The sequence below is a fragment of the Psammomys obesus genome, unplaced genomic scaffold (genome assembly GCF_907164565.1).
Source record: "Psammomys obesus unplaced genomic scaffold, mPsaObe1.curated_primary_1811, whole genome shotgun sequence".
NCBI lineage: Eukaryota > Metazoa > Chordata > Mammalia > Rodentia > Muridae > Psammomys > Psammomys obesus.
This window is the reverse complement of record NW_026596131.1, coordinates 14,950,936-15,017,459: the sequence shown is the minus strand read 5'-3', so window position 1 is coordinate 15,017,459 and position 66,524 is coordinate 14,950,936. Positions and strand designations below refer to the sequence as shown.

Genomic DNA, 66,524 nt, shown 5'->3' with positions numbered 1-66,524 from the left:
AGTGTCGAGGGGTGAATGTTCCCATCTCTGCTGGCAACAAGGCATCAGGGAGAACGGGAGAGGCCAGTGACCAGCAGAGCTGTGCTGGGAGGTGGAGCCTGCTGTCCAGCCCCTAACTGCCTTCAAGCCTGGGACAAGGAAGGAGAAAGACAAAGGGAGGGCTTACAGCTTATAGCAATTGGCTCCACTCGCCAGTTCTCATGAGGCAGGCCTCAAACTGTCTTCTTGCTGGGTAAAGGAGGAAAGTCCACTCTTGGTGGAGCTGCTCCCTGTGAGGCAGGGCTGCTGTCTGTCCCTTAGGGAGGCACTGCAGCAGGTGACCAGGTGGTTTGTCACCTCCTTGGTCCACTCCTGTGCATGGGAGGGGCTGGGACCCTGCTGGAGTAAGGCAGCAAGTAGCTGCCTAGGAGGCCAAAACAAGGGTCCTTGCTGGCTTCCTAGTGTTTCCAGCAGTCCTGGTGACCACAGGAATAGCCTGGAGACTGTGTGAGTGGTCTGTGGTGGCCACGGGCCCCCTGCCCGTTCGGCGAGTGCTGGCTTTCTTCCTTGAGGCCACACTAGGCCTTCACTTCTTGGTTGTCAATTGGCCTGTCACCATCACACTGTTTCCTGTTTCCACCCTGTGGTTGCCTTGGAATTGGAAACAAATAGCATAGGGGTTCTAGAGGTGCCTGCTTTGAACGTTTATGTTTTGTTGTAGCTGAGGACATGGTCAGCATCCATTCCTAATGAAAGATCTGTTTCCATCTTGGAGAGCCCATGTCCAGTGCTGGCCAGCAGCCATGAATTACTGAAAAGGCTAGAAGAGGTATCCTATCCCATAGAACTGAGTTACAGATGGTCGTGACCCACTGTGTGGGTGCTAGGGACCAAACTAGACCCTCTGCAAAAGCAGCCAATGCTCATAACCACAGAGCCAGCTCTCCAGCCCCCAGTTCTGTTTTCTAAAGATGCTTTTTCCTCTACTTAGTTCTTCAGTTTCTCCTGTGATTGCCCAACACATAGGAAGTAGTTGTTTTGTTTTTGAGATAGGATCTCATGTAGCCCAGGCTGGCCTGAAACTGTGTAGCTTGAGAATGACCTTGAATTTACGATGTTCCTGGGTCCATTGTAGTGTGTGTGTGTGTGTGTGTGTGTGTGTGTGTGTGTGTGTGTGTGTGAGAGAGAGAGAGAGAGAGAGAGAGAGAGAGAGAGAGAGATCATCCATATCAGGATGATGCCACACCTGGCTTATGTTAGGCTGGCAGTGAACCCTGGCCAGGTCCTATACCAGATCCCCAGATCTCAAAAGTAGTCTTTTTCAATGAAGCCAGTTTTCTCCAGTTCTGTGACCCTACTGTGCTGTGGCTCCTGGCGAAGCATGAATCCCGAGCTCTTGTGGACATGTAAAGAGCAACTTTGGCAGCCTCTCCTTTTGTTCCAACCCTTGTGGTATGAATCTGCCCCACCAACAGCAAGAGGTTGGCAGGAGTGCCCAACCATAGCCTATGTATTCTTTTCCTTAAAGGCCTCTCAGCCTATGCCTTAGGGCAGAAGTTTGGTCCTTGCTGGGAGACGCTGGGGACATTGTCTGGTGTGCTTATGCTGCCCTCTGGTGGCTGTGGACAGGTGTTATATAGTGCCCTCTAACTACAGGTATACATTGAATTACGACTTTTTTTTTTTTTTAATTATGAATGAAAAAAGTTTTCTGTGCTGCTTAGCTGATAATCATGATTGAACAGCACCTCCACTCCTGCCATTTGGTTTGATGTGTGGTCCTGGTCTGAGGAAGCCGACCCAGCCTGCACTGGGGGCTCACTGTGCTGTGCTTGCAGTCCAGGATCCCATTAAAGTTGCTGCTGAAGAGAGCCAGGAGAAGCTGAAGCCGCCAGAGGACAAAGAGGTGCTGGAGCAGGCCCAGATTAAGGGTCCAGTGGATGTCCCTGGAGGGGAAGCCCCCAAGGAGAAGCAGGAAGCCGCACAGCTAGATCGCCCGGGGCAAGGCAAGTGACTGAGTGGCTCCAGCTGCCCTGACATTGAAAGACTTAAGCAGCCTTGTGAAGGACTTGGTGCCTTCGCTTAGCCCAGACCTGTGCTCTGCCCTCCCCTTGGCTGAGACAGCTGCCTGCTGATGTTCCTCTTGCAGCAGTAATATTCTAGGACTCTTGTCAGTCCTCAGATAGCTGTGGAGGGACCTGAGGCAGTGGCCCAGGCCACACTGCCGAGAGCCGGAGGCCAGTTCAGGTCCCCAGTAAGGTAGAAAGGCCTGATGTCCTCAACCTGTCCTTGCATCCTTCCAGGCATTGCTGTCCCTGTGGGTGAGGCCCATCGCCATGAGCCTCCCATTCCTCATGACAAAGTAGTTGTGGATGAAGATCAAGACCAAGAAGGGCCGGAAGAGAAAAGGCCACCTCCCAGGCTCCCAGATGAAGGAGACCCTGGGGCCAGGGGCCAGGTGGCACCGCCTCCACCTGAGTCAGAGAGAGAGCAGCAGGAGCCTGAGAGGGGAGAGGAAAGGCAGAGACCTGAGCAGGCCCTGGCAGTGAGGAAAGCTGAGCATCCTCAGAAGGCTCCAGAAGCAAATGGCCAGCCACCTGTCCAGCCCAGGAAGGAAGATTCCGGACCGGGCAATGGGGATCTGCCTGCAGCCCCCGAGGCCAGGCTGCCTGGAGAGCACGCCGAGGTGGCAGATGACGGTGAGGAGGCTGCACGGAAGGCTGGAGGCAGCCCGTGGAAGCCCGTGCAGAGTGCTGTGGAGAGCAATGTTGGTGAGTCCTCAGAGTTTACTCCTTTGGTGGGTGCAGCACAAGTGGGTTGGTCCTTCCTAGTCCCCAGCTCTCTCATCCCCAGATTAGCATGCTGGTGTGGAAGCCCCTTCAGCAGCTGCTGGAGTAAAGAGGAGCCTGGTCGCTTGACAGCTTCTGTAGTATCTGTCACACAGTTGTTTGCCAGACCACTAAATGTCAGGTGCCATGCTGTTCTCGTGTGCCTGGGCGCACACAGGGGACAGTGCAGGAGCGCTTGACAGGTAACACATTGTTAAGCGACCATCCCAGAGCTGCTCAGGATGGGACTTGCATGTTAATTGGGGAAGGTAGTTAACATTGGCTCACTGCCATCAGCCTGTGAGATTGTTAAATATTTTTTTATTACTTCCCTGGTAATCATCAGGTTGAGTATAAACTGTGGGGGGCTAGCTATGGAGTCATTTTAGGAAACATCTGTCACCTCCTCACCCCACCCCCAACTTTTTGACTTTCCAACAAAGCAGCTGACTCTCCCCCTGTGCAGGTGGGAAGGCGGGCCTCCCTGTGCACAGGCCTGAGGCTGCAGAGCAGAGGGAGCAGCAGGAGGCCGAGCCACCCGCTGGAGACCAGGCAGGGAGCAAGCTGGAAGGTGAGGCTGGCCTGAGCCCCTCGGCCTGAGGGGGCTCTAGCCTGAGGTTGGGTGGTGTGGGTACTCCTGGGTCCCTCCTGACTCCATAATTTCTCTTCCTTGGTTTTTATGCCAAGGAAACACCTTCAGTGAGCCCATTGCTTTCCACCAGTGGCTTTCCTCTGGCATCTCTCTAGGATTGTTTTCTCTCCCCTTTTTGCCTTTAAAAAAAGTGTCACATGATCACATGGCTTTTAATTACTGTTTTAATTCCATCTTAAAGCGGGTGTGTTAAGATTTCCACCACTTAACAACCAGGAAGGAGGCCTCAGTGCACAGGTGTGGAGACTTCATTTGAAGGCTATTCCTTAGGCGGGTCTGTAATCTAGTGGGGCTGTGACGGCATGGGATGGTCACAGTATACCCTGTGCCCTGTGTCATGCCCAAGGTAAAGGCTCGCCCTGGCACTTGAAGGTCCATGGATGACTTGCACCGAGATCTCCAAACTCCATGTCCATTTTGACGGCTTATCGTCGTCTCGTCCCCATGGTGTTTCTTTGACAGGGGAGGCGGTGGTGGCCCTCCCAGGAGACCACCGTCTGGTTGTTTTTGGTGAACCCCCACCAGAAGTCTGACCCCTGGTTTTGTATGGGAACAGATAGTGGTCTGCTTGGCTCTCCTGGATCAAACTCCCAGCCCTGGCCTTGGCCGGCTCTGAGCTGGGCCTGTCTTGGTGTTCATACCCCAACCCCAGTGGGTTTGAAAAGATCCAGGGTATGCTTCTCACCCCGAACTAAAGGTCAGACTTGAGCAGCTGCCCAGCGACTGCCGCCGACGTGGGGCTGCTCCAGGCTGATGGCGCTGCCTGGAAGGCAGGACCCACAGGCCCTTCTGCTTGGCTGCAGCTCACAAGTTGCCTGGGAAACTTCCTCACACTTGGTATTTTTGTCTCTGGTTTTAGTCTGACTATAGTTGTTGGGTCCAGCTTCTGTAATCTGTCACCTAAACATGTTTGATTCTGTGATTGCTTTTTTCTTTGTGAAGAAGAGACTTTCATGGTTTCCTATTGTGCCTCTCTTCCATATGCCTCTCAATGGGACGGACAGCTGAGATTAAAAAGCTAGTAGCAGGTACGGCTCAGGGCTGGGATGCCAAGGAAGCATGTGTGTGGAGGCTCTGACAGCGGGAATGGCGCCTCGGTGCTACACTCTGCTGTGAGGGCCCTGCATGAAGATGTGTCAGTCCCGAGGAGTGGCACCCCTCCAGATAGAGCACAGCCCCCCAAGGTGGGGTCTCTAACACTCCAGCTCCCTCGTCCTCCTCAGGCCCTGTGGCCTCGTCCTCGGAGGGCCTTGACCTCAGAGGGATGGTGTCTATGGGAACCTAACCTCGAGCTGGAGACAGGGTTGGGGCTGCATGTTCCTGCTGCTGTGTGTGGCCTGCGTCCGTATGTCCCACTGTGGGGGTCCTATCCTGTCTGTACACCTGGTCGTGGAAAAGCCAGTCACCAGGCTGCTTCACACGGCTGGACACTACACCTCCCTCCCTCCCAGAGCCGGCTCATGACTAGTCGACTAAGGAGTGCGTGAGGCCCGGGGCCTGCTCTGTCAGAACCCATCTCTTCGTGGTTGGGGAGTGCCAGCGATGTATGTAACTTGGTCTTTCTACAACTGACAGTTACATGCTTGTGCAGCCAGGGTGAGGCCTGGCCTATGGAGACACTGCTTTGAGCTTGTAAAGGGAGAAGGAGCCCTGCGTTACGAGGCTTTTCCTCCCCAAGCCAGTGCCTGGAGCTTGGGCATTGGCAAAAGGGACAGTTTGATTCTTGAAGTCAACTCTGCTCTCTTCATGGTGAGCTCCAGCACCCTCTCCATGGTCCAGCCTGCCTTTGTCTCCTTGCGCTGTCCACTGAAGGGTTTGGGGGAGGCCCTAGTGTGTATTCTGGGAGTTCCTCATCCCCCTGGAAGGACACTTACTGCTTCAGCTAGTCCCTGGTGGAGAGCCTGCAAGTATGTGCCCTGCATCAGGAGCTAGGTAGTCTTGTCCGGCCTATCCTCACAGAGATCTGCTTGCCAGTATCATTTGTGTGCTGGGACTAAAGGTGTGTTCCATTTCCACTCCACACAAGGTGCTTTTATGGGTGTCCCTAACCCAGCATCTCCTAAAGATGCCTAATTTAAAAATGTGTGAGTTGTGGGAAAATAATGTGCCATGGCTGCTTGCTGCAGAGAACTGGCCCAGTGCTGAAGGGCTTGTAGTGAAAAGCCAGCCAGCCCCTGCTGCCTTTGTGGGTGGCCCCCAAAAGCAGCAGGGGTGAGGCTGTGTGTGGACAGGAGAGAGCAGATCTGACTAGGAAGGTGTTCATCTTCCCTGTGCTGTGCTTGGCTTGCCCTCCCTCCATTGATGAGATGGAGCGCCTTCCTTCCTGAGGTGGCCCCTGGCTGTCTAGGCCACACTGGCGGGCTCTCACACTCCACCTGAAGACTTTTGTTGTTAAGGTTCCCTTCATCTCAGTAGACATTTTCTTAAAGTATTAAAACCTTTTGTTTTTTTCAAGACAGGGTTTCTCTGTTTTAACCCTGGCTGTCCTGGTACTCACTCTGTAGACCAGGCTGGCCGTGAACTCACAGATAGCCACCTGCCTCTGCCTCTGAGCGCTGGGATCAAAGGCGTGTACCATCATGTCTTGCTTAAAACTTTTTTTAAACAGCCTTTAGGTTTTATTTTGTTTTATGTTAGTCCTAGAACAATGGTGTGAGGTAGTAGATGAGACCCACCCAGCTCAGAGAACCTACAACTAACTTTGTGCTACATTCCTTCTCAGTTTTTGTCTGGACATGCATTTTCAGCCAGAAACAGACAGGGATCTGGGATCTGCCGGTGTGTCTGATCCACTGAGGGGAGAGTAAAAGCAGGCGAGACAGCCGCTGGCCAGGCAGGCTGCCATGGGGGCTCATGCTGGGTCTAACCCTAGTGCAGCGCCTCATTGCTGCGCTGGTGGGATTGAGGTGATGCGGCCGGTGTTGCTGAGCCGGGCAGTGGCAGGACTGGCTCCTCAGGTCACTGTGCACATTGCAAGGCCATCAGCCCCACAGGTGCCTGCAACCTCATCTGGAGTGCATCTGATTGTGTGTGTCCCCACCAGAAGCTGGGAGGGCAGAGATGCTGGACCATGCCGTGCTGCTACAGGTGATCAAAGAGCAGCAGGTGCAGCAGAAGCGCCTCCTGGATCAGCAGGAGAAGCTGCTGGCCGTGATTGAGGAGCAGCACAAGGAAATCCGGCAGCAGCGACAGGAAGATGAGGAGGACAAGCCTAAGGCTGGTAGGTAGAGACCAGCCCCAGGGAGCAGATAGCCAAAAAGGCCAGATCCGGGGCCAGAGCTGAGGCTTAGAAGAAGCCTGAAGTGTGGAAGGAGAATTTCGGTCTTTACCGAAATAAACCCATTTGTTTATTTGTTTTTAGATTTATTTATTTTTGTTATGTATGTGTGTGTTTCTGTGTGTGGAGGCTACAAGAGTAGGCATCAGGTCCCTTAGATCTGGAATTAGAGTTGTGACCTGCCTGACTAGGTGTTGGGATTGTAGCTCTAGTCTTTTGTAAGAACAGCAGGCACTCTTAACTGTTGAGCCATCTCTCTGGCTCTTAAGAGTCTTAACTGCTTGAAAGTTTCTTTTCAGTCAGTGCCTCAGCAGTTTGTGTTCATGTCTGTGGCTAACCGGATGCTCACCTTCCTTTGCAGCCGACACACAGCCAGAGCCTGGGATGGCTGTACTCCGAGGACAGGAGGCAGCGGCCCCGGATGAGCATGCCGGGGAGACGTTGGAAGACGACCCTTCACGGCCTTTGCAACCTGTGCTTGGAGCTCCCAGGGGTCACCCTGCTCCTTTGCAAGACGTGGGCCAGCACCCCTTGGGGGAAGCCAAGGCGCTGCTAGGCAGAGAGCTTGCTGCCGGTCCTGCTGGTGACTCTGACTCAAAGCCCCAGGGGTCCCTGACTAAGCTGAGAGATCCACAAGGTGCTGCGCTCAAGGTAGCTGGAGCTGTGAGGGAGCTGGTCCCAGGGGACCTGGAGCCAGTGCCCAAGCCAGACCCTGCTGGGGAACCCAAGAGTCCAGAGAAGCAGCTTGCAGAGGAAGTTGCCAGGCAGCGCCAAGATGTCTTTGGTGGAGGTTCCCAAGGAAGGAAGGAAACTAAAAAGGAAGCAGTGGCCCTGGGTCCTGATGCTCAGGAAGATGCTGCCCAGCCCTTGCCAGGGGCAGAAGCTGGGGACTCTCGCACAAAGTCCAGGAAATCCGGACCCACCATGGCCCCAGCTAATAGGCCAGCAGGTGTAGGCTTTCAGCCCCAGGCCAGGTTTCAGCAAGAACTCCAGGACAGCTTTGACAAAGGTCAGGGTTCTCACCCAGAGGTAAGACGTGAGACTCCCCAAGGGGTTCACATACATGCCGAGGAGCAGCACAGAGCCAAGGGGGATGCCGCCAACCAGGAGGCAAAGCAGAGGCCAGATCTGAACTCTGGGCCCAGACCAGCTGTGCCCGGGGGTCAGAAGCCAGAGCATGCCAAACCCAACCGAGACCCAAAAGTGGAGGCTGGTTCTGACCTCCGGAGGAGACGGCGGGATCTTGCCTCTCCTCCAGAGAAGGAGCTAGCCCCCAGGGATGGAGTCATCATTAGCTTTAATTCCCTGCCTAATGTGCAGGTGAATGACCTCCGCAGTGCCCTGGACACCCAGCTCCGCCAGGCTGCAGGGGCTGCCCTGCAAGTGGTCCACAGCCGGCAGATTAAACAGCTGCCTGGAAACTTAGAGGAAGCCTGAGAACCTGCTCAGGGAAGGCTGCTATAGGACACTAGATAGCAGCTGGTGTTCTCTGGTGGAACCATGACTGGACCACATTCTTATGTCCCCAGGGATTGGTATCTAAGTCTCATGATGAGTTGTCAAAGTCTAACCCGCCACCCGACCCCTAGACATCCTTGTTACTTTGTGGCATCACTTGCTCCAAGGCTATGCCAAAGCACTAGCCTAAGGGTGCTTTGTTCCTCGAGCCAGCCCAGGAAAGACATTGCAGAGGCTCAGTTCCAGTGCTGCCCAGTCTGGCCAGTGATAGGCGCTTGACAGTCCTGCAGCCTGTGACAGCCAGATTCCACTCTGCCTTGAGGTGCCCATGCTCTCTATGGTGCAGAAAACCTGCAAGAAGCATCTCTGGTCTGCCCTAGGGATGCCCGGGGTGGGTGTGACTTGACTTGGTTCGGGGAAGGAGGTACATGGCCCTCCTGGTTTCCTGTCATCCACATTCTTTGAAATTGATTATAAAACAAAAAAATAAAATGCCACTAACATCTCGAGAGTCAAGCTGGTTTGTTTACCTAAAGGAAAGCCGAGCAGTTGAGGATCATGGATGATACAGGGCTAGAGGTGTTCTCTGGCTGTTATCGTCAATCAGGTCAGGTAAGTGCAGGTGGGAACTACAGTAGTTCTCCATGTCGTTCTGGGCCCTGTTTTTGGGAGGAGTTGACAGCACAGGCTTGCCCTGGTGGATGTCTCATTGTTGCTGTGCATCTGCATGGCCTCAAGCCCAGAGGGTAGAGCTGCCCTCTGGCCAGCCAGCACTGCCGTCAGGGCTGTGCTCCCAGGAGTCAACGCAGGAAAGCATGACTGTGTTGTCTTTGAGCAGAGGGCAGTGTTTTGTTTTGTCACTCTCTTGCCTGATAAGGCACTTGTGAGATTGAGGGCCGAGAACCTGGTTTGTCCCCAAGCCCTGCCATGAAGGACTTGGAAGGACCAGGAACCTCAGTGGGGTCACACGGTGGACCAGGCTGCATGCCAGCTGTGCTCTTTACCTCTTGAAAGATACTTTACTATAATTTTTAGTTTACATTTATGTGTGTAAGTGTTTTGTTTACCCATCTCTGCACTTGATGCATACAGTGCCCTTGGAGGTCAGAAGGTGTCAGATACCCTGGAACAGGAATTACGGATGGTTGTGAGCCACCGCATGGGTGTTGGGAGTCCGACCTCAGGCTGGTCTGAGAATAAGTGCCCTCAACACTGAACCATCTCTCTTTTTAAAAAGATGTCGTTGGATAGCTTGAAAAACCAGAAAAATCTGACCATGGTGCAAGCTTCCACAGGCCCTCTGTGACTGCTGCTGACCCCAAGGAGCTGGGCAGGGTCAGGCGTGGCTCACACAGAAGGGGTGTGCCAGTGAACTGCAGGTCTCAGGCATCTTCCATCCTTCCGACTAAAAACAGTCCCAGATACACCAATATTTGGTGCAAGATGCCCCCTGGCCATCCCCTCGGATCAGAACTTGATATCAGCTTGATAGTCCTGAATATTTCCCCTTGACCTGGTTTCCTTCCTAAGGTCATTCTGTTCCCCCTGGTATGCTGAGAACATCTACTGTTCTTGAGTAGGCGGGGTTGTCCTGTCCCCAGCTCTTTCTCCTAGCTCTCCCCTCTAACCCTGCTGTCAGAAGCCTTCAGGTCAGGGCACTTCTTCCCTTAGAAACCAAGACCTGCGGCTTGCCGCTGAATGGCAGAAGTGCTGAGGCAGACAGCTGGGTCTGCCTGGGCGTCCTGGATGGTTGTGCTGTGAAGAGGTATGCTGTGCTACCAAGATGTTCCCAGGGCACAGATGGAGGCAGACATCGCAGAGCCCAAGCTCCCAAAAGAACAGACAGCTGGGATGGTGCATGCCTGTAATCGGGGAGGCCGAGGCAGGCAGATAATCTGAGTTCGAGGCCAGCCGGGTCTACAAAGTAAGTCCAGGACAGGCAAGGCCACACAGAGAAACTGTGTCTGGAAAAACAAAGAAGCAGGGGTTCCAAGTAAGAGCACCAGAAGGGGGTGCCCTCACTGAGGCAAACTCTGCACTGTTCTCTTGCCCAGTGAAGATTTCAGCAGCAGGGCCCTCACAGTACTAAATCTTGACAGTCAACCTCTGGGCTTCCAGGCTGTGAGGAATAGATTGGCATTCTTTATAAATCCCATGGTCTCAGTATTCTGCTACAAGAGCTCCAGAGGACTGACTGCATGCTTGACAGTCAGTGCTCTGAGGCTGACAAGGCCACAGAAACTGTCTCTGCTGCAGCCAGTGAATGTATTCATTCTTTTAAAACCTTTACTTTATGTACACTGGTGTTTTGCCTGTCTGTATGTGTGTGTCAGATCTTGGACAGTTGTGAGCTGCCATGTGGAGGCTTGGATTTGAATCCGGGTCCTCTGGAAGAGCAGTTAGTGCCCTTAACCACGAAGCCCATGAACACATTCTTGAGACCAAGTTTGGAGGCCCGAGAACTGTTCAAAGGCCAAAGGAGCCTGCACAGCTGTGGCCTCAGCACTTGAGAACTTGATTTCTCCTGCTCAGGCTCAGTTGCCTGGGCCATGTGATCAGGACGTCACAGCAGCACAAGCAAATGGTGGAGGCTTCCATGTCCTGGGGCAGGCACAAACTTCAAAAGCATATCTGCAGTGACCTTCCTGAAGTTCCTGTGCATTTGGTGTTTGGAACACGTGTGTGTCTGTGTGTGTGTGTGTGGGAAATGGATCCACTGGAATTTGAATTACAGACCATAGAGCTGTGAGCCAGTGTGGGGTGGTGGGAATTGAACCAGGGAGAGTCCTCTGGAAGAACAGTCAATTCTCTTTAACTGCTGAGCCATCTCTCCAGCCCACCATTCCTGAAGTTTCTGGAACCTCCCAAAATACCACCAAGTAGCCAGGGACCAAGACCTCACTAGCATTAGTCTACTGGAGTAAGGTTTGTGTGTATGAGAACTGAATCGTCAAACCATGACAGAGCTGGAAGGAGGGGGCCCTGGAGGCCTGAGCAGAGTCTACAGGCCTGGGCTGTGCTGGGCCATGAGAAGGACGAGATGTCTGCCGCCTCAGGGTTAGGGAGCCTGAGCCGTGGGGCCCAGGGTTGAAGTCTTCAGGGGGAAGATGCAAGAAGCTGTAGTGGTGAGCTCTCCAGAAAACTTGCGGAAGGTGTGGCTGATGACAAGTCAGTCCTGAGGGGCTGGTCTCGGCTGCAAGCTCTGAGAACGTGGGTAAAAGAACACCGAGTGGGGCAGCTTCTGGCTTGTGGAGAACCTGTAATCCCTGGGCAGTCACTCATCCTGCTGTCTTAGCAGCAGAGGAGAGTGGACTGTCCAGAGTCAACATCTGGTCCCTTGAGACCCGACATCACCCTGTCCCCTGGACAGAAGCACTTACTGCTCTTGCAGAAGTCCCTGGCTTGATTCCCAGCATTCACTTAGAGGCTCACAACTGTCTGTAACTCCCGTTCAGGGGCTCCTACTCCTTCGTTTCCACCAGGCACACACTCAGGGCACATACATACAAGCAGCTACAACACCCATACACATCGATTAATCTTAAACTAAAAAACATGGGTTTTCTCACAGTGGTAAATAAGGGCAGTTCCGGCAGGTATGCCTCGTGGAGATAGAGATTTTGGGTGCAGAGTGTAGGGCATGATGGCCCCTGGCCCTAGCCCTGTTCCCAGTACTCAGGCTCTGAGACAGGTGCCAGCTGCCAAGGACAGCATGACCTCCACGCCCAGAAGAAATCCCATGTTTCCCAGCAGGTGGCACTCACACACAGAGAATCCCAGTGCACTGGGCACTGTGTGAAGGAGGTAAAGAAGGCAGGCCAGGAGATGTCCCCTCATTGATGGTCCCAAGGAGAACCTCCTTGTTGGCTTTTGTCCAGAAATGCCTATGCCCAATCTCTGGGCAGCCATCTGTAGTAATTTCCGTACTGTGGGCTCCCCTTGTGTTGCTGTGTCTGTCTGTGGTTTGCCCTCCTTCCTCATGAGCAGTCAGGTCCAGGGACCAGCTCTGCTACACTTACATAGATAGCCTCCATGAGGACGGTGGGGTTTTGTTTTGTTTTAAGGTTTGGTTTTATGTCCATGTGTTGCCTGCGTGTATGTCTGTACTACATGTGTGCCTGGTCCCTGCAGAAGCAAGAAGACAGCGTTGGGTCCCCTGGAACTGGAGTTAAAGACGGTGTGAGCTGCCATATAGGTGCTGACAACTGAACCTGGGTCCTCTAAAGAGCAACAGGTGCTCCTAACTGTTGAACCATCTCTCCAGCCCTTGTGAGAACAGTTTTAAATGAGGGCCCTGGGCAGAGTCCTATGGCCCAGACCTACACCTCTGAGGGGTGGGGGTGCAGGGATGCTCTGGACACATCGTCCTCGGAGAGGCCAGTTCCTCGTACCATGCTGTGTATAAAAGTCTGAAATGTGCCAGATTGTAATAGGAACAATCTTCATTGCTGTTTATGTCACATCTTAATCAAACCCAGATGCTCATACACACTGCAGGTAAACAAACCCTGCCCAGGTTCACGCTGAGAAGAACCACAAAACACCAGGATCTTCGCTGCCCACGCTTTCTTTCAGTCCCCAAAGCTCTCCAAGTGCGCCATAGTGCAGGGCACCTGTGCCCACAGACCTTCCTAGGAGCCTCCCATCATGGTCTTCTTGGCCTGAAAGAGAAAGCATTTAATTTGCGAGTTAGCAAGACATCCACCTCATCACATGCCACATTCTTCCAAACGCCTTCAAGAACTGAAGTGCTGGTATGTCTGTGGTGGTCCCTGCCTGAGATCACCCGGCACTGTGATCCAGTGGAGGTTCTAGAGCAGGGATGTAAGGAGCCACAGTGGGAGGCCTTTATCTGGTCCAGGCAAAGGAGGAGACAGCTACCAGCCACACACTTCCTCAACCACGGAAAGTGTGGCAGAGAGAGAAAGCAGAAACCTATGAACATCAGGAGAGTGTGTCTAGGTTCTCAATGACAGCTGCTGGCCACCAACCACAGGTGAAGGCTTGTCAGGTAGCCTTCCCTATCCAGGGAGGGACGTAGGGTTGGAAAGCTGCCAAAAGGCAGGGATCAAGTCAGAAGGAACCAAAACAAAACAGTACTGCAACACCTGATGGTTGCACAGCCTCTGACTGGGAAACTCGCCAAAGGCTGCTAGGTAAGGCTGGGCCGCAGGAAACTCAAGGAACATTTGGCTCTCCCAAACACTGCTCTTCCTGCCTAAGGCTATTGCGGAGTATTAACAAACCGCTTCAGATTCTCTCTGTTGCTCTGGGTTCTTAACCAAGGACCCTACATCTAGTCCTAGTTCTGCATTAGCAGCTCCCAGGAGCACCAGCGGACGACCTACCCCAGACCCATGAATCAGCTGTACCCAGAAAGGTCGACAGTAGTGACATTCTGGGAACCTATCCTAGAATGAGCGCCCAAGACTTCTGCGGGTCAAACCCTCCATTATCTGGAGCAAGGTTCTGGAATATTCACTATGGTCCGTTCCACCATTTTCACAATTCTTCTAGGGTTTTACCAAGATGCCCAAACTCAGTACTCCGGGTCCTGGCCATCTTCACAAGGCTGAAAGTGGGACATCAGCTGACAAGGGCCATGGCAAGGCAAAGACAGAGGGCACCTGAAGGGGAGGGGCTTGAAGTGGAGGAGTCATAGGCAGAAGCCAAGCTGCTCTCACCACCTCTTCTGTGCTACAGTGAGAGCCGGCCACGGACACTCGGCACTTGATGAAAGGGGTGCCTAGCAGGGCTCCCCTCCCCCACGGCGTCACGCAGTAACTTTGGAGAGAAAGTGGGGTTGGGGTCGGTCTGGTCAGGCTGCCCTCTGGCAACAGTGCCAGCAGTTAAGGCGAGGGCCTTTCACCCTTTCACTGATCCTTCCTGGAGTTGACGGGTAGAAAAAAAGTGTATCTGGCATCACCCTAAAGCAGCGGAAAAGGAAAGCCGAACGGGACGCCGCAGGGAGGAAGCGTCCACCTACCGCGGCGGCGAAGCAGCTCCGTAGGGCCTCGAACTCGCGCACGCAGAGATCCTTCCTCAGGCGGCCTCCTGGGGCGGTGGAGGCCTGCACGCACTTGCCGTACGCCGAGGCCTGAAGGAAGACCCGACGGTAGTGGGGCCAGACCAGATTTGCCTCCCTCCCCGGGCACCCTGAAGGCCCAGCTCCGCCCTCTCCTTACCTCAGCTCCGCAGGCCGCCAGATGCTCCGGGAAGGCTCGGAGACGGCTCCGCACGCGCCCCCACACCGCTCCGTTGGCGGACATGAGCGGTTCTTCCAGGCCCCTGTTGGCGCCGCCATCTTGGGCCCCGCCTTTTCCGGAGCCGAATGTTTGCACATCCGGCGCCTGCGCCCATACTGTTTTCTGGTTGGTCAGAGTCGCGGCCTGAGCTTCTGTAATTGGTAGTAGTGTTTGTCTGTCTCTCACTAGGACCTTGGACTGGCTGAGGCCCAGATGTTTTCGTCCCTTGTGCCCACCTCCTGCTAGCGATTGGCCGGGAGAGCCAGAGAAGCGCCATGATTGGAAGACCAAAGCCTGGCGGAAGCAGGGCAGGCTGGGAGTTTACCTGGACCATGGCGGCCGCCCCGCCGCTGCGGGACCGCTTGAGCTTCCTCCACAGGGTGAGTGGAACCCGCCGGGTGTGCTGACGCCTGGCCCCCGGGGACCTCGCTGGATGAGCGGGGACAGACTGCCCAGCAGCTGCTGACAATGAGCGAGCCTGCTCTGATAGTCTGATAGCAAGGGCGGCGGGCGATGTCCAGCGGGGCCCAGGTGCCAGCTGCTGACTGAAACAAGCTGACTGCCCTGAGCTTTCTGACTGTAGCTTTGAGGGCGCTTGAGTGCCCCAGGGACCGTTCTTACTGGCTTTTAGATCTCTCTTGTAGCGGCTGGGACAAGTTGTAAGTACTAAACTCGTTCCCTTCCTACAAAGCCCCTCAAAGGCACTGTGGACAAACAGCATGGCGAGGCCGAGTGGACCCCTAGCAGTGTGTCAGCATACTTGTCTTAAATATTCCAAAGCCGCAACCGTTTGCCCAGATACTGAGTGATGGGAAATAGGTGTTTCCGGATTTCAACCAAATAAACACTGTCCACTTGCAGTAGCAGGCAAGCCGGTAAATAAGCAAGACCATGCTGATGGACGGCAATATAAAATTTAAGATAGGTCTTCTCAAGATAGCCTGTCAAGCGGAGCAGTTCTGACACGTTTGCACCACGCCCATCCATTACATAGAAGGCGCTGAGGGTCTTGCTGTTGCTGGTTGATGTGTAGCTATATTGAAAATGTCCTTACCCTCATGGGTGTAGGGGGCCGGGCTGAACCTCATCTTGACCTAGCTAGAGAGCCTTCATTGATTTCCTCACTGCTCCATGCCAGAGCAGAGCCTGTTTAGAGCTGTGCTTTGTGGCCACTGGGATGATTCTGTGCCCCCCATGCAGGCTTTCTCCTGGGCAGTTTTAACACCGCTGAGCATGAGGCTGTTTCCATTCCCTTTAGTGGCTGGGACCTACCCTGTGTAACTCACCATGCTCCACTTCCCCTTCAGCTCCCCATTCTCATGAAGGGGACCTCAGATGATGACATCCCATGTCCAGGCTACCTGTTTGAAGAGATTGCCAGTATCCTCCTGCATCATCCCCATGGGTGGTGTTTAGTGTGTAGTAAACAGCGGGGATCCTGACATAGCAGAAAGGGTTATAGGAACAGGGTCGGGTCTTCCGCTATCCCAGAAGCCCCAACAACAACTTTTTCCTAGTATCCAGACGTGTGTGGCAGGGGTGTGCTAAAAACTGCAATACCAGCTGGCAAGGTGTGGTGGTGCACGCCTGTATTCCCAGCCCTCAGGGAGGCAGAGGCAGGCTGATCTCTGTGAGTTTGAGGCCACCGTGGTCTACAGAGTGAGTCCAGGACAGCCAGGGGTACACAGAGAAACCCTGTCTCAAAAAACAAAACAAAACAAAAAACTCCCAAATCCTACAATATCAATGGTGTCGAGACCAGCATACTGTAAAAATTCCAGTGCTGATGAAACCAAAGCCTGCAGTAATCTTCATGGAGTGAGACTGGTCACAGGAGGGTGAGTTTGTCTCGCTAGTGGGTCCTGGTATGGTCTCTGTCAGCCTGCTTTTTCCCTAACCCACATGACTCTCAGAAATTTCTCACGAGTCACTGGGTAGCAGTCAGTGCCTGCTGGAGTACCTCCTGAACCGCCTGGACAGCAGCTCTGGCCACGTGAAGCTCAAGGTGAGTGGCAGGCAACAGACAAGGCTGGGGGAGGGACACAGCTGTGCTGGGTGCCCTGCACCGCAGTTGCCAGCCCCTCGAATCTGTTGGCTCTCCAGGTGCTGAAGATCTTGCTTTACCTGTGTGGTCATGGCTCTTCCTCCTTCCTGCTCATACTCAGAAGAAACTCTGCTCTCATCCAGGAAGCCACAGGTATGGAAGGGCACAGGTATGTCCAGGAAAAGCTGGGGTGGGGAGACATAACCCTTGGGTGCTGTGCTTGAGGTCCTGCCTGGCGTGGTCTTGTGAAGGGTGTCTGTGCTGGAGGCTCCCACTAAGGATTTTCTGAGGAATGGCTTTTAGCCCTGAAAGGATGAGGTGGAATACGGGTGCTGTGGTATTCCCCAGCATGAGAAAAGGCCCTGAGCCAAGGAAAATGTGGGGGTGGCTTAATGTATAAGAAAACCTTAATTTCTTCGAGGGAAGCTTTTTAGCAGAGGGAATTTAGCTCAGGCTGAACTGGCCTGGTAACCAGGAGCTGAACCATACCTGAGAGGCCCTGGTAGAGGCTCAGGCCCGGAGAAAGTTCGGTAAGGCTCGTGTTGCAGGTGGAAGTGAATGGATGCAAGGAAGCAGCTAGGTAGGCAGAGCTCCAGCGTGTATGGGAAGCGCCGTGGTCTCTGCAGACACAGTGGCTATTGTAGAGCTGGGTGGTCAAGGGAGAGTGTGAAGTGCTCCACCCTGAGCCCTGAGGAGGGGCTGCGGTGCACCCTCCGGGTGTGTGTGTGTGTGTGTGTGTGTGTGTGTGTCGCGCTTGCTCAGTGTGCAGGGAGCAGAGCCAGGCTCAGCCTCTCCTGTCTATCTTCTGCCCTGAAGCTTTCGCAGGACCCCCAGATCCTCTGCACGGAAACAGCTTGTACCAGAAGGTGCGGGCAGCTGCCCAGGTGAGCCCGGGGTCACTACCTGGAGTACAGAATGTCTGTGAGGAGCTTGCTGTCTTCCTGCCACACTGGACTCGGGTCTCCCCTGCTGAGCATGGCCTGGTGCCTGGCTGGGCAGCTCAGGAGAGGTTCTAACAGCACAGAGCTGGCAGGGGCAGGTGGGACAGAAGGCTCGGTGGGACTCTGAGCTCCCACCTCTTCATTTAGGACCTGGGTAGCACCTTGTTCTCGGATGCCATGCCGCTGGCTCCCTGCCAGCCACCCCAAGCCCCGCCTCCAGCAGGTATGCCACTCTGGTGCCCTCCAGCCTCATCAGAGGCTGTCCCTTTTGGTGTCCTAGATGTCTGTGTGCATGTGGGCAGGGCTGGGGGAGGCCTGCACTGACGCCAGTGTCTTTCAGGCATGGGCGCCCAGGCCCGACCTCACAGTGCTCTGCAGGGCTTCGGCTATAGCAAGGAGTCAGGCCGGTCAGGTAAGGTACAGGTAGGGATATGATGGGGTTAGGGCTGGGCAGTGTGGTACGCGAATTTAACCCCAGTACTTGAGGGCCAGAGGCAGGCAAACCTATGCGTTTGAGGCCAGCCTGGTCCAGGACTGCCAAGAAGGGGTCAGAGCAAGGCTTCATGACAGCACCATCAGCTGTCCCCGCTGTCCCACATGTGACGCCATCCCTCAATATGGCCCTGCTGTCCCCTCTGCCCAGCCGAGTGGATGGTCTTACCAGAGTGTCTACTTGACGGCCAGGGAGGAGACACTAGACGAGTCCAGGTGGCCGGGTTGGCCTTTTGTGCTGCTTGATTGGCAACAGCCCAGCCGTGACAGAACCTAGCAGGCATCTGTGCAGGTGGTGACAGTGAGCGTGAGCGGGTACCGTGTAACACACTGGAGTGACAGTGGACTGTGTGTGGGTGCCGTGTAACACGTGTGTTTGTTGGCAGTCTGGACAGCACGCAGAGTGGAGCAGGCGGCCTCAGCTGTCCCTGGGGCTATGTCCAGCTATGTGCCCGAAGCTGCCACACACAGGCTTTTTGCAACTCTGGGGCCTCAGGCCGATGCTTTAACCTGCTTCTTCAGGGTGCTCGGAGGCGGGATGGCTCTGGCACTGCTGTCCTTGTACCCTCGAGTGAAGGGCTAAGGGCGATTTCTTCCCAGGGCAACCCCCTCGACCATCCCTGACCACAGCTGCTTGCTGTGAGCTGGTGTGCAGACGCAGTGTCCACGCTGCTCCACCTCCCCAGCTCTGAGCAGTCCTAGCCCTGTCCTGGAGGGACTGGCGAAGGCAGGGAGGAGGCCGGGAGCCTGACACTCCCCTCCATGCACAGGCTCTGCAGGCGAAACCCTCCTGTCCACGATCCAGAGGGCTGCAGAGGCCGTGGCGAATGCAGTGCGTCCTGGGCCTGATAATCCCTGTGCCCAGGGACCCTTTCCACGTGCTGACACCTACCAGCCCGCAGTGACACCGTCAGCCGGCCACACACTTCCCAGCCCCGGGAATCTGCTCCCTGGGGCCATCCTGGGGGCCCGAGGTATGGAAGCCAGTGTTGCCGCCCTTGGTGGTCTCCTTCAGGCAGGGGCACTCTCGACGTAAAGACAAGCTCTGGTGCCGCCCTGCATGGCGGGAGGCAGGAAGCGCTCGCCCATGCTGTGAGCCTGGAGCTTGTGGAGCTGCCCTGTGAGCACAGGCCAGACCTGTTGTCTCTTAGCCAGAGTCCCTGAGGAGGTAGTGTGCGGCCTACGGAAGGTGAGGGGCCCTGCCTGCCACTCTCCTGTCTTTCAGCTGTGAAGCACCAGCCGGGGCAGGCTGGAGGAGGCTGGGATGAGCTGGACAGCAGTCCTAGCTCCCAGAGCTCCTCCTGCACCAGCAACCTAAGCAGGGCCTCGGATGCAGGCAGTCGGTCCGGCAGTGACAGCCACTCTGGCACCAGCCGGGAGCCAGGCGACCTGGCAGAAAGGTATGTGCGCAGGCCACCTCTCCCAGAGAGGCGCAGACTCGTGACCCCAGTGTGGGAGCGTGGGGTGCTGCCCACTCATTGGCCCGGCTGTACGGTTGTGCGCTCTCCAGGGCTGAGGCCGTGGCCCCAAGTGACTGCCAGCAAGAGCTGAGTCTTGTGAGAGCTGTGACACAGGGACCGCGAGTCTTCCTGAGCAGAGAGGAGACACAGCACTTCATCAAAGAGTGAGCTGCGCCTGCGCCTGCCCCGAGGGAGGAGGGAGCTGGCTGTGGCCGCCCCAGCTCCTCCCACATGCCCCCTCCCCGTGCAGGTGTGCGCTGCTCAACTGTGAGGCTGTGCTGGAGCTGCTCCTCCGCCAGCTGGTCGGGACCAGTGAGTGTGAGCAGATGGTGAGGATGAGAGTGAGCCCGCGCACGTGTGAGGGAGCAAGGGCCGTGCGGGTCAAGCAAGGACAGCAGCGCCTCCCTGGCTGAGAAGGGTCAACGTGGGGAGTGCGGTGCGTCCAGTGGGGCCACACAGGCCTGAGTGAGGCACTGACTTTCATCCTCCCCTCTCTGGTCCACAGAGGGCGCTGTGTGCCATCGCCTCCTTTGGAGGCGCCGACCTCTTGCCTCAGGAGCACGTCCTCCTCCTCTGCCGGCAGCGGCTGCAGGAACTTGGTGCAGGCAACCCTGGACCTGTGACCAACAAAGCCACTAAGGTGGGCAGTGGCCGGGGCGCAGAGTGTCTCAGCACTCACTACCCTGGTGGGTTCCCTAGCTGGGCACACGCCCATAGCCCTGCTTACTGGGTGGTGCTCACCTGCCCTGGGCTCTGGCACTGTGGGTGCCTTGGCCTTCTTCCTCTCCTGAACGCCAACCGTTCACTCACCCTGCTTCTGCGCCTGGCTCACCTTCCTGTGTCCTGCACCCTGCCTCCTCCAGAAAGCCCCCTGAGAGGCAGTTCCCCTGCCTTATGCCTAGGGTCTCCTCCGTGCCTGCCCTTCTTATCTGCCCTGCTTCCTTAGCTGCTTCTTGGGATTTATTGTTTGCATTTTGAGACAGTGTTTCACTCTGTAGCCCTGACTGGCTGGGAACTCACTGGGTAGACCAGGCTGGCCTCTCCTTACAGACATTCACCTGCCCCCTCCTCCCAAGTGCTAGGACCAAAGGCATGCACCACATCCCTGGGGTTTCCTGTTTTCTCTGCCTGCCAAACTTGCAGCGTCTCAGCCTCTTATCTGGGTTGCTATGCTGTTAGCACCTGATAACTCACTTTTGCTCACAGCACCCAGTAAACTTGGGGTGACGTTAGACACCTCAGATCTCCGGGGTCCCCTCAGCTCCCTTGGCACCTGGAGGTTCCGGGGTAGACTGCCCATCTGTCTGTTTCCTGTGTTGTACTGTTCCCGCAGTAGGTAGCTAGCTGTACCTGCCCGTACTCAGAAAAAACGAGCCCTGTCCTCACTGCTCCCAGCCCTAAGCAGGAACCTCACTCCTTCCCATTTTCCTCTAGATCCTGAGACACTTTGAAGCCTCCTGTGGACAGCAGCTGCCTGCCCGAAGGCCCTGTGCCCAGCTGACCTCTGCAGCCACCCTTGTGGGCCCAGCCGACCTGCTGACCAGCCCTGTGCCTCCCCCCGAGAGCCAGGTCTTCCTCCAGCCTCTTAGCTCCACCACAGCGGTGCCCGCTCCACTCCCAGACCCCTTTCCCCCTCCAGCCCTGGAGGGTGCCAGTGAGCTCAGAACCCAGTTGATACGTTCTGGTGGACAGGGGACAGGACCTGAGCAGAGCCCGGAGAACATAGACACCCCAAAGGGCAGCTCCAGCTCGTGCCTGGGGAGCCCCAACTCCTTGTTTTCTGGCATGGAGCTGGTGGCCTGCCCCAGCTCCCGGGATCTCCAGCCAGGTTTACAGAAGGTCACCACAGAACCTCCAGCTTCAGAGCCATCAGCTTTTGCATTTTTAAACATGTGACTCTGGCCCCAGGACCTCATGTTCACCTCATGGTTCTTGAGTATCTTCTGGCTGTCCTCCTGTCCCCTCTGACCCCTTCCTTTCACCTAGGAAACAGCAGTCTCCGGGGCAGGAGAGCCCTGGGTGGGCCTCCCAGTGGTCAGAACGGTCATTGAAGACGGTGTATTGGCCCTTAGCGCTGACCAGCCAAGAGGGAAGCATGAAGAGCGGGTCAGTTGGTGCTTCAGAAGATGTCTGCAACCCATTGCTTCTTGGGAGGTTGACTCTGGCCGTGCTCCTGAGATTGGCTTCTCTTTCTGGCAAGACCCCCACAGACCGTCGTAGCAGTAGCTGGAGACACCGGAGGTTTCCTGCTTCGTGCAGTGCATCTGCAGGGCAGTGTTTCTCCAGGGCTGTTGGCCACAGCCCTTCCGCCCTGTGCTGCTGTGTCTCTAGGAGGCCGAACACAGAGGCCAACCCCCCAACTCCCAGGCTACCTCAGTCCCTGTCCCACCTGTCCCTTTGCTAGGTGCTGGCAATGGGTGTATGGACTTGAGTTCCTGTGGTAGCAGCTGGTGGGTAGCAGGGCCGCAGCGCTGCCCTCGGTGTCCCTGGGCACGCCCCGTCTGCCTGTCCCTCAGAAGTGCGTGCGAGGTAAGGGCTGGAAACATCGACCTGTTCAGAGTCATGCTTTTCATCTCCTGTCCTTCCTTAGGGAGGTCACAGCAGCAAGAGCCACAGCCTTTGGGGAACTGGGGGGACGGGTCGGCCAGGGAGTGTTGTCTACTGTGGTGTAGAAGGTCTGGCTCTCAGCTTCCTCAGCCGCGTGCCCTGTGGCCATTTCTGGACCTCAGCCTGCCACATCTTTCTGCAGACCACGGTTAGTCTAGTGAACCCCCCGTCCGTGTCAGAAGAGCCCGTGAGCTGCCACGTGCACTCTCCCCGGCAGCAGCGTTGACGCAGCCGGTGCCGCTCTGGCGGGGCACACTTTTCCTAAGCAGGACGGGCATTCCTCCTCGGGCGCTCGGTGGGACCCCTCAGCGGTGCTGGCACCCTCGGGACACACAGTGAGCGTGGCTGCAGAGGCAGCTTGTCTCGGTAGGCGCTGAGCTTGTGAGCCTGGGGCCTGCGTGTGTTAAGCAAGTGCGGTCCCAGCTCGGTTCTCCCAACGTGCTGGACCGATGCCAGCATTTCCAGGAAGCGCCAGCTCAGTGCCGAAGGTGACCTGGGAAAGAACGCTCTCTGCAGCCCCTGCAGGGTGCCTTTCCCGGGAGTCTCCCTGTTGCCCCCAGGGCAGGAAAACCTTTGCACAGGTTCAGCTGATGAGTGAGGGGGTTCCATGGGGTTGCAGGAGCAGGGGAAGGCTTTCGGCAGGTGTGCCACTGAAGGGCGTCCTTTTCCGTTGTGCTCACACACGGGGGTGGGGAGTGCCACTTGTGGTTCCTCTCCTCCTGTGAGGGAATGGTAACACACTTGATACTGTGCGGGTCTCCTGTGGCCAAGTTCAAGACAAATGCCGTGTCCAGAGGACAGAGTTCACCATGGCTGTGCTAGCCTGGCATCGCCCAGGTCTTAACAGGTAGAATGACAGATGCACACAAATACGGTCAGCGGCGACGCCCACATCCGAGAGGCAGAGCCTGGGCAAGTGCTGACAAGCTGAGGTCACTGAGCCACAGCTTCGGTCACGTGGCTTTCTGCATGCGTGCATGAGGAGGTGGTGGCCGCCAGTGGCGGTGCTGAAGCTATCAGTGTGTAAAAACTAAAGCATCTTGGCCCATACCTCAGAATTCACAGAAATTTAAGGTGAACCGTAGCACACCAGGCGTGGTGGTTGCCCCTCCAACCCCAGCACTCAGGAAGCTCTGGATTTGCGGCCCGTCTGGTTGGTCTACATAGGGAGTTCTAGGCCGTCCAGGGCTGCATCCCAAGACCCCCCGAGAAGGAAGAACCATCAAAGGGTAAAAGCTTTGAATGCCATTGTTAAGGGAATGGGAAGATGAGCCAAACACTGGGAAACAGTATTTTTGGGTCAATGTCTTGTGCAGACTGTGGTGGAAAGTTTGTGCAGAGCACACTAGGACCAGTGAGAGGGCCAGGCTGGTGCCACGAAGCGTGACAACCGGAGTGCAATCCTGGGACACACAGCAAAAAAGGAAAACATCCTCACTCTACCTGTGCGGATGGCATGAATGTGCTCTCATGCACACAGACAAAACCCAGAACTAGAAAGCCACCCAAATTACAAAGAGGGTAAAGGATGGACAGGAAGACAAGTGAAGACAGCAGATAAGCATACTCGGGTCACCCTCTGAGTAAACCATGTGGCTTACCAACACCAGTAATGTGACTGAAAAACCAGACCCTGAACAGACACCAACTGGAGCTCACACGGCACTGGCCGTGTGGTGTCTGGGAGACATTTTGGTGGTTTCTTAAATAGCACCAATTCCTGTCCTAGGAATTCACAGAAGACAAGTGAAAGCCTGTGTTCACACAAAGGCCAGTAAGTGTTTACAACCGCTCTCTCATCACAGTCGCTTAACCGTGGGAAAGTTGCTGGGTCACTCTAGAGGCAAGTGAGCTGCCCTGTCTGCTACAGCCCAGAACACAGCAACGGCAGGGTGACTCCCCAGGCTTGCAGATGGACCGGGAAGACACTGTGCCTTCAAGTCTGTGACAGTCAAGAAAACAGAAGGTCTAGGCAGCTGGTACCAGAACAGCTGGGTTAGACAAGGACGGCCCACAGGAGTTTGCATGCTGGGAGAGCGACTACAACCGTGCGGGGCTGCTGTACACCAAAGGATGGGAATCCTGATCCTGATGAATCAAACCTTTCTGTTTTTAAAAAGCCACCAGTGTTTTACACGCACTTGCGGTGATAGGCAGTGGTGGTGCACCCCTGTAATCCCAGCCCTCGGGAGGCAGAGGCAGGCGGAGCTCTGAGTTTGAGGCCAGCCTGGTCTACAGAGTGAGTTCCAGGACAGCCAGGGCTACACAGAGAAACTTGAAAGAAAGCATTTCCTTTTTTTTCTTTTAGAACGGAATTGGGTTTTATTATTCACATATTTCATAGAGGGTTTAGTAAACAGGGTGGAACTATAAAAAAAAAAAACCCTGGGTCATCCACACTCCTGTTTACACGTGGGGCAGCCCTGTCCTCAGCGACTGCCGCTTCCCTGCAGACACCTCCCAGGGTGTCTGGGAGCAGACACCAGGGCTGCGGGCGGAGCAGGAGCAGTTGGCGGCCCTTCGAGATCTGGCAAAGTTAGAGCTGCCGTCAGGCTGCTGGCAGCCTTGGTCAGCACTTAGCGGTTCTGAGAGGAACTGGGGTTTAGTTCCCAGCTCCCACATGGCATCTTACAACCGTGCATACGCCAGTACCAGGGGATCCGGCACCCTCAACGGCGCAGAAACGCACACACTAAATCTTAAAGAAAAGAAAGAAAACGCCAGGTGCGGTGTCACTTTGTCATAATTTCAGACGTAGGAGGTGAAAGCAAAAGGATCAGCTGTTGAACATTCTCAGCTATTAACGAGTCTGACCACAGCCTGGGCTACGCGCTGAAGGAATCCCTTAAGACAAATGGCTCAGTGGCAGAGCCCTTGTTTAGCACGGGCGAGGCCCTGGCCCACCATCCTAATATCCACGTCCACGTGCGCCTGTGCACAGGCACACACACGCGCGCGCGCATAAATCAATAAATACATGTGGATCACTTCACAGCGTTTAAGTCTATAAAACTTGCTTAATATGACTTGGCGTGGGCATCTGGGCTTCGATGTCCTGAGCCCTTTGGACACAGGGAGGAGAGCCCACAACGGTGCATTAGCGGTACCTCGGTAGGCCTCTCCGAAAGCCGTTCCGGGAGACTGGACGGAGGTGGCACGAACACGGTCCCGCCAGGCCTGGGGCCTCCCCGGGCTGCGCGGGGAATCGAGCGCCGCTGCAAGCCTGGCGCAGGCGGAGCAGCGGCCCGCAGGCTCCGCCCCCTCGGAGCCCCGCCCCCTCCAGCCTCCACTCCGCCGCGGCGGTCGGCGGCTCCTCCCACGCGGGAGCTTACAGGACAGCCGAGCGGCCCAATAAGGCGCCGTGTGGTCGGAGAGGGCTCCGGAGAGCCAATCCCTGGGCGGCGCGCGCTGCAAAGGCGGGCCGGCGTGACGGACAGCGGAGGAGGCGCCGGGCTGGTTGCTAGCCGCCGCCGCCGCCGGTCGCCGCTGCGGACGGCGCTTTATTGTCGCCCACGGCCGAGGCCGCGCCAGCCCCGCGGGGCCTCGGCTGCCTCTGCAGCCGCGCCCGCCAGGCCGAGCCCACGGGCCCTGCGCCCTAGGCTGGGCCCGCGCAGGTGAGGGGCGTCACGCGGTGAGGGGTCGGGCCCTGCAGCGAGGGCGGCCTGTGCCCCGTACCCCCGCCCCGGGAGATCGCCCTGGGGTCCCTCGGGCGGCCCGGAACCCCTGCCTTAAGCCTGGAGAGGCCTCGGGGGTGCGGGTCGCCCGCGGAGGAGCGTAGTGAGGCGCCGCTCAGGGCCCGGCCTCTCCGGTGCAGCCGGCCCCCGAGGGCCCGGGAGCAGGCTCTTGCCCCTCCGGGTCCTGCCAGAGGCAGTTTTGTCCAGGGTGGGGTTGGCCTCCCCAGCCTGCCCTCATCTGGCTTGTAGGTTTCCATGGAGAGGCTGTGTTTACCCCCCCAGAACCTCACTGGCTGCACGTGGTGCTAGAAACGCCATGTCCACCAGCTCAGGGGCCAGCCAGAGTCTATCAGGGTGTAGCCTCTGCCAAGAAGGGGAAGGTATTAGGCTTCACGCACACAACCAGAAATGTGTAACTGAGGACGCTGGCCAGGCTGATGGCAGCGCCGCCTCAGTAGGGACACTGCCCCTTCACACCTGGATGTTAGGATCACAGGCAGCCTCACTTTGGACCATGGTGAGTGTCTGCTCTTGGCTCCCTGGACTCTGCAAAAGGATTGTAGTCACACACGCCCCTGTCTCTTGCCTCAGTGCCTCCCACAGGCCAGGGGCCGAGACTCCATGGTCCCTTGTCTCAAGGGTGGCCTAGACAGAGCAAAACAGTTTGAAAGGAGGAAAACTGATGGTCAGTGTGGAGGCAGGGGGATTGCAGATGCAGAGGTGTGCTGGGAGGCGCTGCCCAGGTTTGAGGAACAGCAGGAAGGCGGGTTTGGTTAATGTGAGGTGGCAGAGGAGGTCAAAGCTGGGCTTGTCTGGGTGTTCAGATTCGTCCTGCTGTCCCGGGAAGCCGGTCCGCTGGTCCGCTGGGGGTGTAAAGTGAGCTGAGAGCGGTTAAAAGCATGTGGTGAGTGAGGATGAGCCCTGGCCAGACAGGGAAGGACCCAGTGGCTGGGCCAGAGATGCAGTATGGAGGGACCAGACATGGTCACCAGATGAGAGGGTGGATAGGGGAGAGATGATGGGTCTGAGTCCAGGAGGCCTGGGACTTTCAGGGGACAGAAGAGACAGTGGGGGAGACTGTGGGAGCGCCCTGAAAGGGGGGTAGCAGGGCGCCTCCGAAACAGAACAGCTGCCATGTCCCCGAAGCTCGTGGATGTTCTGTGATTCCACACCCTGCTAGAGTAGCTTAGAAGCTGTTGAGGGATCTCCAGGGTCCACCCTCAGAGTCACGTTTACCTCAGGATAGCTCCGGAAGATGGGCTTTTTTAAATGCAGAGGATGTCTTGAGCAGGTACCTTGATGAAGGTGTAGGACTGGGATAAGTGCCAGGCCAAGCTCACACCCACCGCTGCCCGCTGCTACCACCGTCTGGGATTGCTGGCCTCTGCCTACAGGGCCATGTGTCAGCCACTCACTGCTCCCCATTCAGAGCTCAGTGTAGGCTTAGAGCAGTTGTCTCTTTGGGCTCCTGACCAGGCTCCCCCGTCCTGGTGGCTTCCAGGGTTGGGTGGCAGGTAGTCCAGGGCTAGTTGAGGTAGTGAGTGCAAGGGCTGAGGTTCCTCCATGGTGTCTTTTCTTTCTTCCTCCTCCTCCTCTTCTTTTGTTGTTTGTTTCTTGAGTTAGGTTTTCTCTGTGTAGCCTTGGCTGTACTAGAACTTGCTCCTTGACAGAGATCAGCCTGCCTCTGCCTCCCAAGTGCTGGGATCAAAGGTGTGCACCACCATCACTGTCCTGTAAGATGGTCAGGTGGGCCGTCCTTGCTTACCTGAGATGTGGCAGCCCACACCTCAGGACCGGTCCCGGTTGAACACTTGGATCAGTTCACAAAGAGGGTGGTGGTGGCACACACATTTAATCCCAACACTGAGGAGGCAGAGGCAGGTGGACCTCTGTGAGTTCAAGGACAGCCTGGTCTACAGGCAGGACAGCCAGGGCTACATAGAGAAACCTTGTCTTGAAAAATACATATATATTTCTTTTAAATTATGTGTATGTATGTGTGCCCACAGAGGCCAGAAGAGGGCATCAGGTCCCCTGGAGCTGGAATCACAGGTAGTTGTGAGCCACTGACATGGGTGCTAGGAATAAGTTCTGTTTCTCTAGAAGAGCAACAGGCACCCTATACCACTGGGTCATCTCTCATAGCCCAGGCTGACCTCAAATTGAATTCACCATATATCTGAGGGCGGTCTTAAACTCCTGGTCCTCTCCCTCCTGAGTGCCAGGATTGCATGTGTCCACCACCATACTTGGCTCTATGCCACGCTGGAGACAGGGCTAAACTACATCCCTAGCCCCTACGATGGTGTCTTAATTGTGTCTCTTATTTCTTCCCCAGGGGTAGCCTTGTCCACCATGAAAGGCTCACGGACCATCAGCGCGACTCCTGAAGGCAGCCCAGAAGGTGTAGACTTAAGTCTGGTTGGCTTCCCTCTTCCCATGTCCCAGCGGCCCAGCAGCGCCTCTGCCACCAAGTCCATTGTCCGCTCCATCTCTGTGGCCACGGACAGTGAGCCAAGAAAAAAGGCACTGGTGAGTGCGGGGCCCCTTTGGGTGGCACCTGGTCTCTGGCTACAGTTCCTTACGAGACCACGTAGCTCATACCCACATACTCCTCCTCATACCCCGTGGGCAGGGAGGAGCTGGACCGCACGGGGCTACTCAGCTGTGCGGTAGCAGACCCACGTCTTCTGGCGCCTAGCCTGGACCCTCTTGTTCCACTGTCTTTAGGTTTCTTTGATTCTTCAAGTGGGTGGACCAGTGGGAGGGTGACGAGCTACTTGGCCTTGTAGAAACTGGGGCGTCAGCAGATGGGTGGGGGGCAGGGCTTTGGGGAGAGCTGCCGTTCCTTTCCCAGCCTGCCTCCCTCCGTGAGGCATGGGTCAGGGGCGTCACTCAGAAGTCACGGGATGACCATGAGGGACCACGCTGGACTGCAAGCCAAAGCCACTGTCTGCTAGGCATCCTTCTGGCCAGGCTGGGAGAGGGGGCCAGGGCTGTGCCTGAGTCTGGCCTGAGCTTCCAGAACAGGGAAGAGCCTGGGCGTGACCTGGTGTTGCTGTAGTCTGTGACTCTACCTGAGAAGCAGGTCCTTGCTGAGGGTAAGGACTGGTTGATGGTCTGAGCTTCCTTTCTTGATAAAAAGCTCGCCTCACTTCTTTGTTCTTCCTGAAAGAGTTACCTCTGTCAGGTGGGTAGGCCTCCATTGCTCAGGCTGTGTTCTGGGACAGAGAGGGCAGTCCAATAAAGGACATTTGGTTTGGACAAGTCAAGTCGCTGCGGTGGAGCAAGGATCTGGAATGTCAGACCAGTTGTTTGCCTCAGCAGGGGGACGGCCAGCTCAGACTAGCATGACTGTGGTCCCCACTCTCCTGTCTGGATCCCTCCACTGCCCTGAAGCCCTAAGCATGGTGGCAAGCCAGGGCCACAAATGTGGGCCAAAGATCTGTTGCTTCATGGAGACAGTTGTGTAGCTGAGGACCCTGCTGCATGGCTGCCTTCCTCTGGCTACCTGGACTGGTAGCCAACTCTCCTGGCCTTCTTCGGAGGGCAGTCCTCCTGTGTGAGTCAGTTCTGGGTGGAGAAAGCTTCCAAGCCCTCCCCATGTGGGAGTGGTGCAGCTGTTTATTCTATAGAGTGACTCCACTCCAGTGTACAGAATGAAAGAACAGCCGTCTGGCCAGACCTCTGCATGGGCCTCATTTTACTGCTGGTCCTTATCCCTGTTTGATCTCGTTAGGGCTCTGAAGGGTGTTTGCTCTGGGCAGGCCTTTAAATCCCCAGAGACCAGGCCTGTTGTTGGGGCCAATGCCACATATGTGACAGTGGGGCAGGTCAGCTGTGTCTCCAGGAGGGGTCCTGCACCTGGGCTGATGAGTTCTTGATAACCTCAGTGGAAGCCTCCCTCATCTCTTTCCTCAGCGTGCAGGGGAAACTGCCATAGGAAACCAGGGGGAGGAGAGGGTCCCCAACCATCGCTGATGCAGCGGCGGTTGGTGTATTCTATGATTCCGTATTACTGAGAGGGGGCGGGCTGCGCCACGGCTTAAAGAGGGCAAGGGAAGGGAGTGGAGCCTGCTGCTGGGGTGCCATGACCACTCCTGGGCTGTGCATGACCTACGCCCCACTCTGCTTGCTGTCCCACTCCCTGCAGTGCGGCATTTCCACCCCTTGGGAACACTAGGTTCACTGTTGGTGATAGTGACACAGCAAGTGGTTCCTAGCAGGGCCCTGTGCTACCTCCCAGCCCTCTGTGACTCAGGGGCGAAGGGCTCCCCACTTTGTGCGATACACCTAGGCTCTCAGAAGCTAGGGCCAGGCCTGGCGTTGCTTGCCATCCATCCTGTCCTGTAGCCGCCCCCTTACCTGTCCATGAGCCGCCGCCTTGATAGCCTCCGGCCTGTTGGGGACCCAGAAAACTCCTTGCTCCCGATGGTCTCTCTGAGGCCTGGCTGGTGCTGAGCCACCAGCCCATTGCCTCGCCTTTTTCACTAACCAGGCCCCTTTTCCTTCTGCAGGAGGCCGCAGGGCCTGGGGGCTCGCGCGCTATCAACAACCTTCGGAGATCTAATAGTGCCACACAGGTCAACCAGGCATGGGCCGGCTCCCCCAGGTAATCTTCCCAGGTGACCCTCATCCCACCAGGGCCTCCAGCCAGCCCTTCCTGCAGCTCCGTCAGCCGAGGGCATGGCTGGGCAGTGGCCGTTCCTGCCTGCAGCCCCATTGCTGGGCAGTGGATCTGGCGACCTTCTCATTGTCTGGCCCTTGGGTCCCACTCTATTCTTTTGAGCTGGGAGGGCCGGGGACAGCCAAGTACGGTCACTGTCCTGCTATGTCGGTGCTGGACGTTAGATCCTGGGCCCTCTGGGTAGCTCCCTCTCGCCCCTCTTCTTTGCCATACCTTCTCTGGGGTACTCAGTGAGGTGGGCAGCATGGGTAAGCTTGCTTGTGGGCCAAAATCTGCACAGTAGCCTCTCCTGCCCTTTGGACAGTGGAAGGCTGCCTTGGAGCCTCGTGCTTGGGAGGCCGATAAAGAGCCAGAAGTGGCCAGTGCTGCCGGTCTGGAGGACCAGTAGGCCCTCCTTGGGAATTCCGCAGGCAGCAGGTGTGAGACTCAGAAACAATCCCGAGGTTCTGAGCCAGCGGAGGCGGCCCCTCCTGGGAAATAGCTGCCCACTGCTACCTGCAGACAGCCTCAGCGTCCCAGCGGCCACCAAGCAGACAGGCACAGGGCCCCTGGGGACTGTGCCCGAGACAGTGTGCCCGATTCCTAGGATCCACTCCACCAAAGTGCCAGGGGCTGAGAATGCAGGATCTACTTGGGGTGTGGGGTGGGCACAGGGCCCGCACACGCACGTCTGTGGCATATGGATTTGTGGAGCATGCTTCATGTGTGCCACGTGTTGTGGAGTATTTGTGGTTTGTGCTGTTTGTGGGGTATGGATGGTGTGTGTGTGTGTGTGTATGCTCATTGAACGACACCCACCAAGCCCTTGCAGACACACCGCCCTCTGCTGGCTGCTGGCGAGCAGGCCTAGCTTTGTTAGCAGCTGAGTCTTAGTCTTTCCTGTTGGCTCTGCTCAAGTCCTGACAAAAGCCATCTAAGGAGTGTGTTCATCCTGAATCACGGTCCAAGGGTGCCGTCGTCCTTGCAGTGCAGGCAGCGCAGGGGCAGCTGGGAGCAGCTGGAGGACAGTGCCGGGGCCTCTCAGCTCCTGTCCCCGTGGGGGCAGCCCAGGATCCCACATGTCCCACACAAGCTACTGGATCACAGATAATCCCAGAGTCATACTGAAAGGCCCGTCTCCTGCTGATTGTAGATTTTGTTAAGATGACAGCAAAACCCAGCCCAGCGCCAGCCCTTATCAGCATAATTCCCAAAGAGATCCTTTTTTTTAAGGGAAAGATTTATTCTGTAGACAGTGCTCTATCTGCATGTACACCTGCACACCAGAAGAGGGCACCAGCTCTCATTATAGATGGTTGTGAGCCACCGAGTGGGTGCTGGGAATTGAACTCAGGCTCTTCACCACTGAGCTTCTTCTCCAGCCTCATGAACATCTTTTGAACTGTTTATATCTTCAAGTCCTGGAGCCTTTGGCAGCGGGGTCTGCTTTCAAGGAATTTTTCCTGCTGTCCGTGTGCAAAGTGTCTTTTTGTACCTGCAGCTTCTTAATGGGAGCCTTTCTCCCCATTCTACCTGCTACTCAGTCTGTAAAACCCTGCCTCACTGCTGTTTTCTCTCGGCTTTTAATGTAAATCTCACCAAAAGTCTCAGCTTGAATGACATGCTGTCATGAAATTTCTCCTGCCAAATAAATTCGTCTGTTGCTTCTGAAATCAGCCTCACCCAAAATTCGAGGACTCGGGCAAAATGTAGCCAGATCTGTGGCTACAGTGTAACAAGGTGAGGCCCTTGTTTGGTTCTTACTCCTCCCAGCTGTGTTTTTTGGCGCAGCCCACAGCATTCTAGGGTTTCTCTCGCCGATGGCCCCAAATTTCCAAGTCCCTGTCACAGACCAGTTCCCGAGGCCAACACGGCAGTTTATCACAGCAACAACTCTCTCTTTGCTCCAGTTTTCTGTGTGCCTCTAGTTTTGCATCGCTGTCACAGACAGTGGGAGCTTGTGGTGGCACCCTCTTGCGTCGTGGCAGACAGGAAGCAGGGAGGGGCCATGCTGAACCCCGAGTGTAACCGTGAAAGGCCCACTCCTATTGCCATCCCTCTACCAGCCAGACCCTCTTCCTGAAGGCTCTCCATGCTGGGACTGAGTGTGTGTAAGGGACGGTTCGGATTCAGCCACGGCACTCTGCCTTCATGCAGTGCTGCGGCCTGCCTCCTGCCCGCTCTACCGAGCTGGCCACATTCTGTCTTGTGCTTATTGAGTGGCAATTGTTAGAGAGTAGCTGAGCTTGGCTTTCAGTCCTGTGGCCTCTGGTCCTTGTTTGTTTGTTTGTTTCAGATTTATTTACTTACGTATTTTATGTATATGAGTACTTTGTCTGCACACCACAGCAGCATCAGACAGTTGAGCTGCCATGTGGATGCTGGGAATTGAACTCAGGACTTTCAGAAGAGCACTGCAGGCTCTTAACCACTGAGCCATCCCTCCAGCCCTCATCTTTATTTCCTCGTGACCTTTTCATCAGCTCTACCAACTTCCGCCAGCCCCAGTGTCCATGCAAATCTTGCTTATTTCTTGCTAGATTGTCTAGGACCTCGCAGTCCCTGCCGCCGCAAGCCGGGTCTTCTTCCCCATGTTTCTGATGGTGTCAGTGTTGACTGTGTGCACAGCGGCCTTTCTGGGTTTCAGCACCTCGTAGGACGGCTGTTCGTCCCTCCTCTTACCTCGCTGCCTGGTGTGTGTGCAGGCAGAATGAGTCCACCCCTCTCCCCATGAAGGTACCTCTTCTGTGGCCTGGCAATGTGGCTGGTGATGCCAACACTGCTCTTGGCCTCTGTTGGGAGTGTGGAGTGTGGCAGTGTGGCAGTCTTGGCAGGAGTATGTCTGGGCTCCGCAGAGACAGGACCCAGCTGAGGAGCCTTCTGAGAGCTGGCTGCCAGGCCTCGCTCCTCCCTGTGGAGTGTGGAAACGGCGGTCTGCAGCTGGTGATGCTGCCGTTGCTGCCTTCCACTTGTCCACTTTGTTGGCCTACAGTTCTTGTGTTGGACAGTGCATGTGTGTCAGGAATGCCTCAGAGATGCACTTCTTTGTGGGAGCTGGAGCTGGGAGCCAGGGCCGTGTGTGCACCAGGCGAGTGCCGTGCTCCAGAGCCAGATCTGGGCCAGTCCGCATTTCCAATGCGGCCACCACGATGGCCCCATCTAGACGGCCCACCTCGTATCTGCTGAGGCTCTCTGTGTCCTCCGGCTTCCCCCAGTCTGCACTCTGCCCGGTGCATCTGGCTGTTAACATTCCTGACAACAAGAGAGTCAGATACCGTGTGGCCTCCTGGATCTGGCCCTTCCGCCAAGCGTGACCCTGTCAAGGCCTACTGTGTGCCAGTGTGACAGCGCTTCACTCTGACGGACTGCTGGACTGCATCACCCTGTGCGCAGCCTACACTTGCCGCCAGGGCTTCAGGCCTCACATGGGCGTGGCACCAGGTGCCCTCCCACCGCCAGGCCTGGACCTTGGGGCACAGCATGTGCACAGCTGCCCGGGGAGTCCCTGCCATCAGCTGATCTTCCTTGTCGGCACTGATGTTCTTGAGCCGATTGGTGCGTGGCTCTTTGTCTGGAGGGGTATGTGGGTAGTGGCCATAGCTGGTAGCCTGTGTGGAGGCCTTTGGTCCTCGGGCTCAGAGGGGCTGCTCAGACTTCCCAGGCTTCCAGACCTTGTTCAACCGAGGCGCCTCTGCCAGGTGGGACTGCAGGTCAGGGACAAAAACCTTTTTTAATGTATCTAATGTTTGCTTACATGCATGCACCTGCTGCCCTCAGGAGCCAGGAAGAAAGTGTCAGATTCTCTGGAAATGGAGTTACAGAGGCTTGTGGGCCAAACCTGGGTCCTGAGCAAGAGCAGCAGGTGCTCTCGGCCTCCGTGTCCACTCTCCAGCCCCAGAAACATCCTGTGAAACTCGGTGTGAGACCAGACTCCTGGACTGGAGCCCTGCCCCCTGTTCTCTGTGAGAAACGGGCCTGCCTCCGTCCTGGCGCCCTAACTGTGACTATGTGCTCACCTCTCCTTGACACAGGCCAGCGGAGCCCACCGACTTCCTGACGCTCTTTGAGGGTGGCACAAGAGGGAGACGGAGGGTGGCCAGTCTCAGCAAGGCGTCCAGTGAGAAAGGAGCAACGTGGAATGTCCTGGTAAGGGTAGGCCTGCGGCAGCCACGAGTCCTGGTGCTCCTGCCTTATCCATTGTGCCTCTGCCTTGCCTCTGCCCCGGGAGAGGGGCAACAGCTGCACAGAGGGCGTGGCTCGGGCTCAGTGAGCTTTGACCCTAACACTGGTCCCTTGGGGCATGGTATCTGCCGCCTCATGACACGGAAGGGCTTGGTGTTGGTGTTGGGTTGTGCTCTGTATCCCAGACTGAGAAGCGTCCGTGTGATCCACAGGATGACCAGCCTAGGGGCCTTGCCCTGCCGGCCAGTGTCCAGAGTCCCAGCACCCTCGACCCTGCCTTGGGCCCTCGGAGGAAGGAGTGTGCCCTGGCACCCAGCTTCACGGCTAACAACAGGTGTGGGTCCAGCACACTCCTGGTCCAGGAACTCTGGCTTTGTCCTTCACGTACCGGGGTTAAGCTGTTTATAATGAACAGAGAAGTCAATGACTGAATGCACCGCTTTCCCTCAGCCAAAGGAGGATCCCATCAGGGGGTGTCTTGCACAGAAGCGACCCTTGGCCACTGTTCAAGGGCAGCAGCTGTGCTCTGGCACAGCAGGCCTCCTGGAATGTTCTCCCTTGGGGCAGCCTTTCCTTCTAGGGGCCGGGTCACCCGGTTGTACTTTGCAGACATTTCAGGTCCAGGGGCTCCCTCAGGGCCAGCTCTACCTGGCTTGGAGGGTTCATTCAGGTCCAGGGTGCTCCCTCAGGGCCAGCTGTAGCCAACTTGGAGGGTTCATTTTTGGGGGGGGGGTGCTGTGCCACCTTGGGACTCCCAACTTGCCTGCCAAGGGTGAGGCTGCGTCCGGGATTCGCTTGTCACTCTTGGGGTCATGCTTGCCAGGGACAAAGCATGTGTGAGAGCCGTGGCAGGTCCCGGTGCTGTGGCCTCACCGACAGACAGACCAGGAGAAGCCGCTGCAGGAAGCACTTAGGGCCACCTCTAAGTGCATGTGCACCTTGGCCTTGGGCTGGAGATGCCATCCACTTCCTTTGGGTGAGGGAAAGGGCTCTTGTAACCCAAAAAAGGCTCGGCCCCTGGGTGGCCAAAAAAGACGCAGGCCGTGGGGTCCCAGGGTGCTTATTCGTTGCCGCAGTATGCGCTGAGAGTCTGTACACGAGCGTGTAAAACCACAAGATTGTCTCATCCAGCCCCACTGCTCCCCGGTCTCTCCGGCAGGAGCAACAAAGGAGCCGTGGGCAACTGTGTCACCACCATGGTGCATAACCACTATGCGTCCTCGAAGAAGGCGTCACCCCCCAAGAGCTCCAACCAGACAGCCTCCTCCCTCAAGTAAGGCCTGCCCGCACACAGGAATCGTGGGCCCGGGGCGGGCCCCGGGAGGCTGCGGTGTGTGCAGCTGAAGGTACAATGTGTGCACGTGACAGGGCTCTTGGCTTTTCGCGCCGGTGGCAGTGCCATCTGGGCCGAGGCAGGCTTTGGGGGACAACAAACAGCCAACTGGGGACACTCGGGTCTCTGGCCAGGGTGGATCCTGGAGGAAGGCTCCTGTCCACACACAGATCCAAAATGGTACCACAGCTGGGGTAACTAGACAGCAGCAAAGCCTGTGCCCTAAAAGAACATTCACCCAGCTACCAGCCAGTGGGGCTTTGGGGCACAGGTAGTTCCGGGCAGCAGGGTGAAGCTGAAGGGCCAGCCTTGCACCATGGTTTTCGGGCCTCCTCCAGGCTTGGGGCCATGGATGGCTCAGGGACAGAGTTGGGTTTCTCTTCATCCTGTCAGCAATCTTGTCAAGGCAGCAGCGCGTGAGGGCAGTGAGGGCAGTGACTTTGTGAAGCCTCGGAAGAACTTCTCCAGTGGCGGTCACTCTGCCCGGGGCACCACCGGCCTGCTGAGACGGAAGGAGGTGACTGAGGAGGAAGCCGAGAGGTGACTGCTCACGGGGAGTTGGGACCCGAGTACAGTGATAAGCGTTTCCACTTGCTGGTTGGTGTTTAGAAGCGTGAATGGGAAGGCCATGCTTGCCGAGACTCTGCATGTATAAAATGCAAAGGCAAGATGGTTATATGGGGAGGGGTGTGGTTGCTTGGGGCTTGGCAGGAACCAGGATGCCACAGGGACTGTTCTTCAGGGCTGATGGGAATGTTCTAGAATTGGATTGTGCTGATGGATGCAGAACCCTGTAAATTTGCCTCAAAAAGCATTGAGTTGTGTGCCACAAATGGGAGGGTTTTATAGCATGGTAATTATACCTCAGTAAAACTGGTGATTAAAAACACACTTAGCAGAAAGAAGATAAAAGACCGAGGAGAACAAAAACACCTGCCTGTGGGGCTGTCCTTGACGCTGCCCTCTGGGGCTGCAGGGGTGGGCACAGCCAGGGCCTTCTGTAGCTGCCCGGTGGCTCCTTGCCAGGCCCCTTAGTGGGCAAACAGCTGCACTGGGGCCTCCCAGGTGGCCTCAGGCCTTATATCCAGACCACCTGCCTGGCTGTGCCTCAGGGCAGAGCATAAGGGAGGGGTCCTGCAGTAGACAGTGGGGGGTGCTGGGCACTGAGGCCTGGAGCCGTCTTGCCCAGAGCCAGGGTGCCCGTGGCAGGCTGCTGAAGACACTTGACCCTCTGCGGTCATCCCGGTAAACAAATGTGCACACGGCCCTTGCAGCCGGGATGGAGGGGTTGCTAGCCAGCTTTATTGAGCTGTTTTCTTGCGGTGCTGGGATGGGACCCGCAGGCTTGCATGTGCTCAGCTGTATACCACGGACGGTTCCCCTCGGCCCAGTGGGTGTGGTTTTAACGTGCACCCACTGGACGGATGTACCTGGTGGCGCATGGCCCAGAGAATCAGGAATTTGCAGTCACCCTCAGCTACATGGCAGATTTGAGGCCAGAGTGGAGTGGAACACAGGGGCCCCTGTCACAAAAGTAAATAAGTGATGGGTACAGTGGTGCACACCTTTAACCCCAGCACTTAGAAGGCAGAGGAGGATCTCTGTGAGTTCAAGGCCAGCCTGGTCTACCTAGGGAGACCCTGTCTTCAGAACAGAACAAGAAACCCTCCGATAAGTAACAATAAAATTAGGCTATTACAACTTCCCAGTTCCCTCAGCCAGCCCAGCTGTCTGCCCTGACCTCGGCAACCACTGAGCTGTTGGTCTCCGTGCCTCCCTGTTCTCCCTCTGCACGCTGAGGGGTCCTGGGCTCAGCGCAGGCTGCAGTGCGCACTCTCGCTCTGTGGCTGGAAGCGCCACTGTGCACGCTACCAGTTGTCAGCAGCCCTTCCACTCGCTGGTGGCTAAGCACGAAGCCGTCCAGCTCTCCATAGATGGACGCTGCATCCCCTGGGAGGAGCGGGCAGCTTCCCAGGAGGGAGCATTTGGGGTTTAAAGGAGTCTAGGAGGACTGGCCTTCCTCGCCGTAGCCTGGTGGGAAAGAGCCATGGAGAGCCGCCGTTGTCTCTTTCCACTGACACTTGGCTAATGGGTCCTTGTTCTGGGGGCACAGGGCTGTGGCGGCCCCTTCTGGTCCTGAGTCTGGTTCTCTGGCAGGTTTATCCACCAGGTAAACCAGGCTGCAGTTACTATCCAACGCTGGTACCGCTGCCAGGTACAGAGGCGCCGAGCAGGAACGGCAAGCCTGGAGCACCTGCTGGCATCCAAACGAGAGGTCAGTGTGACCGTGTAGGCTCACCTAGGCTCACCTGGGGGCTGGGCACGGTCCTCAGGGTCTCAGTGCTTAAACAGATCAGTGGAGTTTCGACCTAATTACCCACAAGTGCATAGTCCTCTGTGGGGCTTATTTGGTCCCTGAAGCTGCTGTTGGAGTGATGTGCCAGGATGACACTCTGAGCAAACTCCTGGCTGGGTGCTGCGGAGCTGTCTCTCACTGATGTGCCCCGCCCCGCCCCCATGGCACGGCTGTGTGGGTCTGGCCCACTGCTGAGCCAAGATGGCAAGTTCAGCGTCCTCGGGTTCTCTCCTCTTGTATGCTGGTGGACTGTGGATTCCCATGACTCTCGGGGTCCTGTGCAGACCTCCCGGCAGGTACCAGGTCTCTGTACGTGTTCCAGGTCTATAAAGTTTGTGGCTTTGGCTTCCCTGGCAGGGGCAGAGGCGGCGCCTGGGTAGTGGGAACATTCTGGACCTGCACCGGCAGGAAGAGGCAGCAAGGAAGAAGGCCCGGGAGGAGAAGGCTCGCCAGGCCAGGCAGGCAGCCATTCAGGTACCGGGTCCTCCAGGCATCGCCCCACAGCCTGTATACCAGAGAGCACTGCTTGGCCCCAGCCCATCCTGTGTGGGACTAATGCTTTCGCGCACTGAGTCCCGGCATAGCCGTGCTGCAAGAGGGTAAGGGGACGCCCTGCAGCAGGGGCCTGCTCAGAGATGCTCGTCCGTCAGGAACTGCAGCAGAAACGAGCCCAGAAGGCAGCCGAGGCTGAGGCCAGGCTGCCGAAGGACAGACCAGAGCCCAGAGCCCCAGAGCAGCCTCAACCCTCCCAGGGGCCACCCTCGATGCATGGCAGTGCCGCCCACCCCAAGGCCAACAATTCTGGTGAGTGGTCCTCAGTCCACGAGACTCCTGGAGGCCTGTGACAGGAAGCAGCTGTGGGCTCTGCCAGAATCGGTCCTCATGTGGCCGAGGCATGGCGACTCTCTCCTGTGGAACTAGGACCTCAGCCCCAGGCCCTCACCTCTGCTGCCTGGGCCACTTAGTGCTGGGTGGTCAGACTGTGACAAATTATCCTGGCAGTGGGACCTCTACAACCGAGGCCCAACACTTGGGTTATACTTGCTCCCCCACAACTTTACATTCTGGAAAGCCAGGATCCGCAGTGTCTCTCTGGGCTTTACCTGGCTTGTTCCCAACTCACCTCCAGGTTCAGACCCTGGGGAGGGGGTGACACTGTGTTCTGTTTCACAGGTGCCGGCATCTACCCCACAGGCCCTGGAGAGCCCTGGCCTCCCGCCTCCGAGTCAGCCCCCGAACCCCAGCAGTCTCCAGAGGACAGGCCGCAGGTCTGGGCATGGCATTCTTTCCCCTCTGGCTTTGGGACATGTCAGTGCCTGGGTGGCCGAAGCCCCCTCTTCAGCTTTGGGGTCCCTTGTGTCCCGAGAGGATGCCCAGAGGGCTCCTGTTGTGATGTGAAACAGCAGCCTGGTGATCTCGTTGGGGTGAGGTCTCACAGAACTGCTCTGAGACCCTGCGAGGCTACATTCGCCAGGGGAGGGTTTCTGCGTCCTCTGAGGAAGAGGAACTGGAAATTTAAACGGGACAGCAAAGCCACAAGACAGCTCAGTGTGACACTGGCTGGAGCCTTTGTCCCCTGAAGTCAGCACCTCGAGACGTGTAGCAGATGCTCTGACCCTTGGGAACAGGCACAGGCCCTGTCCACCACCACTGGGTGGCCTTGTACCTGGGGTGGCGCTGAGCCACCACTGGTCTTGCTGATGACCCCTGCCTGTCTGCTGCAGGATATGCATTCCCAGGATGTAGCCAGACAGGACTTGGAAGAGTTGGGTACAGCCAAGAGCAAGGCCAGGGCCAGAGCAACCCTGGACGAGCTGCTTGACACCTTGAGGCTCCTGGAGGAGGAGCCTGAGCCACTGCCCCGCCCCAAGGCCTTTCACAAGGACAGACCTGCCTGGACTGACGAGGCGAGTGGGCACCGGGCACCCACACCATCCACCCAGGTCAGGAGCCTCCAGAGGGTGCCACCATACTCCTGCTTCAGTGGAGACTTGCACAAGGGCCGCGTGTGGCCTGTTGACCTCCGCCCTCCCCTCTTGTCTGGTCTTGAGGCCAGGACACGGTGGCCCTTGAGAGTACACCCCTCTCTGTAGCAATACTCAAAGGTCTGAGCAGCTAGGGAGGCCCTTCTACCCATATCCAGGTCTACTCCCCAACCTCACTGCCCCTTGTCCCTGAGGGACCCCAAGTTCTCAGGCTTTCCTGACAGCCCCCAATGCTGCAGGAGGAGGATGCCAGCTCCCTGACAGCTGACAATCTGGAGAAATTCGGGAAACTCAGTGCACACCCCAGCCCACCTGATGATGGGACTCTGCTGTCAGAGGCCAAGCTGCAGAGCATCATGAGCTTCCTGGATGAGATGGAGAAGTCAGGACAGGACCGGCCAGCACCCCGGCGGGAGGTAGTCAGCCCCCAGGTGCCCGAGTGGCCCCCAGCGGGAAGTGAGCACTTGCAAGGCCCCCATGCAGCAAGCATCCTACCCTGAGCTCTGAAGAGGCAAAAGCTGCCAGGGCTGCCTCGTCCTACCCTGGACGCTGGGTGGTCCTGACATCCCTGGGCTCTAGACCTTTCCTGAATCACCACCAGTGGCCATGACATGTGCAGGGATAAGCCTCACTTTCACGGGGGCAAGAAGCTCAGGAGTGGGTCCACCATGCCTCCTGATCTGTTTGAGCATCCAGGCCATAGCCCTCTGTCTGCACCAGATGATAAATACAGTCTCTGGGGGTTGACCCGTCATCCACGCCCCTTGCCTAGATGTCCCACATAGCCATTTTCCCTTGCAGCAGGGTGGAACGGGGGCATGGAGGTGGGCAGTGGCTGCTGGTGGCCTGAGGCTTGTCATATCTTTAGAGCCTGGGGCCAGAGGCGGGCCAAAGACCCCTGGAACCAGGGTCTGAGGGGAGTTCATCCATGATGCGGCTGAAGCTGGAGGTGGAGGAGAAGAAGCAGGCCATGGTTCTGTTGCAGAGAGCCTTGGTGAGACCATTGGCCATCACCCCCGGGGCGCTAGCTGGGACAGGGCCAGCCAGCCCCCCACTCGAGACGCCTGATCCATTGTCAGCCCATGGAGCCCAGGGCCTGGTGTGTGGCGGGCATCCAGCGCCAGTGTCTATCTGTACTCTTTGCAGGCACAACAGCGTGACCTCACCATCCGACGGGTCAGGGAGGCGGAGAGGGAGCTGAGCCGGCAGCTTCGGCTGCAGAAGGAGCACTACGAGGCCACCATCCAGCGGCACCTGTCCTTCATTGACCAGGTGACTCGGCTCTGGGAGGCGGCGGGCTGCAGACAGGCTATAGCCCCAGGGAGAGCAGTGCTGACTGGAGAGCCGCTGTGGCCGAGGCCCCGGGGTGGCTCTGGAGCTGGCCAGCGCAGTGGCGGTGCCTAAGGATAGACACCAGCGCCTCACCCCACCCCGTCACAGTTGATCGAAGACAAGAGAGTTCTGAGTGAGAAGTGCGAGGCGGTGGTGGCTGAGCTGAAGCGAGGGGACGAGCGGAGTCGGGAACGTGTGACCCAGATGCAGGAGCAGCACGAACTGGTGAGCTCCTGGCTGGGCAAGTGCCCAGGGGCACATAGCAGTGTGGCCTGAGGATGGCGCGGGGCTAGGGGCAGCACGAACTGGTGAGCTCCTGGCTGGGCAAGTGCCCGGGGCACATGGCAGTGTGGCCTGAGGATGGCGAGGGGCGAGGGGCTAGGGGACCAGTGGAAAGATTGCCAGCACCTTTTCCCTTTTTCTTCAGTCCCTTTGTCTTCTCGAATTTTTTGTTTCTGTGTAGCCTTAGCTGTCCTAAAACTCACTCTATAGACCAGGCCGGCCTTGAACTCAGATCCTCCTGCCTCTGCCTCCTGAGTGCTGGGATTGTCGGTATGCGCCACCACTGGCTCCCTTTCCCTCTTGAACTGTATCCAAGTGTTAGACAGGGACAGGTCCTGAGGTGTGGGCTGCCACATCTCAGGTAAGCAACGACGGCCCACCTGGCCCTTGTCACAGGACAGTGACCATGGACCCAGGAGTCTAAGCCTAGCCTACTCCAGTGACATCCTGAGTAACAGAACCTGCTCAGCTTAGCTGCACCAGGCTCCTGCAGCCCCTGCCAGATTGGCTAGCAGCCGCTGGGTCAAAGTCTGACTCGGCGACCTGCTTGGGCTTCTCTCGGAAACGAGCCTGGTATCCCTGAAGCCACCCTATACTGGAGCCCAGCCCCAAGTGACAGTGGGAGACCCCAGTGTCCACAGCCCAGAGCCAGGGTTGGAGACTGGAGTTCTTGCGTGGTCCTGTCAGCCTCAGCCGGAATGGAGTCATGGCTCCAGGCAGTCCGCAGTGGCCGGAGGACCTCCCTTCCTGGTCAGGCAAAAGTGGGATCCTTGGCTTCCCTGTGGAAAAGAATTTGAGCATAGAGCAGGGTTGGAGTTTACTGACAGACTCCTAAGGACTTGATAGATGTGCTGAGGAGAGCCTCAGGCATGAGTGTGCGCTTCCCTGGGAGACTGGGCTTTCTTTGTGGTATGTACGTGCGATCCTGCCGCTTCCTGCGGTACCTTGTTAGTGTGAGTAACGTGCAAGGTTTAAGGGGTTAGAGAATTTCTCTCTGTGAGGTGGTGAGGTGAGCATATGAAGGCTGTCGCCGAGATCTGGGATGAGAGAGTTGCTAAATCGAAGTTAGAAGTCGTTTTGCCCTGAGGTGCACTTACTGGTCCTTGACGGTGTGGTTGGCGGTGTCTTTAGGGGAACAGGCATTGGCATGGTAGTCAGTTGGGCTGTCAGCTGGGCTGTCAGCCTGAAGGGCACACCAGCTCCTGGATGGAGGGCCTCTTCTCTCTCCTGTGTCCCGTTAATCCTCTGTCTTCCTATATGTCAGGGCCTCTACAAGCTGGGCTGTGACTACCCCACACAGTGCCTCAGGCTGGAATGTGTGTGGTAGGGTGGTCGCTCCCCCTGGGAAGAGAGGAAGGAGCTCTGCAGTGTGGGCCGGGAGGAGGACGGGGCTTGCCCCCGACCCCCATCACCTCTGCATTCTGGCTTCCTGTGCTTTTTACCCAGGAGATTAAGAAACTCAAAGAACTCATGAGTGCCACCGAGAAAATCCGCCGCGAGAAGTGGATCAATGAGAAGACGAAAAAGATCAAGGAAATCACAGTCAGAGGTGGGCCTTCGTGCCCTGGCCGTAGGTAGTTGGGGACATGTTGAGAGAATGGAACTTCAGTCTTGCGTGTGATGGCGATGACCATAGCCGTTCCTGCATGAGGCCCCGGGGATGGCTGCCCGTGGCGGGCAGAGGCAAACCCCATTTCAGCTGCTGACTCCCAGTTCACAGAAGGCTGAGGGCACCACCCCCCTTGGAGGCCAGCGTAGGGAGGTCAAGGCCTATAGGTCACACTGCAGAAACCAGAAAACTGCAGAAGAGAAGCTCCAGGGCCCCTTAGGCTGGCAGATGTGAAGGAGCTGTGGACCGTTAGGTGGTTTTAGGGGGCACCTCGGCCTGGCCTTATGGGAGTCCTGTTCCTCCAGGAACCTGGGCACCAGGACATCTGGGGACCGAAAGGCTGGGAAAGCCACAGGCGCTTCTGGAGCTAAGTCTCCGGAGTGCAGTCCCTGCCTCTGGTCGCCTCAGTATCTCAGGCCTGCTGTGCTTCCGGGCAGTGGTTGGGTGGGAGGGGCCTGGAAGCCCATCTCTGGTGCCACCCTTGTCCCCACAGGTCTAGAGCCCGAGATCCAAAAACTGATCGCCAAGCACAAGCAAGAGGTGAGGAGGCTCAGGGGCCTGCACGAGGCTGAGCTGCAGCAGCGTGAGGAGCAGGCCGCACAGCGCCACCTGCGCCAAGCGGAAGAGCTGCGGGAGCACCTGGAGCGGGAGAAGGAGGCACTGGGCCAGCAAGAGCGGGAGCGCGCCCAGCAGAGGTGGGCGGCCGCTGGAGGCTGTGGGCACCGCAGGCCAGTGGGCCAATACGGCACCCAGCCAGCCAGCCTTGCTGCTGCGTGGGCTGCTCTGTGGCAGAGGTCATCCCCCTTCATTCCCTCAGCCCTAGGGGTTCACGTTCTAAGGTATGACTAGGCTGTAACATCAGAGCCTGGAACCTGGCTGAGTGAGGCCCCAGTGACCAGTGGACAGCCGCTGCTTCACTGTCGGTGCCCAGGCTAGGTCCTCAAGGTCCCCTCCTCTCCTGTGGCCCACTGGCCTTCTCCACCTGGCTGACCCGTGCTCTCCCATATGTCACGTCAGGAGCTTGCTCAGATCATAGAGCCAGGCGCCTGGCTCTCACCCAAGAGTGGCGGCTAAGCAGAGACAGGCCAGTGCTGAGACACAGTGAGGCACACACTCGGCTGAGCTGAGGCCTTTTCTCAGCCTTGTGAGGGTCTGTGGATGACAGAGGGCCCCGTGAAGGCACCGTGGCCACCCGCTGTGGCGCGAGCGTCCTCACTGTCCTGCAGGTTTGAGCAGCACCTGGAGCAGGAGCAGCGGGCCTTGGAGCAGCAGCGGCGGCGGCTCTACAGTGAGGTGGCTGAAGAGAAGGAGCGACTGGGCCAGCAGGCAGCCAGGTGCCACTGAGGCTGGCCTCACAGTGACCCCTGGCCTCCCAGCCCCTCTCACAATGACCCTCCGTCCCCTGACTCTTACTGGCCCGCAGGCAGCGGCTGGAGCTGGAGGAGTTGAGGCAGCAGCTGGAGGAGAGCAGCGCGACACTCACCAGAGCCCTGAGAGCCGAGTTCGAGAGGAGCCGAGAGGAGCAGGAGCGGAGGCACCAGGTTGGCGCGCCAGCCCACTTGGAGCGCTGGCTGCGTCTGGCCTCCAGTGGAGGGAGGGGGTGTCTTCCGCCTGACCCCAGTGGTGTGAGGTCCTGGGTGGGGTGGATGGGGTGGGTAGGGCCTTGGCGTGGACCGCAAACTGCTCACAGTCTGTTCCCTTCCAGATGGAGCTGAAAGCCCTGAAGGACGAGCTGGAGGCTGAGAGACAGGCATGGGTGGCCAGCTGTGCCAAGAAGGAGGTAGGCCCAGACAGGGTGGGCCGTAGTTCGGGGCCTCCTGGGGGCTTGTACTCCTAGCTGCTCAAGGGCCTTGGTGGTTCAGTCCATGCTGCTCACTTGTCCACATGTGGATCCAGGTTAGCATCAGAGCAAGAAGAAATGGCGCCAGGCACATCTGGAGACCTGAGAGGGCTTGTCCTTGCTCTCCAGGGGTCACCTCGTCTGTGCCTGTCAGTCAGCTGATACCCAGGCCCTAAGGCTCTTTGGCCTTTGGTGTTTCCTTTTGGGAATATGAAAGCCCCTTGGCCACAGGGCAGGTTTGTCATTTTGGCTTGGCCCATCTAGCAGATGGTACTCGCTGGTTTTCTTGGGCTTTAGTTCTCCAAGAGAGAGGAACAGCCTCCTTGGCTAAGGAGCCATACTACCCAAAGCCCATCTCATGTCCCTGTGTTCAGATCCTGAAAACAAGACATAGTCCTCTGGGGCTCTGGGGCCCTGGGCAGGGCTGGAGCCCTTCGCCCTGATCTGTCTCCCTGCGCTTCTAAGCAGGAACTGTTCCCTGGAGCCCGGCAAGGCTGGTTCTGCCACTGTCCCAGCGTCTCCACCCTCTGCCCTCCTGGTGGCCGATCGTGAGACAGCTGTGTCCATCCCTACAGGAAGCCTGGCTGCTGGCCAGGGAGCGTGAGCTGAAGGAGGAGATCCGGAAAGGACGGGACCAGGAGATCGAGCTGGTCATCCAGCGGCTGGAGGCGGACATGACGCTGGCCAAGGAGGAGAGCGAGAGGGCAGCCGAGAGCCGGTGAGCTTCTCCTGCTCCCACCTCTTCGGGCAGCGCCTGGCCCAGGGCAGAGGCAGCAGGAGCGGCAGCCTGCTCACACCCCGCCACCCCTGCCTGCTAGTGTGAAGCGCGTGCGGGACAAGTACGAGATGGAGCTGTCGGAGCTGGAGCAGTCAGAGCGGAAGCTTCAGGAACGGTGCACAGAGCTGAAAGGACGCCTCGGGGAGGCTGAAGGGGAGAAGGAGCGGCTGCTGGCCCTGGCTCGGCAGAAGGAGAAGGAACTAGAAGACCTGAGGGTGGTGAGTGGCCCAGGCCCTGTCTGCGCCCCGCCGCCGCAGCTTTCATTTGTCTGCTGAGAGGCTCCCTGCCTCCTCTGCTAGCCTAGGCTTAGTCCTGCAAGCCTCTAGTCTCCCTACAAGCTAGCCTAGGGCTTGAATGTTTTCAGCTTCCGAGACTCACCCTCCTGTTCTGAGCGCTGGGCTGGCTGGGTCAACTCAGCTGCTCTGGTTCATACGCCTATCCCAGCTGAGCTATGCGATCTGGTTTTTCTCTTAACTGCTCTGCTTGGCCTCTAACTCCAGCAGTCTGCTCTAATCTTCTGGCTCCTCATTCTCTGGCTTATTCTGTCTTCACCCGAGTCTAGCCTGTTCTTTCTGCAGCCGTGTCTCTATTACTATGCTGGTAAAACTGCCTCCTCCCGTCACTCCTTAAGCAGCTTCCCTTTCCTCTCTTCTCCCGAGTTGGGCGTATCCTATTCTGTCAAGTCTTTCTCTGATTCGTCCCCTTTTCTGTCTCTCAGACATCACTTTCAAACATGGCTGCTTTCTTCTACAAAGTACCTTTCCCTTCCTTGTTTGGGATTAAAGGCGTGTCCCACCATGCCTGGACCCAAGCTTTTCTCTCCCCGAAGCTTTGGATGTGACCTTTTGCCAGAGCAGCCCTGTTCTAAATTAAAACCCACCTACACCCTGCTGCCCAGGTGAACGCACAGAGGTGCGGGGAGCGGGCCAGCCTGGCCCAGGTGGTCAGACAGGAGTTTGCCGACCAGCTGGCCGCCTCCCAGGAGGAGTCCCAGAAGGTGAAAGCAGAGCTGGCGGAGCTGCGGGCGCGCCAGCAGATGGAGCTGGACGAGGTGCATCGGAGGTAGGTGGCCTGTGCTGCGGGGGGCGGCCACGCGCCCCCTCCTCTTCTGAGAAAGGCAGGTGTAGCCCGTGCGCTGGTGCCCTCGGCTCCCGGCTGGCCCAGGATGGCTAGGATTTCCCCGTGTCGGTTCCGGAGCGTCCAGAGGCTCAGGAGGTGGGCGGGATTCCGGCTGGAACAGGCGCTGTTCAGCAGAGGGTCATTGCAGAGAGGGTGACAGTGGGCACCGGCACCCCTCAGACCTTCGTGAGGCTGAGGGCACCCGCCTGCGTGTCCAGCACGAGAAAGACATCATGAAGTGACTTCTCACCTGTCTTGCTTGGCACAGCACCCTCCTCGCCCCCTCCCTCCAAAAACCACCTTGGGGTTCTCACAGAGACAGTGGCCCAGGGCCAGCTGTCCAGATCAGGGTAGGCAGGGCTGAGACCAGCTGGTCGGAGGCCGAGCTGGGACCGAGGCTAGTGCTACAGAGGCCCACTGCACCTCACTGCAGGGTGAAGACGGCTTTGGCGAAGAAGGAGGAGGCCGTGAACAGTCTCCGGAAGCAGCACGAGGTGGGTCCCTCTGGGTCTGTGGTGGTCTCAACTAGGGCAGGGCCATGTGGGGCCTGACCAAAACGTGTTGCAGGCTGCGGTGAAGCGGGCGGAGCACCTGGAGGAGCTGCTGGAGCAACACAGACGGCCATCCTTGAGTGCCAAGTGACGTCACCCTGGGGATGAAAACCAAGCCTGAGGCCTAGCCCTGCAGCTGGCGTGTGAGAGGTGCCCTGGCCCAGAATACAGGGCTAAGGGAACAGCTGCGCCCGAGGCACCCTCTTGCAGCCCCGCGCTCAGGGCCTGACTGCCAGCATGCCTGCAGCTGTTTATAGTAAAATCGATTTTTTTTTTTTTTTTTTTTTTTTTTTTGTAGCGTTTTGTGCCACCTGCTGTCTTTCTCTACTGTGTTGGGTTTGGGGGACAGGGAGCCAGAGACCAGAGAACCTCATAGCATGGCCAGGAGTGGTGCTCAAGCCATAGACTAGCTCCGAGTCCTACCTCTCTCCTTCCGCCTGTCCAAGCTGGCCAGAGGTGGCCGGCAGCCCCCTGTGCACTCAAGCTCCAGTCCCCTGCAGGTACTGGCCATTTGTTCCCACCCAAGAATTCACCTCCTGGAAGAGACTGTGTCTCCAGCCCAGCCAGGGACCTCAGCTGCTGCTGCTGCTTTTGTATCTATTTCATTTTAAAAAAGTTAGTGTGTGTGTCTGTGTCGCCCCATGTATATCTGTGCACTACCTGTGTGGCTCCTGCGGAGTCCAGAGGAGAACACTGGATCCCTTGAACTGGAGTTCACAGTGATTGTGAGCCACCAGGAAGGTGTTTAGCTACAGCTAGCTACCAGTCCATGCTGCTTTCTCCAAGCTGCTGCCTGGGAGGGCCCTGCCCTGTGCCCGGGCTTAGCAAAGGCGGCAGCTCCTCACTAGATCGCAGTGGTGTGGCCTTATTGCCCCTGTCTACTGGTAGCTTAGCGTGTGGGGACTCAGCTCGCAGTTCCCGGCTTCAGAGCAGAAGGGTGTGCCCAGGACCAAAGGAAAGGCTGTGCTGTCACAGCCTGAGGGCAGATGTGATGGAGGGGCCCACAGTGCCCGAGGGCCTGCACACACAGGCCGAGGTCAGCCTCGGGCCATAGCACAGGTTGCTGCTTGCTTTTTCCTTGAGGTGTGGTTCTGGCTGGGTTGGCAAGATGGCTTAAACAGGTAAAACACTCCGTCATACAAGCTTGTCAGCACGAGTTCCCATAATCCACCTGTCTCAGTCAGGGTCACTACTGCTTTGATGAAACCCCATGACCAAAAACATGGGGAGGAAAGCGTTTAACTTAAAACTTGCACAGCTCTGTTCATCATCAGAGAAGTCACGACAGGAAGTCAAACAGGGGAGGAAGCTGGAGGCTGGAATGGGGGGACATGAGGGGTGCTGCCTGCTTTCTCACAGAACTCAGAACCACCAGCCGGGGTGGAGGCACCCACTGTGGCCTGGGCTCTCCCCGATCAGCCACCAGCGAAGAAAACCCCACAGGCTGGCCCGCAGCCCTGTCTGACAGGCATTTTCTCAGCTGAGGCTCCCTCCCCTCTCTGACTCCAGCTTGTGCCAGGTTGGCATAAACTAGCCCATCCACCATGGAAAGACAAGAGAGCCAGCTTCCCAGAGTTGCCCTCCGAGCTCCACATTGTACACTGTTGTGCTCAGACACACACATGCCTACATTACGATGGTGTTTGTCAGAAGACATTTGGGAGAGGGAGCTTTTAGCGACAACTGTGGGTTGGGCACGGTGTCTGTGATTACAGTGTTCAAGATGTGGTGCCTGGGGACCCCCAGAGCAAGTTGCCTACCTAGAGCTGCCATACTGGGAACATCTAATTTCTGCTGAGAAACTGCCACTACCCAGCTGATCAATTTAGAAAATTCTAAAGCAGGAAACTGATTTGTAGGAAGTACTCCAGTTTTGTGAGATAGGCCTTTTACTTCCTAGAAGTGGTGGTAGATGTCCCTTTGTGAGCATGGCACATCTGTTGGCAGCCCTGGAAGGGAGCAGGCTGAGGTGCTCCCTGAGTAGTTATGAGTAGGTCCCCCGGTTTCAGCAAAGATCCTCAAGGATTCATACCAGACCCTTTTGAGAAGGTGCCCGTAATCACTCATGCACATGCACACACAGTAGGGAAACTGAGGCACAGAGCAGCTGAGAGATTGAGCCTGAGTAGACACCTTGGTCAGCTGCCTTTAAAGATATATTTATTTATACAGTGTTCTGTCTGCATGTAGACCTGCATGACAGAAGAGGACACCACCATGTGAATTGAACTCAGGACCTCTGGAAGAGCAGCCAGTGCTCTTAACCTCTGAGCCATCTCTCCAGCCCGGTCAGCTGCTTTTACATACGTCTATGGTGGACTTTTGCTCATGGCTGCTCCATATGCCACCAAATACGTTCCTAGCAGCCCCAGGGGTTTGTGGCCAGAAGCTAAGCATGAGGGCACTGGAGCCAGACTTCAGGGCAGCCATGGAGAGTCCCAGGCTGGCTCTGCCCAACCCTATGAAGCCAGCTCCCCTCTGCCCAGAAACCCCTAGGGCTAGGGAAAACTCCCCCTTTCCGCTGGCATACTTTTTAAAACTCTTTTATTTATGTCTCATCTCTTCTCCCTACTCCACCCCAATCCCTTCCAACACCAGGTAGAAGAGAGAGGGTCAGTGGGAGAGGGGGCACAGTTCTTAGCTGCTTCCTGCTGGTCAGGGTCCTCGGGTTCCTTGGAGCCAGTCCAGGCCTCGTTTCAGGAGACCTCCAACTTCTTGTTTCTCAGCAACAGGAGCCCCAGGAGGAAGCAGCACAGCCTTGTTCTCCTCCTCACCCTCTGGGCTCTGGCCTTTATTCCCTCTCCAGAGTCCTCAGCTTTAAACTATCTGCAGCTGGCAAAGAGCTCCTCTCAGAGCCCGCACGAGGCAAATAGTCTGCTGCTGTGGACCATCTGAATCAGCTCCACATCCCACACCTGGGACCAGAACAACACCATGGTTATACCCACAACACTGTTCAGCTTTGCTGAGATTCATTCTTCCCTCTGTTAGCTACTTTGACACTCAGGGCAAGGTGTGGCCTAGCAGGTCCTTATCCTGAAGCTGCTTGGCTTGGCCTCCCACTAGGCCAGCAGGCCAGTACAGGACAGCTGAGCATAAAAGGAGCGAGGCAGGGAAGCCTCATGGGCAGGCCCTGGGCTCTGGCACCATTTCTCTAGCCACCCCTGTCACTTGATCTTGCTCCACTCAGTGATGTGCTCTTGTCCCCATCCAGGGTCTGAAAGACCTTTCAGGTGACACCCTCCGGCTGCCCAGAGGCCTAGAACACCTGCATTTATTCAGGGCACTTGAAGTAACTGACAGACTCTGGGACCAATAGGCTCTGGCCACCTGGCATCACCCTTGCCTTTCGTGGGCAGCCTGGTGTTGGCACTGGGCCTGGGTCCAGGGATAGGGATGACCCTGTCCTATCTCCCTCCCTACCAGGCAGGATCAAATTGGGGCACAGTATGATGGTAAGCCTGAGGGTAACAACTCAGTATCCTTGTCTGGCAGTGATGTACCCATCACTAAGGCCATCTTCTTCATCTGGGCGAGCAGTCCTTTTCTACCCTCAGCCTACCCTCACCCTGGCAGAACCAGTAAGAGATAAAGGCTGTATGCCTCACCCAACTGTGGCTGTCTCTCCCCACCTGGGCTCACAAACCAAAAAAGGGGCAGCTGATCTAGGGAGATGGACAAGACCTCGGCCCTCTGCTGCTCCTGCCTTGATTTCCCCATGGAGAAAGGTGATTTCAGGGTACTTGCTTACAAAAGCGCTGTCACGGCATGGCGCTTGTTCCTGCCTGGGAAAAAAGCAGCTCATGGCCCCTCCTCTGCTTACAGGGAAAGCACGTCATGCCAGGGCTATCAGGGCTGGCTGGGCCCTGGTGGGCAGGCAAGAGCTTGGGCATAGACTGGCATCTATGGGCAAGAGGGCCATCCTGTGACCCTCTGGGATGTACCCACCAAGTTCTTGAGTTGCACCCCCAGGGGGTGTTGGGTTCAGGGTGCCCATAGAAACAAGTCTTCTTGAGCTCCTGGGCTGCAAGACTGGCAAGTGTCAACGCTGCTTGGCCCTCCAGAAAGTACACTCGGTGGAGCTCTCAGGAATGTGTGTACCAGGAAGCACAGTCCGTCGTCCTGAGCAGGTGGTGGTTGGGGTCATCGCCAGTCTCCTGATACAACCCCGATGGGGTCCTGCTTCCTAGCCCTGGGCACGGGCACCCTGGCTGCTATGTAGCCTGGGGAGGAGTGAGAAGGTGGTGACTGACATGGGCCTGAAATGGGTGGGGAGGGGAGGCAGGGTAGCTCTCAGCTCCGTGGGGTCAAGCCCGTCCTTGAGAGTTACGGGACATGGGGTCAGATGAGGGCTCTGGAGCATCAGGGGGCTGACCCGCAGGCGGGAAAGCCTGTCTGCCGGAGAACTGTTCTATGAGGTATCTGGACCAAGAACTGATGTCCCACCTTTGGCCTGATGCCCCGGGGTTCCCTGTGTGGCTTCCCTGCTCCCTTCCCATCTGACTGCTGACTGGGTGCCTCTTCTCCCAGTGCTGGAAGCATCCGGGGCTGGGCCCATGGTCATCACGCATACACAGTTCCAGGAACCATGCCGGATGGTCAGCGAGGCCGCGCTGCCCAGTGTGGTGGGAGGATGCAGGGCTCCTCAAATAGCCCCAGCCCTTCCCAGACCCCCACATCTGCCCTGGAAAGCCCTTCCCAGACCCCCACATCTGCCCTGGGAAGCCCTTCCCAGACTCCCACATCTACCCTGGGAAGCCCTTCCTCCTTCTCCTGCGAAGGTCGCCTTTCCCTTCCAGCTCCCATCAACTGGCACTCCACCATCGGAGTTGGCTAGTTCCACAGCCTGCCGGCCACCTCACAGGTCCCTAGCATGGCTATGTCCTGAGAGGTGCCCCATCCCCACCCCATAACAGCAATCCACATGGCCCTTGCCCCAAGATGCCGAGTCACAGGCTGAGATGAAAGAAAGGTCTCAAAGGCAGGAGTGGAAAAGGGGACAGTGAAGCCCCATGGGATAGAGACCAGGATTAGGAGGCTCTGGGCCCGGTGTCCTGGAAGTCCTGGCCCAGGCCCCGCCCAGTGCCCAGGGCCAGAGGGTGGTGAGCAAGGACTCAGACCTCGTGCTGTCCCAGCTCTGGACACCCTCATACACACACATAGATTTTCTGAGAACTTTGAATGTTCCAGCAGGTGACGTGACCTGGGGCCAGGGGCTCCCTGGGGCTCCGGCGCTGGCGGGAAGGGTTACCACCACTCTATGCTCATTTTCCCAGGCCTTCCCAGTGTTCTGGGCCCCAGCTCCAGCTTCCCTTGTCCTGGGAAGGGAAGCTTACCTCTGCCTGTCTTCCATTCTGCGGGGCTGACCGGCTGGGGATTCACAGTCTGACACCCACATCTTCTCTTCCCGGCTTGTTTACATCTTGAGGCTGTGGCTATCCTCCACCTATTTCTGGGCACTCCAGTTTGGCCTTGACTACGCCAAGGGGTTCCCTGGCACTTGACACATCACCTGAAGCTGGTGAGCCTGGTCAGCAGCAGCGCCTGGATGAGGGCATTGACTGAAGTCACACACTTGAACCCAGATGGGGAGCCCTGAGGAGGGGGACTGCAAGGGAGGGGCCGGGCAGGGAGAGCCACAGAGAGGGGCAGGCAGGACTCTGCAGAGTGGCTGGCCAGCACAGGGAGGGGAGGGAGGCACTGTGGGAAGTGGAGATCTGGGCCTGGAGGAAGGCTCAACCCAGGAGGCCTTCATAACTGGGGGAATCCCAGATCACGTAGGGACTTGTTCAGTTTGTCCATCCAAGCCCCACCCTCTCCCCAGATCAGTCACTCCTGTCCCCACCCCCAGGAAAGAGGCCCCTGGCTGTCCCTGAAGACTAGTTAGTCACCACCTTCTGCCACATGGCTTTAGTCTGCATGGAGCCTGGTACCCAGCCTGGCAACTCTTGGTGCTCACTCTGAGCTGACAGGGCGAGGAGGAGGGAAGCTGGGCTGTGTCCCCATAGGGGTGAGTGTGGCTTTTCCTCAGAGGTCCCTGGCTCACGGGTGATGTAACAGGCTGTGGCACAAAGGCTTTCCCCATTTTTTAAAAAAATAAAATTTAATTTTATGTGCATTATTGTGAAGGTGTCAGATTCCTTGGAATTGGGGTTACAGACAGTTGAGAGCTGCCATGTGAGTGCCAGGAGGTGAACCCGGGTCCTTTGGAAGAGCAGACAGTGCTCTTAACCACTGAGCCATCTCTCCAGCCCCGCTTTCCCCTTTTTAAGAAGGAGGCAGTCATTTCGATATGACCATGGCAGATGACGATGAAGGTGCACGGGCTGTAACTGGGCCCCAGCCTGGCCTCAGTGAGCCTCACGGCAGCCTCCAGGCAGACTCCACTGCCACCCTTAATCAGGAGACAAGAAGACAAGCCTCCGGCTGGAGAGACAGCTCAGTGGTTAGGAGCGCTGACTGCGCTTCCAGAGGAATTGGGGCCAGTCTGGTCTACACGGTGAATTCCAGGACAGCCCCCTACATAGTGAGACCTGGTGTTGAAAACACCAGACAAAACAAAAACAAAAAAGGAAGGGAAAAAAAGAAGAGAAAGAAAGAAAAGAAACCAGGATCTCAGGGCTGGAGAGACGGCTCAGCCGCTGGCTCAGCACCGGTTGTTCTCCCAAAGGACCCAGGTTCAGTTCCCAGCACCCACGTGGGATCTGACACCCTCACGTAGTCATTCTTGCAGGCCGAACACCGGTGCACATAAAATAAAAATCAATTAAATGTAAAAAGAGGAGAAGCCACCATATCTGGCTCCTCTGGAGACTGAGCTCGGCCTAGCCGCTCAGTGGTGAAGGGCCACCGAGGGCCGAGAGGAAGACTTCACAGACAGTTCGGGACAGGGCAGCTCCACCTGTGGCTCGCTTTGCCAGGAGCTGAGCTGTCATAGCAGGGACGAGAGGCAGGAGCATCGCCACACAGGACCCGAGGTGTGGTCTGCCGTCTCCAGCTGCGGAAGAGCCCGCCAGCCTCCTCCAGCTGCCACAGGCTCCACAGTCCTTTCTTCTCCCAGACTGAGAGTCCTAAGAACACACCAGTTCCCGAGGTTCCACACTCTGACAGCCACAGGGGGCGTCGCAAATGTCCCTTCCGAGCATCACTATCGTCACTCTGCCAGGCCAGCTACAATGTTCCTTAAATGCAAAGCCACCGGGGACCGCTGTGCTTGGTAGACTGTTTCCGCATCTCCTCCCAGGAGAGCCACACCGAGTCCTTCCGAGGCTCACTAACGGGTTTTTGGACATAGTGACAGGACAAGTTAAGGATAGACCATCTTCCTCCTTAAGCGCCAATTCCGTGGCATTCAGCACTCCCCCAGGGCTGTGCACCCCCTTTCTAGAGGCTTTCTCCGTGAACGGTTTGTTCCTGTTAGATACCATCTCCTTCACACACACACACGCACCCCCCCCACAGTCCCCAGACCCCCTTCTACCCTCCGCCTTCATGAACGTGATGACTGGGGACACCCCCAGCCCGAAGTCCATGTACGGCACTTGCCCGCTGTGTGCTGTTTTAAAGACTTTTGTTTCGGTTGGTGGAAGAGGTGAAGCCGGAAGAGGCTTAGGACGCCCCAGAACTGGATCTGCAGGCGCTGGGGGCCCAGGCCTTGGCAAGAGCGGCAAATGCTCTCCTTTACTGCATTCTCTAGATCCAACGGTATTTCGTAATTGGTTGTTGTTTTTAGGCCGGGGCCTGACCCAAGGTCTTGTGCTTATGAGGTGAGCAGCCTGCCACAGGGAGAACCCCGGCTGCTCAGGCCAGAGGAGAGTCATCATCCTCCGTGCTGGTGACAGACGCTGAGATTCTCCGCACCCGATGGCGCTGGGAACATGGTGCCGGCAGCCCCCGGCCTCCAGCTCTACTTGTCTGAGAGATATGCTTGGAAATGGACTTGCTGATAGTTTAGTAGTTCAAAATATACTGTCTGGAGAGATGCTGGGTTCTTTTCCACACAGGCTACACCAGCTGACATTGCCACCAGCGTGTGCAAGGGCTTGGGTTGTCCCAGGCTAGCCCACGCTTGCTATTTCCTGCCTGGGTTTCTTGAGAAGCCGCCTGGTGGGGTGAGGTGGGATTTTCAGTCCCGTTTGCTCTTGTAGTGCTGGGCATTTCTCGGACTTTCAGGCGTCCATTGTCTTCCCCCAGCACTGCTCAGAGGGCGCTGGCCCAGGCCCCTTCGGGCTGGGACCTGGCGGAGGAGGGCACTTCATAGTCCGTGTGTTTTCTTTTTCTTCTCTTCTTGAAGTAAGGCGTCACTATGTCTGGCTACATCCATATTTTTTCTATACCTAAACATTTAAAAAATAGTGTGTGTGCCTCTGTGTGTGTGTGTGTGTGTGTGTGTGTGTGTGTGTGTGTGTGTGTGTGAGTTTGGGGTAAACGTGCTGCAGTGTGTTTGAGGAGGTCTGAGGACAACTTTGTGGAATTGGTTCTTCCTGCCTCTCTGCGGGTTCAGGCTTTAGGCTTTGACTCCCCGAGTCATCTTGTCAGCATTAAGCCTTCCTTTCTCTCCTTCCTTCCTTCCTTCCTTCCTTCCTTCCTTCCTTCCTTCCTTCCGGGTTTTGAGACAGCATTTTTCTGTGTAACAGCTTTGACTGCACTGGAACTTGCTCCATAGACCAGGCTGGCCTTGAACTCACAGAGGTCTGCCTGCCTCTTCTTCTGAGTGCTGGGATTAAGTGCTTGTGCCACCATGCCCGGCTGCCTCAGTGACCTTTGCACAGGTCACTTGTTTTCTGTGCAGTTACAAGGTGAGAGCTTTCCTCACCTGTCAGTCAGCTGAAGACATCCTGGAAGTTCCCAACTGTCTCCTCCACTGTATCACCCACGTTGCTTCTGAGAAGTCTCTTCACTGACTTGGTCATATTCACAGGGCATCAGTGGCTCCTCTGACACACACAACACACACAGACGCATACCACACACACACTCCGACACAGCCCAACCCCCTACCTCGGCATTTGGTTTGCCCTGGAAGAGCCAGTCGCCATGGGCTGTCCTGTGAAAGTGCCCTGGGAATTCCGCCGAGGGCGAGGAGCCAGGCAGGAAGTGCAACATGCTATAGCACTATTTTTAAGCCACGTCCAGAACAGGCAAACCCTAGGGACAGAGCAGGGCCACAGCGCCGGGCCCGGGAGGGGAGGGCCGCGGTGTCTCCTGGGGGGGCAGGTCCCGCCTGGAACCCCGCTCTTCGGGGGCATGGGTCTGATGTGCAGATACTGCTGCGTCCTGTCCCCCGCCTCAGGATGGCCAGTCTTCTGACTGTGGCTGTCGCCAGGGTGCGGGCGCAGGGCGGGAAGGACGCTTTCCCGTCTGTTTTAAGGTAAGTCTAGTGCAGCGCCCTGCCTAGTCTTCGGGACCCGGGGGATGAACGGGGACGCTCATGCACCCAGGGGGCACGCCCCGACCAAGTTCCACTCCAGGTCCTTCCCTTCTTCACTCAGGTTTGCTTGAGACAGTCTCCCTGCAGCTCTGGGTTCCCTGAACTCACTCTGCAGAACAGGCTGGCCTCAAGCTTGCAGCCATGCTCCTGCCTCCAACAGCAGGATGCTGTTCTCAAACAAGCGTCCCCAGGGCACACCGCACAAGTGTGGCCTGGCCAAGGGTGCCAGGGAGGGGATGGTCTTGGGGAGAGGAGGCAAGAGGAGGCCCTGGTATCCTTCAAGATGCCTGGAACCAGCCCCTCCCTCAGCTGACACACATGGCTATCTCTTTGTGGGTCCTGAGGTCCCACGTGTGTCAGAGCTTGAGAGCCGGGAAGCGGTGCGGAGCCTGGGGACAGCGCTCAGTCCCCTCGGGGCGGCTGCCATGGAGCTCTGCTCTGTTGCCTGAGCAGCAGCAGGTGTGCCCCGCCTGCCCTGCACACACACACACACACACACACACACACACGCACGCGCGCACGCCCTGCGCCCTGCACACACTGGGGAACCGGGTCTTTCCTGGGGGGCCGTTTTATGAAAAGGCAGAGCCCCGAGGCCCCGGCCGTGAGCATGGTGGGCCTCGGGGGCAGGTGGCACGGCTCTGGGCAGGAGTGGGCTCCTGGGGAGGCTGTCCCTACCGTTGGGCGTCTCCCAGGACCACACTCACACTCAGGCACAAGCGCGGCCCACGGCATCAGCGTCAGGAGTGGGTTCGGACCCCAGGCCTGGCTCTGTCTTGGTACATGTGTTGCGATGCCTCAGTTCTCCCTGTGTCCAGGAGGCTGGCTGATGAGCTGGCGTGTGCCGGGGTAGCCTGTTCCTGGGCACATTCCAGGCAGGGCGTGCTCTGGAATGTCCGCTGGGACGTGCCGCGCACAGCTGGCTCTGGGGAGCCCCGCTACCCTGCAGAAATGCCAGGGTGCCAGGGTGCCGCTCACTCTCGGGCCAAGCGCTTGCGTTCAGTGCGTAAACCCTGGGTTTCATCCTCAGTACCCGAGTACTAGACACACATCACACACACTCACACTCTCATATACACACACACACGTTCACACACACTCACACTCACACATTCATACTCACATGCTCACTCACACATACATTCATACACTCACTCACATGCACACACTCACACGCATACACTCATACACAGTCACACGCGCACGCACACATACATACACTCACACACACACACAGTCACACATATACACACTCAAATATTCACACACACGTACATACTCTCACATACACTCCTACACACACTCACACACACACAAAGGAGAGGGTTTGGCCTAAAGCAGGCTGCATAAGGGGGACACACAGGACCTGTGAGACAGCGGCTGGAGTCACGTGTGAGCAGCCACGGAAGGACCCCGAGTCCTGGAGGGAGGCGGAGCCCTCGGACAGAGTGTGGCCCGGACGCCCCAGACTCACGCAGGCAAAGGCGAGCGCCTCGAGGCCCGGCCACTACGGGTGTCCCCTGCTCCAGCAGCCCTCCCACCCCGTCACACTCCTTCCTCCTCCCTGAGTGTGCACCCACGTGGCCTCGGGGGACCCTGTCCGAGCTAGCCCTGGCGGCTCTTCCAGAAGACCCGGGTTCAATTCCCAGCACCCACAGGGCAGCTCACAACTGTCTGTCACTCCGGCTCCAGGGGATCCGACACCCTTGCACAGACACACATGCAGGCCAAACACCAGTGCATAGGAAATAAAAAGAAGACGGAGGCCCTGAGACTAACTATTCCATCACTAGGTTCCCAGCAGCTTTATTGAGATGTCAAAACTGTAAGGCTCTCACCTCTGTGCTGGCTGAAGTGTGCCACTGAGGGACCACCTGGGAATGAGAAACAACTGTGCTTCTTTGAATGAAGCCAGGTGCAGAGAGCTCTTGAAGGGCGGGGTGAACGGTTCTGAGAAACAACCAGCTGTAAACTATAGAGCAAAGTGGCCTGATTTTCAGGTAGAAAAACCCTGTGCTTTGCATGTTCGGGGTCGTCTCCTGTCTTTGGAGGGGCGACGCTATCGCGATAGCAATAAACCTCTTGCATCGAGTAGTGGTCTGTGAGAGTTCCTGAGCAGTGAGACTCCAGGTCTCACACCATCATCTGTAATCCTAGCATTTTCACAGATGAGAGCACCAGGCTGAGACAGTCAAAACCAAGCGGTGCCCGCCCGTGATCCCAGGACTCTGGAGGCAGAGACAGGCAGATCTCTGTGAGTTCATGGCCAGCCTGGGCTACAGAGTCCAGGCCAGCCAGGGCTACAGAGAAACCCTGTCTCAAAATCAAAAAACAAAGGAGACGCGACTCCGAAAGCCGTCTCTGACTGTGCTCGTGTGCCATATTGCGCGCACCTGTGCCTGTAACAATCACTAAGTGCATCTTTACAGTTGGGGATGAGCAGGCTTTTGCCGCTGCGGCCCTGGCTGGTCAGTGCTGTTTGGAATACGCTGGCCTTGTAACTGTCAGTCTTGCCTAGTTCCAGAACATCTTTGTCACCGCCACACAAAGGCTGAGGTCACCGCACGCTTTCCCTCCCAGAGCTCCCGGCATCCCCATCTGCGCTGGTCTCTGTGGACTGGCTGCTCCGGACAGTCCTGCAAAAAAAAGTCCGGCCTCTGTGGGCCTCTGGCTGGCCTCCTCCCCAGCGGCCTGTCTGTGGTCCATCCAGGCAGTGCGCATGTCAGCCATGCGGTTCTGCTTCTGGGGGGCACCAGCACCCCTCAAGTGGGGCAGGATTACAGTGTCCCCAGGGCCAGCGCCCAGTGCCTCGGTGACCCTACCTGCAGGTCCTAAGGCTCTGGCCAGTCATGCAGGTGTGTGGCCTTGGCCCAACCCCACTAGAAATGGCCTTCCTACACCAACTGAAGGGTGCTGGGACCTTGTCTCTGCCGGCTCAGGACACAGGAGAGCCACGCGCTGGGGGCGGCTTACTGGGGTGTTTGCTGCCCCTGCCTGGCACAGAAGAAGCCGATTGTGGGCCAGGGGCCGCTGAGTACCCCGAGACTGCCAGGCCTGCCTTGCCAACAGGGGATCGCAAACTCAAAACCCTCTAATGCTGGCCAGCCATGAGCCCAAGGCCAACCCAACTGCCCACTGGCCCCTCAGGCCAGCACCTGTCACCCTGCTGACAGTATGGGCGGAGATGGCTTCCCCAGACTTCACAAGGGCCAGCTTGGAAAACTCAGGGCAGGCCTCTCATCCTGCTGACCCGCTAGGCCCTCCTGCTCTTGCTCTCCAACGCGGACCCCAGGGCTCTGTAATGGGCCCCACAGCCCAGGCCCCAGAGCTGCAGGTGACAGCCCCTCTCGGTGCCTCCCGCTGCAGCATCGCAGCGCGGCAAGATGGCGCTGCGGCGGCGGAGGAGGGGCTCACGGCCGAGCGCGGTGCCCGGCGCCACCGCCGGCTCCCAGCCCGGGCTGTGCGGGTGGGGGCAGCGTTCGTCACAGCTGGCACAGCCGCAGGCGGTCAGTGCAAAAACAGCTCCCCCCACACTGCCCCAAACCTGGCTGCGACCCTCTTTCCCCGCGCTCCTGGGTCCCCCACCTTTCTCCTTGCGCCCTCCCCTACCCAGCAGGACCCCAGCTCTGCACCTCCACGTCCACCGTGACCCTTGGCCTCTGTGACAACCGCCACGACCTCAGTGACCTCCAGTCTCAGTCGCTGCCCCAGTCAGGGCTCGGCCTCCTCCGACCTCCCCTATCACAGCAACCTGCCTGGGTGCCCCTGGCCTTCACCACCCTCGTCCACCCGCTCCCTCCCCCAGAGCCCTCACCCACTTACCTGCCTTTGGAGCCCCACCGCCCCGGTGGCCCCACAAGCCCGGTGACCCCACCGCCTCCATCTCAACCTTCTGTCTCACAGCCCCAGCGGACTCCCCTCTCTGCGCCCTCCAGGCTCCATCCTGGTGGGTAACCAGGCCTGTACACCGGTGCCTCCGCGCACACCCTCAGCACACCAGGACCCTCTAGCTTGTGTCTGCACAACTCTCCCATCCCACAACCTGCCGGGCCCTCCTCTGTGCCGGTCCTGTCTCCCCGTCTCCCTGCCTCCAGCCTCCTTCCGCAGCCTCACCCTCTGGGCACTCCCCCGTGCCCCTGCCTCCGCGCCCTCAGCCCTCACCCTCCCCACCCCCGTAGTGCGGCTTCCGCGCCCCCTCCCCATCTCTCGGTGTCCCGGGACCTCGGTGCTCCTCCCATGCCCCTGTCCCCGCCGCGTCCCCCGCCTTCCTCCCTCCCTCCCCCCGCCGCCCCCCCCCCCCCGCCTCCGTGCCCCTCTCCCTCCACCATTGTCCCGCGAGCCGCGCGCCCCTCCCCGGCTTTGTCCGGGCTCCGTGGCCCCCGTGCGCCCTCCCCCTCCCGCTCCCGCTCGTCCCCCGCCTCGCGCGCGCTCCCGCGTGTTTTCGGACTGCACCAGCCGGAGCCCCGCGGCGCCGCGGCGGCGGGCGGAGGCGCCTCGTCTGTCGCCGCCCCCACTGGTGCCCGCGCTGCGGCGGCGGCTGGGGGCGCTCGGAGCCGGGGCCGCGCGCTCCGCACCTGCGGGGGCCGCGGGCGACGATGCCGGAGCGCCGGCCCAGGCCGCCCGCCGCCTTCCGAGCCTAGGCGCGGCGCCGGCCCGGGGATGCCCATCGCGCTGCTGGCCCTGGTCATGTCGTCGTCCTTCTTCAACCCCAGCTTTGCCTTCAGCTCCCACTTCGACCCGGGTGAGTCCGCGCGGCGCCCTCCGAGGCGGCCTTGCGGCTGCGGCTGCCCCCCACCTGTCTCCCCACCGCCGACATGGTGCCGCTGGAGCCACGGTTTCCCATTTTGCCTGGAAATTAACCCCTCTCCACCCTGAGCCCCCGCGGAAGAACAGGGACCGGCGAGGACCCAGCACAGGTCTGCGGAGGTGGGCAGGCCTTCAGGCCGGCCCCCGCACGGCCGGCTGGCAGGCGGCATCATTCCCTGTCTCTCTGGATGCCTCCCTGGCACAGGTAACTGGGACAGGAGGGCCTGTGCTGGCCCCAGGTGGCCCGGAGAGAGGTTGCCAGGACTCGGGCCTGGGGAGGTGAAGGGTGTTCTGCAGGGCAGGAGCACAGGCCGGCCCGGGAGCTTGCTGATCCGTGTTTTCCCAAACCTGGCGCTGTTTTCTGCAAATCCCTGTCCAGCCGGTGTGACCCGCGCCCCAGGCAGCCTGAGGTGGGTGTGGGGGCCCGTGAGGACCCCTCGCATGAGGCCGCCTGGGATCCCACTCTCGAGAGGTGATGCCGCCCAGCTGGCTTCCCGGGACCTGCGCTTGGGCCTCCTGCTCCACCTGGCTGGTTGGATGCGGGGATAATGAGTTTACCACGACTGTCTGACAAGGGTCCGCAGCTGTTTCTAATCCTGATTCTGACTGCTCGGCCTGGGTGGCAGGGAGCGAACCTCGCTCAGGAGCCTGGAGTCCCACCCACGAGTCCCTGGAGCTTTGGCCTGGTCGCACAGCCCAAACAAAGCCGGGTTCACACGTGATGGCTCTCCTGGGTCTCCCTCCTGGAGCGGGGCCAGAGTGTGTGGTGATGCTCCGAGTCTCCTGGGCAGGGCAGGGTCTGAAGGCATTTGCCCCCAGGGCAGGAGCCGTCTACCTGCCCTGAGGGCTTGGAGGTCACCATTTTACCATCTAACCAAAGGAGGTGAGGCAGACCTAAACCCAGGCCAGGAGGGGAGGCGGCCTGGAGGAGCAGCCTCAGGCCTGGACCACTTTAGGGACAGTGGGGGAGGGGTTGCAGGAGGATGTCCCCATGGCAGGCCTTACCCAGCCCTTGGTCCTTCCAGCGGGAGGCCACAGCTATGGACAGGTGGGCCCGGAGCTCTTGGAGCAGGGATGGCTGACCGCAGTGGGTGGAACCTTGCACCCTCCCGCCTGCCTCTCCTGCGGTCTCTGCCGGGCCCAGGCCTGCCCTGGCGGCTTAGCACCCCTTGCTCTTCCAGGGTACCCGGAACAGAAGCACCCTCCCGCCACCGAGGGGAAGCAGCAGGCTGTAGCTCCTGTGCTCTGTGCAGCAGATCAGTGTAATTACAGTGCGCTGGTTTAAGGACCTGAGGGCGAAGTGTAGGCCAGAGGAGGTCTCCAGAGAACTGTGTGCCTGCGGACACCTCGCCCACTGCCCTGAGGGTCCACCCTCGGCTTGGACAGTGGCGAGGAGGGAGGGGACTCTCCTGAGGTTACACACCAGCCCCTCGGTGCTTCAGGGGAAATGTAGGCTCCACTGTTCTCCCACTAACTCTATGCTCAAAGCCCACTCTCCTCTGGCAGAGGCTCCGTGTCTGTCTTTGCTCCTCTGAGCCTCTGCTTCCCCATCTGTAAAGTGGGGTGGTGATCCTATGGCCAGGTCTGGGCTGCAGCAGGTGCCTGGTGAGCTGTTTGTAGGGTGAGGAGGTGTGGACACAGCTGGTCTGCCTGTGGCCTGCACTCAGGGAGGCTGAATGGCTTTTCTCCGTGCTCAGAGCAGGAAGAGATGGTCTGAGCTTGTCCGTGTTGGAGGTTCGCGTGGTTGTAGGTGTGTTTGCTACCCGGGTCCCCCCTGGCAGTCCCCAGGACAAGCTCTTGCACCAGCGGCCAGGCCTCCAAGCAGTGCGGGCTTGGTGGATGAACTTGAGGTAGAGCTGCACGCCTCTGCATTGCAACCACGGTGGACAGGACAGGGTGCCGGGCTGAACGTGATCGTGGGTGTCCTGTGCTGGCCGCACAGGTACCCAGGAGGCCCCCGGGGAGTCTGACTCTGCCGTGTTCCCTGGCACCCAGGGTGGAGATGGTCACGACGGGTTTCTTGGCAGACTTGGCTCAGTGGCCTCTTCGCTGTGTGGCCTCAGGCCATTATTTCAGCTCCTCTGAGGTCACTCTGCAGGTAGGCAGAACATAGAAGCCAAGAAATAAGGGTGATGGGTGTCTTCATAGAGGGCAAGAGCAGCTTGGAGGAACCGGAGCCTACGACCCTGAGAGTGGTCGGCACCTGGCACTGATGCAGGGGGCTGAGCCTGTTTCTCACCCTCCTCCCCAGTGTGCCAGGTGTAGGTAAGGCAGCTAGGATGGGCGAGGCCTGGTGCTGTCCCTGGTGCCAGCGGCAGTGGCGTGGGGGACTCCAAGGAGCTGTCTGCAAGGGTTTCCCTTGCAGGAACCTGCACTCCCAGGATGCCTTGAGGCTGCGCTGCATGCTGGGACTAGCACTGGCCCCCTCTGCTATTTGCTCACTTGCTGACGTCTGACCCTCTCTGGTCCTTAGTTTTCTTATCTGTAAGGTAGCTGTGAGGAGGTGTGGAGAAGTGAGCATGGTGGAGAGCCGGCAAGGTGGGGCTGGTCAAGGTGGCCTCTGCTGGGTCTGGCCTGAGGCAGGTGGGTCATGGAGCTGGCAGCCATACTGGCAGCATGCAGGAGCTCGGGGAAGGCTCTGGAGTTCACCCTCCTCAGCCCGCACCCTCGTCCCTGCCCGCTCCCTCACCGCATGCTGGGCTCCTACGGTGGAACCTGCTACACCTTGCGGAATGGTTGGTCTCTTGGTGTCCACATGTGGCAGGGAGCAGGGCTGGCACTCCTGGCACTATGGTGGCCATGGCAGAAAAAGTTCAATCTGAGTGGCATGTGGATGGGTGTGCTTGGGGCTTGTGCCAAAGGGGGAACTGGAGGTGGGCCAGAGAGTCCTCAGGAGTTCTTAGTCACTGAAATATGGGAAGTTGTGGCCGAGAGTGACAACCTGATTATCAGCGGCCTGGCTGAGGGCACCCACTCACCAGGCCTGCGAGGCAGCTGGACCTAGGGCACAGGTCTCGCCTCTGGCCTGTTACCCTGCCGTGGGCCCGGTGACAGGAGCCCTAAAGGCTGGATTTAAGGCTGACTTCAACTCGGTGAATCGTTAAAGCCTGTAGGTTCGTGGGTAAGCAGGCCGAGAGGTGACTGTGCAAAGGCCCCGTGTGGCCTAGCTGGCAGAGGCTACATACAGGCTGCTCCTCTGGGAGCTAGCCCAGGGAAAGCACCAGAGGACCAGGGAAGCCACAGAAGCCTGGGGTAGGGGCAGGAGTGTGCACACACGTGTCCGGGCACCTCCCTGGGCTCTCACGTGGATGTGAACACCCTTCTCCTGGGACACCTGCTCGCTAGGGGGCATCACCGTCTCCATGTCCACCAGAGCCTTAGGGTGGGGTCTTGTTTAGAAAGAGGCCCTACAAAGGTGATTGTAAAGATGAGATCATGCTGAGGCAGAGTGAGCCTAAACCCGGTGGCGAATATCCTGCTAAGAGGACACAGACACGGGAGGACGTGGGGGCGGGGCGTGCGGGCGAGAGGAAGCAGGGAGTGGAGTGAAGGAGCGGCAGTGGGGGACTGCCTAGACCCCAAGCTGGAAGAGCCAGCAAGATCCCTCCCAGGCCTCACTAACCCACTGCCTGACGTGTGCAGGGCCAGGAAGGAACCATTCCCACAGGAGCCACCAGTTTGGGGGTCTTCACCCAGGCACCCCCAGAGCAAAGATGCAGGGTCCCCTCAGGCCTGGGGATCAGGCAGGAGCTAGCAAATCTGCAGCTTGCTGAGTGTCAGGCCCTCCTCCTTGGACTGTGACCACCTGCCCCTCACCCATGGCTCTTGGGACAGGAGCTAGGGTCACCTGGAGGGGAGCCTGGTGCACACTGATATCAGGGACCCTTTCTTAGTGTGGAAAGGACAACGACCCTGCTGTCTTGTTCCCAGGTAGGATGGAGCCATGTCCAGGGGGAGAGAGCCCTGTGCCACCCCCGACCCTTGTGATAATCTGGGACTCTGATTTCGGGCCCCTGCAGGCTGGGCCCTGTCTGCCTGTCCCTGAGGATCCGCTGGCAGTGGGGCCATGGCTGTGGCCTTCCCCACCCCTAGCTCAGGAAGCCAGCTGAGGAAATGAGGGCAGCGGCGAAGCCAGAGCCTGTTCCCAGGCTGACGGTCTGGGTGGATGGTTGCCTAAGGACTGTCACAGGAGGCAGTCACGTGACTGCTGACTTCCCTAGGGCCAGGGCTAGGGTCAGGGGGCTGGATTGAGGGTGGGGTGGGGTTGGGAGTTCTCCAGAAGGCCACTGTGGGTGGAGCATAGCCAGAGCCAGTGTGTGGGGATTCTGGAAGGACAGAATCAGAATTCTGGGAGGACCCTGCCAGCCCAGGGTGGCCTGGGGACAGTTCATCGACAAGGACCCTATCAGAACACACAGCAGTCCCTAGAGTGGGCAGGGCCTCTGTGGTAGGTGGCTGCGCAGCCAGGGTCAGCTGTGACAGGTGAAACAGGCACCTCCCACAGTGGGGGTGGCCATACCTTCCCTGTTGCTGTACCACCACGCCCAGGTTTGCACGAGTCACCACCTTCGTGCCAAGGGACAGAGTTCAGCACCGCT

At 57.8% G+C, this 66,524-nt stretch overlaps 5 protein-coding genes across 15 annotated transcripts in view; 4 read left to right on the top strand and 1 right to left on the bottom strand.

The window, feature by feature from the left end:
- The window catches only part of Slc38a10 (solute carrier family 38 member 10), a 46,160-nt gene extending 37,457 nt beyond the window's left edge, over positions 1 to 8,703 (top strand). For 3 of the 8 annotated variants that reach the window (XM_055592107.1, XM_055592105.1, XM_055592112.1), the window contains 6 exons: positions 1,818 to 1,985; positions 2,283 to 2,750; positions 3,274 to 3,378; positions 4,464 to 4,487; positions 6,503 to 6,679; positions 7,098 to 8,703. In XM_055592107.1, the coding sequence (XP_055448082.1) occupies positions 1,818 to 1,985; positions 2,283 to 2,750; positions 3,274 to 3,378; positions 4,464 to 4,487; positions 6,503 to 6,679; positions 7,098 to 8,173 (2,018 nt within the window). In that variant the 3' untranslated portion in view covers positions 8,174 to 8,703. The remainder of the gene's footprint in view (positions 1 to 1,817; positions 1,986 to 2,282; positions 2,751 to 3,273; positions 3,379 to 4,463; positions 4,488 to 6,502; positions 6,680 to 7,097) is intronic. The other 5 variants (XM_055592109.1, XM_055592106.1, XM_055592111.1 and 2 more) reach the window with 3 other exon arrangements.
- Positions 8,704 to 12,618: 3,915 nt separating this feature from the next.
- Ndufaf8 (NADH:ubiquinone oxidoreductase complex assembly factor 8) lies at positions 12,619 to 14,513 on the bottom strand. Its single transcript, XM_055592500.1, has 3 exons — positions 14,380 to 14,513; positions 14,181 to 14,291; positions 12,619 to 12,855 (listed from the first exon to the last, which is right to left on the bottom strand). Exons 1-3 carry the CDS (start codon positions 14,461 to 14,463, stop codon positions 12,826 to 12,828), a joined length of 225 nt encoding a protein of 74 aa, XP_055448475.1. The 5' UTR covers positions 14,464 to 14,513; the 3' UTR covers positions 12,619 to 12,825.
- Positions 14,514 to 14,708: 195 nt separating this feature from the next.
- On the top strand, positions 14,709 to 24,975 carry Tepsin (TEPSIN adaptor related protein complex 4 accessory protein). The gene is made up of 13 exons (XM_055592506.1): positions 14,709 to 14,819; positions 15,747 to 15,819; positions 16,353 to 16,444; positions 16,543 to 16,636; positions 17,300 to 17,367; positions 17,572 to 17,647; positions 17,765 to 17,836; positions 18,687 to 18,890; positions 19,142 to 19,316; positions 19,427 to 19,540; positions 19,627 to 19,705; positions 19,882 to 20,016; positions 20,811 to 24,975. Exons 1-13 carry the CDS (start codon positions 14,715 to 14,717, stop codon positions 21,270 to 21,272), a joined length of 1,749 nt encoding a protein of 582 aa, XP_055448481.1. The 5' UTR covers positions 14,709 to 14,714; the 3' UTR covers positions 21,273 to 24,975.
- Positions 24,976 to 25,459: 484 nt separating this feature from the next.
- Cep131 (centrosomal protein 131) lies at positions 25,460 to 48,325 on the top strand. Of its 2 annotated transcripts, none has more exons than XM_055592538.1 (26): positions 25,460 to 25,597; positions 27,996 to 28,189; positions 30,175 to 30,269; positions 34,355 to 34,469; positions 34,718 to 34,839; positions 35,665 to 35,778; positions 36,232 to 36,378; positions 37,996 to 38,113; positions 38,552 to 38,668; positions 38,845 to 38,998; positions 39,368 to 39,462; positions 39,919 to 40,101; positions 40,419 to 40,595; positions 41,048 to 41,173; positions 41,326 to 41,451; positions 41,620 to 41,736; positions 43,240 to 43,342; positions 43,896 to 44,097; positions 44,629 to 44,736; positions 44,826 to 44,943; positions 45,108 to 45,182; positions 45,818 to 45,960; positions 46,061 to 46,238; positions 46,919 to 47,082; positions 47,573 to 47,633; positions 47,707 to 48,325. In XM_055592538.1, exons 2-26 carry the CDS (start codon positions 28,013 to 28,015, stop codon positions 47,779 to 47,781), a joined length of 3,210 nt encoding a protein of 1,069 aa, XP_055448513.1. In that variant the 5' UTR covers positions 25,460 to 25,597; positions 27,996 to 28,012; the 3' UTR covers positions 47,782 to 48,325. The 2 variants fall into 2 exon arrangements, with proteins under 2 accessions (XP_055448513.1, XP_055448512.1); XM_055592537.1 differs by having other exon boundaries at positions 39,919 to 40,137.
- Positions 48,326 to 61,724: 13,399 nt separating this feature from the next.
- Aatk (apoptosis associated tyrosine kinase) overlaps positions 61,725 to 66,524 on the top strand; it is a 36,069-nt gene continuing 31,269 nt past the window's right edge. For 2 of the 3 annotated variants that reach the window (XM_055592040.1, XM_055592039.1), the window contains exon 1: positions 61,725 to 61,861. In XM_055592040.1, coding sequence (XP_055448015.1) covers positions 61,780 to 61,861 — 82 coding nt within the window. In that variant the 5' untranslated portion in view covers positions 61,725 to 61,779. Of the gene's footprint in view, positions 61,862 to 62,008; positions 62,132 to 66,524 lie in introns of those variants that run through there. The other variant, XM_055592041.1, reaches the window with a different exon arrangement.

Bases quoted from the DNA above. Each gene is read 5' to 3' on its own strand.
- Ndufaf8 (XM_055592500.1), bottom strand. From the start codon at position 14,463: ATGTCCGCCAACGGAGCGGTGTGGGGGCGCGTGCGGAGCCGTCTCCGA. The intron at 14,292-14,379 runs GTAAGGAGAGGG...GTCTTCCTTCAG, and splicing joins TGGCGGCCTGCGGAGCTGAG to GCCTCGGCGTACGGCAAGTG. The intron at 12,856-14,180 runs GTAGGTGGACGC...TTTCTCTTTCAG, and splicing joins GGAGCTGCTTCGCCGCCGCG to GCCAAGAAGACCATGATGGG.
- Tepsin (XM_055592506.1), top strand. From the start codon at position 14,715: ATGATTGGAAGACCAAAGCCTGGCGGAAGCAGGGCAGGCTGGGAGTTT. The intron at 15,820-16,352 runs GTATCCTCCTGC...CATGACTCTCAG, and splicing joins CCTGTTTGAAGAGATTGCCA to AAATTTCTCACGAGTCACTG. The intron at 17,368-17,571 runs GTGAGCCCGGGG...CTCTTCATTTAG, and splicing joins AGGTGCGGGCAGCTGCCCAG to GACCTGGGTAGCACCTTGTT.
- Cep131 (XM_055592537.1), top strand. From the start codon at position 28,013: ATGAAAGGCTCACGGACCATCAGCGCGACTCCTGAAGGCAGCCCAGAA. The intron at 35,779-36,231 runs GTAAGGCCTGCC...TCATCCTGTCAG, and splicing joins CAGACAGCCTCCTCCCTCAA to CAATCTTGTCAAGGCAGCAG. The intron at 40,138-40,418 runs GTCAGGAGCCTC...CCAATGCTGCAG, and splicing joins CACCCACACCATCCACCCAG to GAGGAGGATGCCAGCTCCCT.